This window comes from Rousettus aegyptiacus, unplaced genomic scaffold (assembly GCF_014176215.1).
Source record: "Rousettus aegyptiacus isolate mRouAeg1 unplaced genomic scaffold, mRouAeg1.p scaffold_m13_p_4, whole genome shotgun sequence".
Taxonomy (NCBI): Eukaryota; Metazoa; Chordata; class Mammalia; order Chiroptera; family Pteropodidae; genus Rousettus; species Rousettus aegyptiacus.
The window spans coordinates 68,097,189-68,169,277 of record NW_023416307.1 but is presented as its reverse complement, the minus strand read 5'-3'; the positions used below and the strand labels follow the sequence as shown (position 1 = coordinate 68,169,277).

The following is a 72,089-nucleotide window of genomic DNA, read 5'->3' as shown; positions in this document are numbered from 1 at the left end:
TACAGACCTATATTTTATTTCAAATTAGCAATAAACTTACAATAAAAGTAAGGGGCTCTTACAAGTGATAGTTGAGAGGATCAATGAACTAGGTATTACGTATGACAATTTTTTAGTTCAAATTCCAGTCTTCCTTTTGATAAACTTTGTGAAAAAAGGCAAATTCATTTATATCTTTATTTAAGGTTTCATATAGATAATGTCAGATTTGGGTGTCTTCTGAAATCTTATATTTCATGAGTTACCTATCAGAGAGGTCTTATAAGAAAATGATAACCCTTTTGTTAGTAGCATTAGAGAGGAAATCTCATGAATAAGTTTTGCGTCTTTGTGCCATATTGCATTTTCACCATTCTTGACTGATAAGAACAAACTGACCTGGGAATTTTTTTACTATGAACAAGATTTTATAGGGATAGGCAAGGAGAGTTAATAAAGAAAAAAAATGTATTTATGTGAAAAAGAGAACCACATAGTTATTTTAAACTGTATCTGTCATTCATTTTTAGAAACTTGTTTCACATAGATATCACCTTGCAATACTATTTTAACAGAATTATAGAGAATGTAGTAGATATAAAAACTTGAGCTATTCTTAATCAAAAGCCAAGAACAGAGATGGAACCATACTGTATGTGGATTTGATATTGAAAATTGTAATGTGGTCATAGAAAGAGCCTCAGCTCTATTAGATCAATTTCAGAGGTATTTTGAAACATCCAATATAAGGAGTTTAGCAGAGACAGTAAGGCAACTTAAGACATACACTTTGAATCTTTGGAAGCTTAAAGTAAAGTATAAAGTTAGTATTGTGCATTGAAGAAGTTTCAGTGTCATTGTTACATTCTAGGTCACGAGATATGTCCAGAATTGGATCCAACACCCAATGTTCTTATTTTAGATAATGCCTATTCACTTAACTAATTTTATACTATATATAGGGGTCAAAAGCAAGGAGACTCAGAGAGGTTTGTTGTTATGGAATTAATATTTGTAAGTTTTATTTCTACTGTTCGGTCAATGAACTGGGCCATAATATGCATTTATTATCAGAAACAAAGACTGAATAATTGAATAAGTGATTCCAGAACGATATGCTCTGGTGAGTATAAAAGTCAGCCTCTGTTAACAACCCAGAAGCTTCAAAGATTTGAAAATTGGGTCCAATTCTTGACAAAAAATATAAGCTGAAGGCCTACTGTATTGTTAACAACTATGAAGGATTTAACTTTTTACACTTTTGCACACTAACAATTTAGCCTGCCACAGTGTTATGAAAGATTGCAGAAGACATGAGAATCTTGGGTTAGAGAAAAGGACTTTATTGTTATGGCACAATGTGAATTTAACATTTACATAAGTTTTCCTCATTCCTCAAGTCCCACAGGGCAACACAGAGTGTCCCAGGTGGATGTCATCCACACAGTGGGTTTGCGTCACAGTTGAGGAACCCTGAGTTTAGTTTAACTCCAGTCTTTTATATTGAGCTGTAAGCAATCCTGTTCAATCTTTGTTTTCTCAAGGAAGACACTACCTCTATCTTCCAAGGTCATCTGCAATATAAGCATCCTTGAAAAGATAGTCCAAAGCGAAATATATCGAGTGCCTATACTCATAGTATTTCAGAAAGGCAGGTGACTCATGGAAAATTGTCTCCCAAAGTACTTAAGCCTGGGGAAATTTTAGTGTAGCAGGTGTGCAGTTGTTTGTTTAACAAGTTGTGTGAGTATTTTAAAATGTTCAAAGCTTGTTCTAATATTTTCTAAAAATACCCTTTTTTATCCCCATTGGCTTGGTCTTTTGACATTTCCTATAATTACCTTGCACATATGGCCATTACTCTGTTGACAAGCATTTTATGATTATATTCTTGATGATTTGGGTGACATTTTGGGTTATTTGATTATACATTCAGTAACATCTCTAATTGTTATTAAGATTGCTATTTCTGAATATCTTAATATTTCTAGTTTTCAAGTTTGGAGTTGCTGATATCTGTATTAAGTCAAAATGTGTTTACCTTTATTAATTTCAGAAAAATAATGTAAAATTGAAATCAAGTTTTCTAGAGAAAGCTTTTTGTCATCTTTTTTTTTTTTTTTTTTCCTTTTTTTAGGGAGAGACTAATAAATGTGGCAAGAACAGGGAGAGTTATCGTTAGAGAAGTTCACTCTAATACTGCCCAGATGTACAACACAAGAAAGAATCTGAGACCCAAAAGATTTGCACTCATCAAACAACATAGGAGAATCACAGTTACACTGAGCACTTCTCCTTCAATGGCAAGAAGAAGGACTTGTGACAAAAAAAATGTTCTCTTTAACATCCTCACAAGCACACATGATAAAAACCACCTCTCTTAGCAGACAATACCTCAGCTTTTGCACATAATATGAGCACAGTCATTGATTTACAGATTTATTTAATGATTTATTTTATCCATATGGTGTTGGTTATTTATTTCTCACTCTGGGTAGATTAAGAATGACTTATGTAACTGGGTTTCAGAACCAGCCTGCATTTAATTTAAAGATGATGACAAAGCCTATAGTCATATGTATGACTATATAGTCATATAGTCTGAATATCCTGTGTAAGTCCTCTGTTGTTAACATTCATCTCACTCTCTAGTGCTTAATTTAAACTATCAAACTACTGTTTTCATGCAAAATGTTTACAGAATCTTGATTTTGATTAAGGATTAATGCTTGATTTACTTACCGGACTCAGTTAATATAAATCAATGAAATAGGTCAACAGAAAAGGAAGTTCACATGAGATTCCATGTTTAAGAGATAGTAAGAAATAGTGGAAACTTGGAGAGTGTACACTTTTACTAAAGAATAGCATCTGTTACCCAGACTCAATTAATTGTGAAAATGTGGCTGTTGACAGATTTTCCAATTTTTCAAGAGAAAATTCAAAATTTAATGCAAACTCTCATTTTGAGGGTGTTACACTTAGGTTAGCTTGTGAGTCATCAGTTTTTTCCCCTTGCTTTTGATAGGAAGTCATGCTTGGAAATAGGTGCTATAAAATTCTTTCATTTACTAATGAGCTACTAAATTAACTGTCTCAGCCTGAAAAGAGTTTAGGCTATTTCTGAGAATGTAGAATGCATTATACCTGTATGGCTGGCTTGTCATCCACAGCTTTGATCTTGTGAAGGCTTAATTTATTAGTCTTTGTCATGTGTGTTTTTCTGAATGGAAGTTCTTCAATTGGGAATAGAAAGAAATAGGAGGGATATTTAAAAGTAAAAATTAATTAGTTCATTAAAATAATATCTTCAATGTTATTGAACAATGTTAGGTCCCCAAAATGTAAAACAAGTACCCTTGTGCATAGATCCTTGCAAATTTGCTCTTGAGAAAGGTGATGTAAAGAAAATTTGGCCCATTTGTTATGTATGGCTTTGAAACAATTTAATTGAATTACTGTCCTCTTAAGAAAACCCATTTTCACTGAGATGTTAAAATCCAGCACCCAACCAATGATATGCTGAAAATTATATGGCTCATTCCCCCCCAAAATATAGCTACATGTAGGTTTTATAGTCAGTCTTCACCTTGGACTCAGAAAGATTATTTTCTTTAGGCATTAAGCAGGTAACTACCCTTCTTTTATTTTCTTAACTATTATCTAATGTTTTGGAAGAACTTGAAATAATTTCCACAATCAACTTTGATTCTTAATAGTGGAAAATTAATTCTTCTAAGTATTAATTATGTAAAATACACTCGGGTTTGAGAAGGTGTTTGTTATAGTATTGAATTAATGATTAAATAATAATTATAAAATATAGTGAGTAAGGTGAATATTGCAATCAAAAGTACTTGCAGAAAATTCTAATGTGAAATATTCTGATGGCTTCCCTGTGGTTGGCTCTAAGCTAATAGCAACTCATAGCAAAAAGAAAGGGAACAAGTACATAAAGAAGAACTTTAGAAAAAACAATTGTATCTGTATTTGGGTCCTGACATAATACTAAATCTAGGATCAGTCATATGCTGGAAGGTACAGAGTAGAATGCACAAAAGTAAAGTTTGAGGGGTGATATTCAAATGTCTTCTACCATTGTGTATTCTTCACTTAAGTTATTTTTCCTGGGTACTATAAGTGTGCTTACTTAAATGTCTTAGGAGGTCTAATATACATGAAACTATATTACTCCAACAGAGCAGCAGCATTTTTTTTTTTTTTTTTTTTTTTTTTAGGACATTAGCTAGCTGGCAGTCGGAAGGCAATAAATATCCTAACGATAAAGATACAATATGATGTAACTAAATGGAGATTGATCTAGAATACTAAGCCACTTTCCAGGGAGTCTAATCCCTCCACTCTACTTTGAAAAATAAGAATATTAGACTTTTCTGAAAACTTACCATTAAACTCTCAAGTATACCTTTTTTAATCTCTACATCCACATTTAACTTCTTTTTCATGGTTTATATATAATATTATTAAGTCTTCCTTATCTTATAAACAAACTAACAAACAAAAACACCTCATTTGACTGCCCCCTACCTCAAGTATCTCTCTTTTTTTCTACTTCACAGTTAAACTGTTTAAACGAGTTGTTTATACTTTCTGCCTACGTTTCCTGGCCTTTTATTTAAGGCTCAAACTATTTTAATATCATTTAAAGTCCATCAATTCATATATGTAGTCTACTAGATCCCACATAACTTTTGTGTTATGCTTCTTAATCATATATTTCTTCTCTTTAAAAAGTAAGCCTAAAATCTGTACTAAATTTTTCCAAGAAAATATTTTCAAAGAGCTTTTCTCTTTTCCAGGGAGGAAGCAATAGATAGTGTTGCATGAGGCCCTTGGTTTAGAGGGGTCATCTTACTTATCCTCTTTCCTACACAATTTACCTTCTTTTTATGTACTAAGACTTTGAAATTCAGAACATATTTTACACATACTATATATCTCAATTTGGACTAGCATTTCAGGTGCACAATAGATACATGTAGCTAGTAGCTACTGCACTGGACAGCACAATCTTATACTCTTTTATAGTTAATTCATAGTAATTTCTGTCATCTTGTCTAATACACTATTTTTCTCAAAATGCCTCTGTGATAGTTGAATAAATACATCTTTGATATGTAATATCACAATATCATTTTTTTCTCACCAATAACTTATTTTGTTTTAAAATTATACATTTATGTAGTTACAATTTGTTTGACATCCCATCAAAGCTGGAAATGTGTCTGTTTTCTTTTCCTTTACTGTTTTCCCAGTTCTTAGTTTGATATCTGAATCCTTATAGGCATCTATAGGAAGGATAGAAAAATACTGGAATACAAATAGAGTGACAATGAAGACAAACCGTGGTGTAAAACAAATGGTATGGGTTTGTACTGAGGTGTATTTAGATTTATAATCTGAGTTTCTTCCTCTAGCTAGGTAATTTGAGCATGGTTTTTAGCATTATAATATTCATTAGTCTTGGATCGAATCGGGTATGTAAAAATCATAACAATTGATTAAAATAATGTTATAACAATCGATAAAGACACTTTGCTATGCCAGTATTTACCTGGGGACTACTGATGGTTGAACATTCAACAGGAGGATAGCATAGAACTCTGTTAAAACTCATTATGCATGAATATGCATATGTAAGAATCCATTATATTTTGAGTTCTTCTTTGTTCTCATCTAATGATGTTTGCCTCCTAAAGTACCAAAAAGATTTTTTTTTTTGAAAAACCCAAATTGATTAATTAGCATTAAAAAAGAAGGAAATGCTGCTGTTTACAACAACATGGATAGAACCTGAATGACAAACTGCTAAATGAAATAAGTCAGTCTCAGAAAGACAAATACTATATGATTTTTTAATATGATGTATCTGGAATAGCCAAACTCCCAGAAGCAGAGAATATAATGGTGGTGGCCAAAGGATGTGGGGAGGGGAAAATGAGGAAATGTTGTTAGTGGATATAACGTTACAGTTATACAAGATGAAAATGTTCTAGATATCTATTGTACAACATAGTGTCAGAGATACTACAGTATTGTGCACTTAAAAATTTAAGAGCAAAGATCTTATGCTAATGTTCTTGCGAAAAATGGGGGGAGGGGGCAAAGGGACACAAGAATCTTTCAGTGATGATGGATTTGTTTATTACCTTATTTGTGGTGATGGTATCACAGGTGTATGCACATAATCCAAACTCATCAAAATGTATGCATGAAATATGCATAAATTTTGTATATTAAGTATACATCAATAAAGTTGACTTTACATTAGTGGTACTAAATGTGCTTGTTTCCTGAATCTACATGGTCTAGGATTAAGAAAACATAAATGTCCCGAAGAAGACATTTCTTCAAAGAATTTGTAAAATTGGTTTTATCCGAAAGCTAACTTAACTAGTGGCCTCAAGAGGGCTACAATAGCATCAGACATCTGTGCCAAGGATCTCCAAGATCTCCCTCAGGCTCAATTACTCATTGAGGACTCACAGGACTCAAAAGCTGCTATCTCATTTGCAGTTTATTAGAATGAAAGAATACAGGGTAAAATTTGTAAAGGGGAAATGGAGCAAAGTCTGGCAGAAACCAGGTACAAATTTTTAAGTGTTTCTTTCCAGTGAATTTGCACAAATGTGCTTAATTTTCTCATTAAGTATGTGTAACAACATGAACTTAGTACTGCCAATGAGAGAAACTCACTTAAGGCTTTGTGTCCAGATTTTTATTGGGAGTTGGTCATGTAGACCAACTGGTATTCATCATAAATCACATTTTTAGCATAAAAATGTGATTTATGATGAATCTGGTCATACTGATACAGCATGATCCAAAACCTCAGGCTTACAAAGAAACTCTCATCAGGCAAAACATTTTAAGGGCTTAAAGCTTAGCAGTTGGAAGCTGGCCAAAGGTCAGTCTTGAAAACAGACCTTTTTGGAAATGTATGCATTTGACCAACACAGACCTGTTGAATGAACCTTTTCCTGTACAATATCTAAATAGAACAATATCTAGACCAAAAAAAGAAATTTTCACCTCTAATATTTTTCAATTCTCAGAACTTTTTCAGTTTTCATATATTCAAAACAATCCCAAGAAACAGAAAAAAAATTTCAGGTTAGCTTTATTTTTGAATTTGTATCATCTTACCTGGGTAATACAAACCACAATTGGGGTTCTGTTAGCAAAGGGTAAGAGGAGAGATGAACATTGAATTAGGCAGTCAAACATATTTCCTACAGCATACTTTTTAATGTTATCAATTCTGCTAGAACAAAGCATAAAAGTATAAAATATGAGACTATGCTTGGACTGTTTTTACACACACACACATACATATGTATATAATACATATAGACATATATATCAGTATATATCAATATATACATATGTATGTGTATATAGATACACATGTGTATATATACATATTTGTGCATATATATACATATGTATATATCTATATCTCAGTAATGCTCTGTTAGAATAAGAAATTAGAAATAAACTGATATCCTGCCATTTATTACTTTTATTAAAATATTCTTACTGTCAAACTTTGAAATTCTTTGCAATATCATCCTTTTTTTCACTGAATAAACTAACTTCTCATTTTTTTATTCTTGCCTCTAAATTTTCAATTCCCCAGAAAATGATTGTTAAAAACTTATGAAATATTAATGCCTCTCTGGATCTAGCTTCATTCATTCTTAGTAACTTTTGTTCCCTTATCTAAGATTTTAAAGGTAACTGATGTACATGAAAATTGTCTCTCGTCCTGAATATCTTTTATCTTTTAATGCTTCCAGATACATTTTGTCCCGGTGACTAATATTCTCATACGCAATCTAAAGAAATTAATTCATTTTATATATTTCTAATCTAACTTCAGAGTTACTTGAAATTTTTAGTTTGACTTCAGAAATTGATCAATGTTTCATGCAAAATAATGAACTCTTTTTTAAAACTCAAGACAGATAGAACATTTTGAGAAGGCAGATCTTCAAATCATATAGTTATGTACTAACTCTACACAAAATCCTTTATGTATTTTTTGCTAAGCTGGCTATCTCTTCTCCTACCAACACCCTTGTTCCTTTAGAAAGAACTCAACTGTAAGCTTTAAAAACCTGAGAAAGATAGAAAATAAGAAAATAAATAGAATTTTGTTGAGAAGTTACTATATTTAATTATTAAACCAAAATATAAGAGACATTTGAGGATTTTCATAATTGCCCTCAACCTGCTTGTCTAACCTATGCCACTGACCTTTTCTGGCTTTGTTTTTTCTCACCTCCACATTATATACAGGCCCCTATTCCAAATTCCCCAGTACTTTATGGAATTTTTTCACTAATTTTTTTTCCCCCAATTCTCATTTCCTCTGACTAGCTAATTCTTATCTTTAGTATCTCACCAGATTGGGATCTCCTATTCTCTTTTATTTAGTTAGCTCAATCATCACATTTTTCCAGGGACTTTTCCAATTTTCTTAGAATCATTTACTCCCTCTTTTAATGTTCTCTACTAGCTCATATCACATTATATACACATTTGTAACCCTTCAATACCTAGCTCAATGTCTGGCTCATAGTAGATGATCAGTAGATCTGTAGATTAGATGCATTTTAAAGAAATACACAGAGGTATTACAAAGGGCTGTTATAAATCAGATGAGAGAATTCACATGGGGGTGGGGAAGAGAGCAGTTTTGTGATTTAGGGTGACTTCATAAGAAGTAACATACAATAGTAGCCTTGACAAGATAAATAGAATTCCACCATCTGGAGAATTATAGGAAGAGCATTACGAACAGAAAGAATTAAGAGAAGAACAATTTATTTATTTAATTAGGGTGTTTGTTTGTTTTTTTCTGCCAGCAACAGGAACTTATGGGACAGCTTAAATAAAAAGATAAATCTATTGAGAAGATATGAAGATATATAAGTATCTAAGAACAGTTTGTTAATAAATATGAGAGCCTATCTTCTCCATACTTGTCTTGTTTTCATTCCTCATCGCCGCCACCATTTTTGGAAATTATATATATATATATTCCCTCTAACACTGGTCTTCTTACTGGACATCTTTCTTTTATAAGCTTACTGTATTCCTTAAATTCCTCCAAACCTCTCTTATCCTATTTCCAATATTGTGGTATATTCAGGAAGGTTCTGAGGTCTGTCAGTTGAGCTTTACTAGCCAGACTCTAAACCTAGTGAACACAACATGTTGGTCAAGCATGAATATCAGAACCCTCCATTTTTCAGCCTTTGGTTATTGATCTTAATTATATGTATCTCTGCATTAAATAATATATTTTGGCTAAGAATTACTGTTATTCTTGAGATAGCTTGTAATCCCATTGTCTAATATGGTAGCCACTAGCTACACGTTCCTTTTTAATTTAAAAGTTAATTAAAGCTAAATAAAATTAAAAATTTAGTCCCTTTATTACATTGATCACATTTCAAATGCCGAATAGACAGAAAATGCTAATTGTATGTTTTCCCTCAAGAATAGAGGTAATGACCCCACCTACCTTTCAGTTTCCTAAAGAGCCCTTTATGGACTAACTCCTGATACCTTATTTTTAAGTGAATTTCCTATATTCTTCACAGAGATGTTACTGGACACTAAATAAATTACATTTGAAAAAATAATTTGAATTTATTATATAACTGTAATATATTAATATAGAATGATATTGGCAAGTGCTTTTGCTCCACTCCTAATGTTTTCTTCTAGATAAATAAAACTTTACTAGTATAAAAATCTTGGCCTCACTCAACTCCACTGATTATTTCTATTCAGGAAGAAGATGTTACCTAACTTACAGGTTTGCTTGAGATGAGGAACTGAACATACTTTGTCATGTTTTTTTCTCCGAGAAATCATTTGCCTTCATGGAACATGTACTTGAATCAGCAATCCACAATTTTTTTTTGTCACCAGGGACCAGTGCTCCTATAATAATCTGATGCTGGGTGATCTGAGGTGGCATTGAAGCAGTGATAACATTGGGGAGTGGCTGCAATTACAGATGAAGCTTCTCTGACTCACCTGCCCATCGCTCACCTACTTTTGTGCCATCCATTTCCTAATAGGCCACCCACCAGTATATGATGAGGAGCAGGGTTGGGGACCCCTGCTTTAAATTATTCTCAGTCAAGTGATGTTCCTCAGTGGTAGAAGACCCACAATTGTTGGTTGACACTGGTAACTTAGTGTGTCAGCATCAGTAAGCCCAGTAGACCAGAGATTTCTACTATTCACCTTATTAGTAATAAAGGTTGTTGTTTCCAACTGTCCTGTTTTTTATATTTAAATTTCTCGAAAGTTCAAGCAAACAAGATGCTTCCTGTTAATGGGACACCATCAAACACAGAGGAGATGAGAGAGAAATTTGTCTCTGAAAGAAAACTTTAAAAGCAAGGTGCTATTATTTAAAGTAATATTGCTTCTGCACGTTTTCATTTTTTTGAAGAATATTTTTGTTATCTAAACTATGAAGTGAAGTATACTTACTTTTAAAAAGAATCTCCTTGTATAGTATTTTAAATGTTTATTTTTAAACTCACATTCACATTTTAAAGAAATATGAGATTATTGTCAACTCTGACATTTTTTTAAACCTTATAAAGTATGGAAACATTTGTCAAAACTAAAAGCAGATTTAACTTTTGCATAACAATGTAGTTTCTTATGTGCATTCTATAATGTTTCAAAAATATTTTATTAGTGGATAACTCTTGACAAATGAAGTATTCAGTGGTATACTATGTAGAAGCCATTCTAATTTTTCGCATGATTTTTTATTAAAGCATTAAATACATTAGAATTAATTTAATAAAATTGTATTTCATGAATTGATTAATCATTTGATTTGTAGAGTAAGAATAAAGGGTGAAGGATTAGAAGATATTGTACACTGAAAAAATTGGATTTTCTTTTACAATGCTTAATAGCTTCCTGTATTAAGTTCCATTATAAGGTACTTTGATTATACAAAATTGGCATCCGTGTTAGTAGTGTAATAAAACTTTTCTGTTAGACTTTCTTACAATTTAATGCTATTGCTTCATAGGCAAACCAATATCACAGCTCTCATCATACATATTGAACCTTTCTAGAGCTAATGTGGATGGAACAGGGTTTGAGATAGTTTCTTCAGAAAACAGGGTGTTTGAAGATGTCCAAGAAGTACCTGTTTATGTCAAAAAATAAGACAACTTAACAAACGTATTTGCTTTGTGTTTTGGCATTTCCAGTTGGAATGTCTGGAGCTTTCTAAAGATATGTGAATGTTCTGAAATTATGCAAATAATTTCCACATATATTCTTCCCCTATTTTGTTTATCTCTTTGATGGAGTTACAGGCACCCTTTCCTTAAAATCAGAACCCAGAGGACTTTTCAGGTCTTCCATAGTTAGTATATTTTGTAAGCAAAATGTTTTCTAGGCAGTTAAATACTCAAAGTGCTACTTCTGAAATGATTAGAATCTGTCTTTTCTTCTTTCTCCCAAAGGTTACTTGTTACTGATGATCAAGGCAGGTGTTTATAGATGTGTAGTCTCGATCTTCTGGCTAGACAAGTAGACCTGAAACGCTGCTTATAAGATATATATTTGCTGAAACTTTATTAAGGAGAGAATACTTTGGTAATACTCATACTCTCACTTTACATGACTTTTGTCATTGCTTTTTTATTTTGTACATTTAAAACTTAAATTGGTGATCTATCAGTAAGAAATAAATTAACCAAATATTTGTCAAAACACTGTTTTATGTGTTATAACAACATATGTCACTGAATTTTTTATGTTTCTAGTGCCTGAGGACAATTTGTTTAGAAAAGTAAATAAGTGCATTGGAATAAAATGCATGTTATTAAATATTCAATAACAATTGGCACAGGTGCAATTAGGCAAAGAAGCATACAGTGAAATAACAGTTACATGCCTTATATAAACAACAAAAAAATTTTCGATAGCTAGGTTAGTGGTCAAAATATACAGGTTACAATTACAGCCAGAATAATGTGATATTCTTTAAAGATTCATAAAACTACCCTTGGGATGCTTAAATCAAAGAGAAGATGACCAAGCAAACCTAATTGGTCTATCTTTAGCTTTCTTTTTACAACCACAGTATTCCTTACTATATGTCAAGTTTTTCTTTTTAAATGTATATTATCTGGCTTTGGGAAAGCAAGTTTAAGATGCGTAAAAACTGGAAAGGTATTCAAGATTTTAAATTTTTATTATTTTACTTTCCAGAGAATCCAAAAAAGAAAATACTTTAGAAGGAACACATTAAAACATTAGTGAACAGAATGCTTCTCTTGGAAAATAAGGTACACTAAATTATATAAAAGTGACATCTTTGTACTTATATATTCAGCCTGTTTTTCTTTTTTGTGGTTGTTTATGCCTCTAATCATTGAGCAAGAGCTAGAATAAATATTAAAGGGTATGTGGAATGGCTGAAGAGAAAGAATTGCTAACTTTAAATGAATGCCCAGATGAAAATGAAAAAGGAATTGTGATTAGCTATTATGTATAAATTTAAAATTATACCATATACAAATGTGGGAGAATTTTTTACTTTGGGGGCATCTTAGCATATAGACACATTTTCTTTTGGTAAAATTTTACCTTAGGTATCTTGAGGGAGACAAAAACTGTTTGCCATGACTATAGCTGAAAACGCCAGATACTATCTTGTCTACCCTGCAACGAGTCTGTGGTCAAGCGTCAGAATAGGGAGATAAACAGATATGAGCAGGAAAAAGAGAAATCCACAGGGGCACAGATGTGGTTGCCCAAGCCCCAATAGGCCCTTAGAGGGGCTCAAGGCCCATAACATTTTGACCCAGAGGTGGTCTTTTCCACAACGATAATGCACAGACCAGGCCCCATTCATCCTTGGCCTAATTCTTTCCTCATTACATCACTATTATAATAAATTAACATTGTGGTTAATGCTGTACACATCATGTATCTGATGCTATGACAGTTCTGTAAAAACCAAACATGGCAAGAAAAGGGGTGTCTCCTGATTTAAGAAGTATGAAGAGACCACCCAAAACCATGAATATTCTATTCCTTAGTTAGACCAATAGATAAAACCCTAAACCTATGAAAAAGCAGGGCAGCTCCCTCTTGAGTTTGTGTACTCTCCCATCTGAGAGTATACTTTAGCTTTTAAGAGTGTACTTTTGCTTCTAATAAACTTAAGCTGTTGCTTAATTGCCTGTAAGTTCTGAGAGGAAGACATAGTACAAAGTAAACCAAGGAACAAAGCAAACTTAAGAACTATGCCAAGGAAATAATTTGAGATATATTTATAACAAAGAGTCTTGCCTGCAAGGAAGTTAAACAACAACGTCAACAACAACAACAACAATGCCTATTGTGATTCTGAGGGAATGACATTGCCCCCACATTGCATAGCTGTCCTAATAACTTATTTGAATGAGCCTTAGAACAGTCAGGCCTACAAATTTCAAAGAGCAGGAAGCAAGAGGTATACTTTCCCAAAACATCCACTTTAGATGTAGTCATGGGGGATAATGAACAAACCAGTTGACTCTTCCAGAGATTGGAAGCAGAGATCTGGAGAATAATGGACTAGAGAGTTTCCCTTGGATAACAGAATCAAGGGCTTCTCAAGGAACTTTTCTCCTTTGAGAGTTTTCATATAGAATTCCATTATCACTATGAATCAGGGATGATCGTTTGTCTGTTATTCATTTTTTTTTAATGAAAAATTTATTGTGCTTTTTTTTTTTATCACTCTTCTATATAAAGGAAAGGCACTAAAAAGGCATTCTCGTTTTTGTTTTTATAGATCACAGGAATGGAAGGAATCTCTTCCTGATCTGATAGAGAAACTCACATAGAGAATATGAACATCTAACTGAACATAGTAAGTAGGTGGAACTTTGGGTTATCATCCCTTTTGTGCAGATGTGATAATATTATGTGGGGGGAAGAGAACTGTCCATGGTTATTGGGCAGCCATGTTTAATGCAGATGGCTAGCTGCAACCTAAGATTTATGCCCTTTTCATGAACTACAATTTTTTTTTTTTTTTCTGGGAACATGCTGCAGTCAAGAACTATATTTCCAGCCCTACCCCATCCTCATTTCTAACCATTCAAAGTATCTGGAACCATAGTTGTCACCAATGATAGGGGAGTAGAAGTGTTGGATCTAAGTGTCAGGCCAATACTGTTAAGAATATTGTATGCTTCCTTTGTCCTTTCTCTTCTTCAATATTCACACATTATGTCAATGTCAAGGGCAAACTGGGATTCATGTAGTGAAGATATAAAGGCTATGTCAACCTATAGCCTTGAGTAACTGCCAGGAGGATAGGTAATCCCTACTCCCATCATCGATCATAAATACCAATACTGATATTTATCTGAATACATAAATAAATGCCTACTATCATAATTCTCAAATATTGAACAACACATTGACCTAATTAAAGTATTCTGTGATACCTTAAAACAGAGACATTTAAAATGACTCATTATCTTTATTATAAGCTTATGCAGATATTAAAACAGCCATCTGGCTAATAACATTTTCATCACATAACATATATAATTTTTCTCATGAAACGGAGTACATTGTTAATATTATGCCCTTTTCCTCCAACTTGAAGTATCGGTTCACTTAGAAAAACAGAGTCACTATAAGTATTGTAGAAAAAAAAAAAAGATTTCTTATGGGAATTAGAACTTGATTGTGGGAGAAGATGGGGCAATGAATCATTGAATGAGATGGAATCATTGAATGAGAAAAACAGTCACTAATAAAGCTTGCAAAACACTGGTGTAGGTGGACAAAGTAGAACTTGAAGAAAAATTTGATAAATTATTTAAATCGAGACACTGAAGTGGTATTTCACGAAGGAGGAGCATATGGAGATTTGTGGAACCTGTTACCTATGTGGAATCTACTCCCTGGAAATTGCTGCCTCTGTGGCAACCACTTTTTCTGTGGGAATGACTACTTCTGCAGGCCCTCAGCCAAGCACCTCATGGTGAGGTTGGGTCTACTGTTGGTCAGGAAGGGCAGCAGCCAGAAACTTAAGCAGGACATGAGGCAGGAAGGGAACAAGAATAAACTGGGGCTCATGAGGGAACACTTCATTGTCCATCACCATTTATGACCTTCACAGAGAATCCTTGTGAAAAAAAAATGGCCTATTCTCACCTTATTTCTTCTAAATATGCATAATTCCTTCTAATTAGCTACATCTAATCTGGAAACCTATAAAATAGATGATTCTGGGAATATAAATTCCCAGACTTAGATACAAAATTATTCACAATATTTCCTTATTCTTTATTCTCATTTTAATATCTGTTGGATCTTTCCCCTTCAATCCTAATATTGATCATTTGTTTTCTTTGTTTGATTACATTTGATTATATTTTCCTAGCATTTACCAATTGCTACCAATATGTTCCTTTGTTAAACATAAACTTTAAAAAATAAACTTTTAACTTGTTGATTATTTTTCTTGTTAATCAGTAGTAATTTAAAATATCATTAATTATTCCTCTTGCTATATCATATTTTTGTTTTTTAATTTAAATAGTTCTTTCATTCTAATGTCTTAAATTTGAGGTTTTGATAATTATTTTTAAACATTTCTTCTTTCCTAATAAAAGCTTTAAATCTAGGAATTTCCTTCTGAGTATAGCTTTAGCTATATTCCACAAAGTTTGATATGTTATCTCTTTAATATCATTCAGTTTTAAATATTTTGCCATTTTTTGATTTTTTTGTGACTTATGAGTTATCTTGAAGTGCTATATTGTCTAGTTTCCAAATATTAGGTGATTTTTTTGGTAAATACCTGATTTGTCCCTAACTTTTCATATTTTAAAATTTGCATATGATTTAAACATTTTAAAGTATATTACATATTTTATGACCCGGCATGTGACCTATATTATGAATATTATACATGAATTTTAAAATAATATTTTTTACAGTTGTTGGAAGTTTTGATTTATAAAGAACATGTTAAGTCGGTTCATAGTGTTTAAATCATCTCTCCATCTTTATTACATTTTTGTCTATTCCTCATTTTTTGAATGAATTAACAAACTGCTTTTCAAATGCATATAAAGGCAAATGATTTAGGATAGCTAAAGCAATTTTTTAATGAAGAAGAAAGCCGGAGGACTTCCCCTAGATGATTTCAAGAACTAAAACTACATGAATCCAAACAGTGTGATAGTCGTGTAATGATTAAGTTATATATCAGTAGAAAAGAATAGCGTTCATAAGTAGATCTACACTTACATGGCTAATTGATTTTTCACAGATGTGCCAAAGCAATTAAGTAGAAAAAAGATAGTCTTTATAACAAATGTTGCTGAAACAAGTTGAAATAAAACTCAAGTTTTACTTTTTACATACACAGAAATTAATTTAAAATGGACCATAGTCCTCAATACACAAACTAAAACTATTCAATTTTTAGAGAAAAACTGCATTTTTTTTTGTGGCACTAGACAATTTTCTCAAAAACTATATCAAAAGCATAAATTATACTTGAAATTAACTGATAAAATGGATATTATCAAGATTAAAACCTTTTGCTCTTTATAAGATAATACAAGTATATGACAAGTCATACACTAGGGAAATAATTTTATAAAACAAATGTTCATCAAAGATCTTGTATCCAAAATCTATAAGGACTTCTATGATAAGAAAGACATATAACCCAATATAAATATTGCCAAAATATTTCAACAGACATCTCACAAAAGAAAATATATGACTGTTGTATAAGACAAGAAGAAATTCTCATCATCACTGATCATCATAGAAATAGAAATTGAAACTGCAGTAAGACTTTCACATACACATACACACAAACACATAGCAAAAATGAAGAAAGTTGACATAATGTAATTGTAGCAAGGATGGAGACCTTGCGTCTTTCACACTTTGCTGATGGGGATTGAAAATGTTACAGCCAGTTTGAAAAACAGCGTGGCATACATTTATCATACAACACAACCACCACTACACTTCTAGATATTTGTCCAAGAAAAATTAACACTGTCCACTCAAAAATGTGTACAAAAATATTCTTATTAGAATAGTCATTATAGACCCAGTAAAAGCAAGCCATAATCTTCATTAAATAGTGGATTGATAAACACATTGTTGTATATCCATACCATGGAAATCTACCCAGCAGTAAAATAAAATAAAATATCAATACAATCAACAACATAGATGAATCTTGAAAATATTGTGCAAAATTAAAGAAAGCAAATAAAGATTATGTACAACAAGTGAAATTCTAAGAAAGTCAAAACTATTGACAGACAGTAGATCAGTGATTCCTTGGGGTTGGGTCTTTGGAAAGGAGATTCATTTCAGAGAGAGAAGAGAAAACATTTTATGGCATAGGAACTATTCTTTGGGTGTAGTGGTGGTCGTTTAATTTTATACAATCACCCAATTCAATAAATTTTATACATAATATTGGTAAGTTTTACTGTATGTAAATATAACTTAGACAAAGGGAAGATAAAAGCCCCAAAGACCAATATATTTCACTATAATAATACAGGAAATATATGAAAAATAGCATTACCTGATAGAAAGACTTCCCTATTAGTGTCACCATTGGGGCCCACAGGAGTTCAGTGTCACCCCGATGGTAGTGGGTAAGAAGAAGGATAATGACAGCACAGACTTTTAGTTAGCATTTTTCCTTGGTTCTTCCTCAAATTCCACAGCGAAGAATCACAGGTCATTGAGATTTAATAGTTTTGTTAAAAGGTATGTTTTAGAAAGACCAAGAATATCTCAAGGAGGCCCGTGGAGAAAGACGAAGTATATCCAAGGAGGCACATGGTCCCAGCACTGTGACCAAGACAAAGGGGCTAAAATAGCTACAAAAGAGTAAAAGGGCCACTGAAGGCCACCAAAAAGAGAGAGAACCCAGAAGGGCAAAATGGAAGGAGAGTCCAGAGGGGCAAAAAAAAAAAAAAAAAAAGGACCAAAGGACCCAGAAGTGGGAATGTCTGCTTTATATCTGGGCCGTGACAGGTGGTTCCAAAGGCATTCCTAGGTGATAGGCAAGTGAGGTCACCTTGATTGACACCTAGCTTCTATATAACTTCACCTAGTGCACATGTGTTTACCCAGAATTTTACTGCCATTGGGGCGTTCTTTGGGTGGTCTTTAGGCTGGGCCCTATTCCTTTGTTCCCCCTGTCATTCATGTCTGACTAGCTACCTAACATTAGGAATGGAAGAGAATTATAGCTACTATGAAATGAGAGTGAACAAAAATTACAGCAAACATATTTAACAGTGAAATATTGTCAGATATCCTCAGAGTGGGGACAAACAAGGACAATCATTATTACTACCTTTAATCACTTTTATTATATTGTAGACAAAAAGGTTAAGTGAAGAAATAAAAGAGTGTGATTGGAAGGAAAACATAAAACTCATTGTTTGCAGATTTAATAGCTGAATACATAGAAATTTCTAAACAATGTATGAACTATTAGAGTAAGTAAATTCATCAAGGTCATTGTATACAAGGTCAATATACACAATGTTAAGTGCATGTTTTCCTTCTCATCAAGATGGACCAAACTCATTTGCCTTAATTTGTCCCTCTCACAACTAAAAATAAACAAACAAACAAAAAACATGGGCATAATAGACCATACAAACTTAGGAAAGCTCTAAAAAGTTGTAAAGAAGAAAGCCAACAGCCCTAACGACAACACAAAGGTGAGCTCCCTGTTTCCTTTTGCCTCCCATATACTCTTATCAGGCTTCTGGTGAAGCCCCTAACATGGAACCACCAACAGTCACAAAGTGGGTGGGAGGGGGAGGTGGAGGAGGGAATGCCCCAAGAAAAGCTTGTTCTTTCCTAGCCAAAACATCAGGAAAGGGATGACCTAACAACAGAAAACCTTTTGGCAATACCTACCCTCCTCCAACCTAACACTAAAGGTAAAAACATACTAGCCTTCTGTGTTTCCTGTGGAGCTGAGCAGAGTTGATCTTCTACCCCACCCACCTGTAGAAGAAAGCAGTATCAGTGCTCCAATTCCCCTGCTGGGAGGCATTGGCAGGATGAAGCAAAGAGCTAAACTGTTTTTAAATCTCTTCAGTTTGCCCACCTGACTGAGTCCTCTGGATGAGGAGAGAACTAATTATCCATCTTCTGGCCAGGGGAAATCAGCTGCTGGGTTAGTGTTGGCAGCACTGAGCAGACAGGTGATCTTCCATCCACTGCCCAGTTCCCCTGCTGAGACAATATTAGCAGAGCTGAGCAGGGAGCTGAATATCCATCTCCCACCCAGCAGAAGAAACAGGTACTTGTAAATCCCTTTCCAAAGTAGATTTAGCACAGTAGAACAGGATGCTGATATTCTATTCCTTGTCTGACAAAAGCAGGAGTGTTCAGATTTGCCTACAGATATAATGTGGGTAGAGGAGGGTCCAGTGGGAAGCTGAACACCTGCCCTCCAGCAGTGATGCAAAGAATATTGTAGAAGGTGGAACTAGGGAGCACTCTGCTTCTACCCTTCCCTCAATCAGTAGAGCATTGTGAAAAGCTGAGCCTCAGCTGGTAACCTGCAGCAATACAACATCTGAGTCAGTCTTCTGCTTCTTGGTGCCAGTGGGCCGAGTGGGAAATTGAACATACACACTCACTCGGCCCTAATACTACACCACAACAGGAGAACTGCCTGACTAAAATAGATGATTAAATAAGATTCAGTGTCTACAATATAATATCAAAAAATTTAGGATACAATTGAAAATCACTCTATCTCAAGAACCAGGAAAATCACAGTATGAATGATAAATCACACCTCAAATTGATAAAGAACATCTACAAAAATCCTACAGCTGGCATCATTCTTAATGTTGTAACACAGAATGTTTTTCCTGTAAGATTAGGGAAAAGGACAAGGTATCTCCTGTTACTACTCTTTTTGGTATAATACTGGATTTCTAGCCATTGCAACATGGGAAATAAAAGAAATAAAAGGCAGTTATGTTGTAAACAAATAAATAAAACAGTCTCCATTTCTGAATGACATAAATTTCTATATGGAGAATCTCAGAGAATATTAAAAAAAAAATGAAAAAAGAATCTCCTAGAACTAATAAATCTAGCAACTTCACAGGATACAAGACCACACACAAAAATCAACCACACTGCTACATATTAAAAATGCACATGTAGGAAGCAAAAATAAAATTGTCATACCATTTGCAATCGCTCCAAATACAACAAAATAATTAGATATACACTTAATTTAACAAAACATGTATAGGACTTGTACACTGAAAAATTAAAAACTACTGACAAAATTAAAAAAAAAAAAAAGCCCTAAATAGACATATTGTATTCATGGATTTAAAGACAGCATAGCAAAAATATCTATTCTCCCCAAATTGGTCTATAGATTTAATACTGTTTAATTTTATGAAAATTTTAGGAATATTTTAGTAGACACAGATAGCTTATTCTAAAATTTATAAGAAAAAGTGATATGTCCTAGAAGAAATCAGAACATTGTTGAAAGAAGTGAGGAATCACTCTGATATTTATAGTCTATGATATAATTGCAGCAATCAAGACTATGTGGTATTAGAGGAACAATAAAAACACAAATGAATAGAAGTAAAACATAAATGAATAAAGAACCTAGAAGAAGGCTATTACAAATACGTCCTACCAGTTTTGACAAAGGTTTAAAAGCAATGGAGGAAAGGTAGGCTTTTTATGTAATGATGCTGGAACAACTGTTATCCATAGAACAGTAGGTAGGCACACCTAGTACACATACATACATTCATACATGCTTACATATGTGTATCTATGTGTGTGTGTGTGTGTGTATATATATATATATATTCATACATAAATAGTAACCTTGACCAAAAACTCATACCTCATACAAAAAATAGCTCAAAATGGATCATATACTTCAATATAAAACTATAAAACTTTTTTTAAAAAATAAAAGACTGACTCTTTGGAATATAGAATTAGGGAAATAATGTTTAGATCTAACACCAAAAACTTGTTCTGTAAAATAAAATAATAAACTCAACCTCATAAAAAGCAAAATTTATTTTTTTAGTCTTTAGAAAGAAAGACTGTTTATAGGATGAAAAGAAAAGCTACAGACTGGATGGTAACATTTGTACACTATGTGTCTGATAAAGGACTCAAAAATAAAAATAGAATTCAAAAAGAAAAAAGAAAAAATCTAATTAGAAAATAAGCAAAAGACATAAACTGAAATTTTACTGAAGAGAATATACAGATAGCAAATAAGCCCACATACAGATATTAAGCATTATCCACTAGGGAAATGCAAATCGAAGCACAATGAGATATCTCTATACACCTATTAGAATGACTAAAATATAAATAGTGATAAAACCAAATGCTTGAAATGATGCAGAGGAACTGGATTACACATATATTGCTGGTGGGAATATAAAATGATATAGTCATCTATAAAGTGGTTTGACAAATTTTGTAAATGTACAAATAACAGACGACCTAATAACTGCACTCTTGGTCATTTACCTCAGAGAAATTAAAATGTAAGTTTATGCAAAAAACTGTACACCAGTGTTCCTAGTATTTTTATTTGTAATAACCCAAAACTGGAAATAACTCAGATGTTTTTCAGTGGTTTAATAGACTATAGCACATGAATGCCATATAATACTATTCAAACAATCAAAAGAAACAAACTATTGATACATGCAACAACCTAGATGAATATATAGGGAATTGTGCTAAATAATATGCCAAATAACAGAAGAATATATACTGTATGATCCCATTTATGTGACATTCTTAAAATAACAAAATTATATTAATGTAGAACAGATTATTTGTTGCCAGCAGTAAAGAACGAGAATATAAAGGAATATGGGTATGGTCGTAAAAGGACATCATTCAAAGCCAAAACAATGTATACTGTATATTTCACATATATATAAAGTTTTAAAAGAAGCAAAACTCACTTATTAGAATTTAAAATAGGGTATGCTTAGTGACATCAAAGGAATACAAGGGGGATTCTGGTGTTCAGATAATGATCTGAATTTTATTATGAATGTGGTTATATTTACTTGATGTGATCTATTTGGGAAAATTCAAGTTGTACACATATGGTGGAGACATTTTTGTATATATATTATGCTTTAACAAAACAGTTTCAGTATAAAAGTACCACAATTATGTAATTCACTTATTACAATAATTATTAAATAGACATCACTGAGTAAAAAAATCATCGAATTTCTTAATGTTATATATCTCATCAAGCTATACAAATACACGCATACAAACACAGACATGGACACTTCATTTTATAGTCCCAAGTGCACTGCAAATTGGTTAAATTCTATCCTAGGAAGTCACGTGACCTTGAATAACTTGAAATTTTAAAATTCTATTTCTTATTTGTGATAAAATTACTTTGACAGCTCTAAAATTCCTCTTATCACTCAAAAACTGTTTGCAAAGAATTCTATGTTTATATAAGCTGTTTGCAAAATATTTAAAATGCAACGCCTATTTAATTCAGGTTATAGCCTAACATTTTTAATACATGAGTAAAATTTGAAATGGCCTTGTATTTAAATGCATTTTATTACATAATATGTTACTTTATTTGCAGATTTGCTTTAAAGAAAATGTTTATTTTTTTATGATGGAAAAGCCATGAACTACATATCAGCCAATTCAATGTGATCCCTTTGGTACTAGTTTATACATAAAGCAAATTTGTAACTTTAAATATGTCACAACTCTTTTTTGCCTCAGATATCTAATTCTTTGAATGAGTAATAAAAAAACCTTGCTACTTCAGATGGCTCCTGTGTAGATGAAATAATGAAACATAAATAACTTAAAATCTTTAGAGCAGTCTACAAATGCAAATGCATTTACTTATAACCATCATTATCACCACTCTTATAGGGTTTTTTCATTGCTTATCTTTCAATGTTTGGGAACAATTTATTTTTTTATTAAATTTATTTTATATTGGGGTAACATTAGTTAATGCCACTATATAAATTTCAGGTGTACAGCTTTATAATACAGCATTTATATACTTCAACATGTGCTTACCACCCAAAGTCTGGTTTCTTTCCATCACAATATATTTGCCCTGCTTTACCCTCCTCATCCTCCCACCACCCCTTCCATTCTAGTAAGCACTCTTCTGATATATGTATCTATGAGTTTGTTTGTTTTGTTTATTCATTTGTTGCTTTTTGTTTTATATTCCACATATGAGTGAAATCATACAGTTCTTGTCCTTTTCCATCTGATATAGGTTTTCATATCATTTTCTATTTGTCTCCATTTTATGAAAGAGAATGTAGAATGATTTACTCAGGTACACCCCTTCCCCCTGCCCCCACACACATCCTTAATTAGGTAGTAGGAAAGAAAATGTAATAAATACCATTTTGTTTTCCTTTTTCTGCTCTGCTCATTACTCTTCCACTACTTTTTCTTCATTTTCCTTTCAAGGACAATGAAGATAAGCTTTTGTTAATAGTCTGTGAATTTCAATTTATATACCAAGGGGCAGGGTATTTTTGATAGAATGTCCACAATGCTGGAACTTCCTGACATTTGAGCTTTCAGAGAGCTCAAGTTTAAACCTTCAAGCCAATATATAAACCTGTTTTTGTTCCTTTAAACAGAAGACTTGTGTATGTTTCAAACCAAGTGTGCATTTAATAAATACTTATTTATTGTTATAGTTGTTAGAACCAAGAGACTTTCCCAGGGACAAGTAAAGGGAATAAAACAACAGGGACTAAGGCTGCCTGGCCCTCAATGAGTCTCCACCACACAAAACATGAAAGACAGAATTATCTTGTTGTAAAAAGAAATACATGCACGTGTGTAAAAAGAGACATTGAAGTACAGTCTCCAAAATGCTTATGGGTGTTTTCTCAAAGTATTGGAGTTTCAATTGCCATTTCCTTTCTTCTTTATACTTTTACATAGATACAATTATGTCAAATATGTATGTATTTTTTTACATAATTAGAAATTACATAAAGAAGCTATTTTTATAGTAAAAAATAATAATACTATTCTAATGTAATCTAATATATTTACTGTAAATGGTTTTATAAACCTATAATACAGTTTCAACAATAATTAAAATTGAGAAATTATTCTATGAACCATACTTGTTTTCCAGATTGTAAAATATTGTATCTCTTTCCTTTTCCTCTAAAGGCAACCCTGACTTGAATTTTTTCATAATTCTCTTGCTTTTCTTTATTATCGAATATATATGGATATATTCCCAAGTAACATTATTTATTTCTGCATTTTTAAATTTTATGCAAACTAATTCATTTGTATATATGTTTCTGCGACTTTTTAAAAAATTAATCTCAACTGCGAGACTTGTCTCTCTTCATACAGATAACAATCCTTGGTTCTCTTCATTGCTTAACAGTGTTCCTTTGAAGGGAAAGAGTTCATTTTACTTCTCTCTTGACATTGAATTTTACTATTATATAATTTCTATTGCATTATATTCTGATTCTGTTTTTTATATTTTTCATTTTACATTTTTGGTATGTTCTTTTTTCCCTTTTCTAATATTTTAAGTTAAATGCATAAAGAATGAATAATTTGTGTTCTCTAATTTAAGATTAAGATTTGAAGTGTCCTTAAAACACTGAAGTAGCCACATCCTAAAAATTTTGATGTATAGAATTTTAATATTTTTATTTGTAAGTATTTTGGCATTTAGAAATAATTTTTAAAATTAAAAATATTATATATACATGTATGTGTATATTTATAATATTTTTCTTATTTTAAATTTGTTAATTTTTTATTTAATTTCAGTAGGAACAGAGGAAATCATCTCTGGTATACTATCTCAAATTTGTCGAGACTCTCTTGGTACCAATTATTAAAAATATTAGGTTTACTTGAGATTTTTTTTAAAAAGTATTTTCAACAGTTGGATACCAAGTTCTGTATGTTTGATTTCATATGTTCAAATTTTAGCTTTTATATATAAGTCTATAATGTATTTCAAATTAAATCTCTTAATGTTCTTTTTCTTTCTTTTGTTTTTTTTTTTCAAACAAACTTCTAGTAGTTCATAGAACTATTTCCTTTTGCTACTGCATGAAATGATGTAAAATCTGTCATCGACCCAACGGCATGAAGGGGGGTCCTTGGTTCTTTTCTGCCAGTAAAGAATTACAAGTTAGCAAGATTTAGAAAAAATAAGATTTATCGAAAGTACATTTTTTAAGAAGAATACAGGTCATTCCAAGGATGTCTGTAGTAGCCCTGTGGAATTTAAGAGGTAAAAAGACAAAAGATAGAGTACACTCCAAGTGGAGGGCAGGTTTCAACAAAGAGTTCTATAACAGTGCAGAAGTGGGAAGGTCTGATGGAAGGTTACATGGGTGGTGCTAGGTGATTGGCATGTGAGGTCATTTTGTGATAGTTGGCTGCTATATAACTCTGCCTACTACTCATGTGCTTCTCAGGATTCAATCTGTTATAATTAGATTCATGAACTTCCAGGCATATGCATGATATTATAATGACGGTATAATGAGGCTGAAGTTACAGGCAGGTTAGGGTAGTATTTTGCGTACACGAAAAGCTTCTTAAGCCAGTAGCTTTTACGGCCTTTGTGCCTTAGGATGTAGTCAAAAGAAATAAAACCATAACCATTAAATGAATGTTCCTAGGAGGTTCTTAAAGGAGGTTTCTATTGTTGTAGAACTAGGCCTTCTATCCTGTTACTCATGACCACCTCACTACATATCTCTTTTCTTGCTGAATTGCCTTGAAAACTTTGTCAAAATCCATTTGTATGTATATGTTAGTAGGCTATATTATGGTTTATTAATATGTATTTTTATTCCTTCAGCAGCAAAACATCCTCTTGATTATAGTAACTCTTATAGTAAGTCTTGAAATCAGGTAGAGTAATCTTTCAACTTTTTGTTTTCTATTTATTAAAATAATTACTTTGTTCTACCTCTCTTTTATTTCCATAAATATTTCACAGTTTATTAATTTCTTTAAAAATTGCAGGAATTTTGAATGAGGTAACTTTGAATCTATACATTAATTTGCATAGAATTGAATTTCACAATTTGAAACTCTTCTAATTCATGAACATGGCACATGTCTCTATTTAGATTTTTATTTTTTGAATATTTTGGAGTTTGTAATCTGGAAACCTTGTATGTCTTTTAAAAATGTATTCTTTGTATTTATGCATTTTGGTGCTATTATAAAAAAGATTTAAAGATTTAAAAATTTTATTTTCTAAATGTTGTTTCTAGTACATTAAAAAATACAATTGATTTTTAATATTAACCTTATATTCTATGACCTAGGTGATTTATTTATTAGTTCATCTTCTTATTGTAGATTCCTTAATTGTCTATATAAAATAAACATGCCATTGATAAACAGAAAACTATTTAATTTTTCCTTTCAGAACTTCACGTTTTTATATATTTTTCTTGCCCTATTTCAATAACTGGGACTTTCAGTATAATATTAAATACATATGATCTGGGTGATTTGAGTAGGAACTCTTGCCTTGTTTCCAAACACAGCAATAAAAAGTTCAATAGTTCACAATTAAGTATAATGCTAGAGCTAATTTTTATTCGATATATCTTACCTCATTTAAAAAGTTGCTTTCTCTATTTAGTTTGCTGAAAATTTTTATTACAAATAGGTGTAAATTTTCAAAATAAATTTTCTATTTCCAGTAACATGGCAGCTATCATTAATTGTTTTATAAATATTAAATTTACTTTATTAAGTTAACATGGTAAATCATATTAGTTGCTTTCTTTTTTTTTTTTAATCCAACTTTGAATTCTGGTCACTAATTCTACTTGGTCACAATGCATGATCCTTGTAGCAGTAATGAAAATGCACCTCGTAGATTTCCTACTACAAGTTTCAGTTATTGCACTTTAAAATCCATTGTAGTATTTGTGCCAAAGCCATGTCTGCAACAGGCTACTCCTTACCAATGACTAAATGCAGGGACTGTTAAGACAGACCAGTTCCTAGGAGTCACTGGACTCTGGTCGTTTAACATTGGCTCAAATACTCACCGACAGCTTGGGCAAACCTGCCTTAGACCACTTGGCAGTCTGAAATTCTTCTTCCCAACATTCTCTCTCTTTCTTCTACATAAGGTTAGAGGTGCATCACCCACCAACTATTTTCCTAGTCTTTTCTGGCTCACTTTCTATTTTTTTTTTCATAGTGGGATTTTTTTCTAATAAAATATTGTCATATTTAATCCTTTCTTTATATCTGCTTCTCAGAGGCTCTAATGTAACACAATTCTTCATATATTGCTTGATTTACTTACTAATATTTTGTTAAGGACTTTTCATCTATGTTTATAAAAGAAATAGTTTTATAACTTTCTTGACATATACTATCTTTGCCTAGTTTTGGCATAAGTGTAATGGTGGCAACACTAAACAGGTATGATCCTATTTCCTCCTTCTCTACTTTCATTAAGTTTACCTCAGGTTTAATACACAAATAAAAATTATATATGTTTAAGGTGTACAATGTGATGTTTTGATATGCATACTCATGTACGCTTTGTGAAAAGATTACAGTAATCAAGCTAATTAATGTATCTATCACCTCACAGTTACTATTTTTTATAGTGAGAGTGCTTAATATTTACTCTCTTTGCAAATTTCAAGTGTGCAAGACAGTGTTATTAACTGTACTCATTATATTGTACGTTAGATCTCTAGGACTTATTTATGCTACCTAACTGACATTTTGTGCCCTTTGCGCAATATCTCTCTATTCCCTCAACCTGCTGCTCCTGCTACCACTATTCCTCTTTCTGCTTTGATGAGTTACACTTTTTTATATTCCACGTATAAGTAAGTTCATGCAATATCTGACTTTCTGTGTCTGGATTACTTCACTCAGCATATTGTCTGCCAGGTTCATTTATATTGTCACATTGTCACGAAGGGCAAATTTTTCTTTTTTAATGTTGACTGATATCCCATTGTGTGTGTGTGTGTGTATGTGTGCCTGCGCATGCACACCACATTTTCCTCATCCATTCATTTATCAATGAACATTATGTTTTTTCCATATCTTGGTTATAATGACTAATGGTGCAATAAACATGGAAGTACAGATGTCATTTGAAGATACTAATTTCATTGTCTTTAGATACTTGCCCAGAAGTATATGACTACAGGATGACATAGTAGTTGTATTTCTTATTTTTTAAGTAACCTCCATACTTTTTCCCATACTGGCTATAACAATTTACTTTCCCAACAACAGTATAAAAGGGTTTCCTTTCTCCACATTTTTACTGGCACTTGTTATCTCTTGTCTTCTTAAATAATAGACATTCTAATGAGTGTGATGTGATATCCCATTTGAATTTGCTATGAATTTCCCTGATGACTAGTGATGTTAAACATCTTTTTTACATACCTGTTGGGTATTTGTAATTCTTCTTTTAAGATATATTGACTTAGGTCCATTTGGTTTAATGTGCTTTTCAGATTCACTCTTAATTATTTTATTTCTAGACTAAATTATTGAAAGTGGGGTATTGAAGTTTCTTATCATTTTTTGTATTGCTGTCTATTTCTCTCTTTAGTTCTATTAATATTTATTCTATAGAGTTAGATTATTTGATGTTAACTGTTTATATATGTCCAAATGTTATATCCTCTTGATGGTTTGACTCCTTTCATATAATGATCTTATTATGAAAGTTTTTGACTTAAAGTTTTCATCTCATATAGCCATCCTTCTTCTCTTTTGGTTTCCATTTGCATAGAATAACTTTTACCCTGTCTACCTCTTTCCTCCTCCCCTACAGTATTCTGAATTTAACTCTATACTTACCTCTACTAGTGAATTTTATACTGTTGTGTTTTCATGTACTAATTAGCATCATTTCATTTCAACTTGAATAAATGCCTTTAGCATTTCTTGTAAAGTACTCCCCTAGCTTTTGTTTACTTGAAGCTCTTTATCTCTACCTCATTTCTAACGGACAATTTTGCTGGGGAAAGTGTTCTTGGTTGGCAGGCCTTCTATTTTGTTTTGCTTTGCTTTTTTTCAGAACTCTGTATCATTTCGGTATCTCCTGGCCTGCAAGCTTTGTACTGAGAAATCCACTTATATTCTTCTGGAATTTACCTTGTATATGGTAAGTTGCTTTTCTTCTACTGCTTTTAAAATTCTCTCTTTGTCCTTTACTTTTGAGAATTTCATTACAATATGGCTCTTACTTCCCTCATAACACCAATAAATCATAGAATGTATTTTGATGTCCTAGTTGTGATATACAACATGATTAAAGAAATAATTCCACTCAAGGGACAAGGTGTTCTCTTTGGGAATTCTGGGTCATAAGCCCACCTGCAAGACAGGGGAGTCAGCAATAACATGAAGGGTGATTTGGAAAAAGAAACATTTGGGGTAGATGAATACCTATCTTTTTACTTTATTAGGGCTCAGGAAACTTGGTATGTAATTTGTATTCAACTACCATCAGATGTGTTACGTTAGAAAGTCCTTTGAAACACTTTCAGAGCATTAATATCCACAGTGGAGAAACTTTGTAACTTAGTGTTATCAAGTTTCTCAACAAGGCTACATTTTATACTTAATGAACTCTTTTGCCTTTCCTTCAAGATTTTGATTTTAAAACTCCATCTTTCTGACCACAATGATTTCTACCAAAAATTTCTCAAATTCCCAAACTGTCCTTCATAGTTGTACTTGGGCCTCAGTTTCCTTCCTTACTAATCATTTGCATGAAATATTTTTCTATAACTTTTCTTCCAAAAGTTCTGTTACATTTTAGATTTGTCTCTGATAAAAAGTGTATAACTAAATTTTAAAAATTTCTGAGAATTTCTGCATTTCAACCAATTTAAGGTATTACAATGATTGCTGATATTTCTAAAAATATATATTAATAGTAAATTTAAATTTTATGTTTTTCCTGCTTTGGAGACCTCTATTCTGTCTTATATTGATTGAGATTTTATGTCTCTTCTTTCCTGTTGATTAGCATATATGAATTCTACATTTAATAGCTTGTTTAAATGAATATAATTTTAATTTAGTAACAGAGTTAATATGATATAAAGCTAATAAATATATTTATTTCCTTTCTTCACAATTGGCTTAACATACTTTAACCTCTATTTAATCTTGTATGTTATGTTTCCTACTGCTTTAATTTGACTTTTTCACAAAATTCTTCTGAATAAAATTTTTATTATATTTACTATTAATTTTCACAGAAATATAATTTATACTTACTGAATTATTAAGTGATTTCTTTAATTATCTATGGAACTTCAATTCAATATTTCTCTCGGTGACGTATTGTAGTAATTTTTTTTTCAGCAAGCAAGTCTGAGTTTTTAAATCTCTTAGTTTTATATGAAAATAGTCTTATTTCATTCTAACTCCAGACTGATATGTTAGATGGATATTTTTATGTTGATAATTATTTTCTCTTAGAATTTGAAGAAACCTCCTGTGGTCCCTGTTTGACATTATGTAATTGGCAATTATATAGTGGTATTTAAATTCTGATTTAATGTTTTTCATTTTTATTTTCATGCTTCATTTTGGTTATTTTCTTAATATGTATTTTCCAGTTAATGAATTATTTTTTAAACTGAGTTTTAATCCAAAGACCTCTTAATAGATTTCTTAATTTCTTTCATTTCTGAAAATTACAAAATTACATATTTTTCATTTCATACACTTTTTATAATGTCTTGTTATATTTTTATCTTCCTCTGTTAAACCTTTTAATCATTTAAAAATAATTATGTTATGGTATCTTTTAGTTTGTTCTATTATTTTAATCCCTTAGGGTTTGTTGTTCTCTATTTTATTGTTTCTATTGTTTCTGCTGTATAGTTCTGCTTTATTTTTTCTTATAATGAGCTTATTCAAAATGAAAATATTTTACAAAGGAAATTATTTTCCTATGGGAATCCTGTGCTTTCTAATTCATGGATGAAAGTATATATTAGGTTGGGACAAAATATTTTTACATTTACATTAATTCAATGGCTTTCATTTCCCACAACATACATATAATATTAAATATTTTCTAAAATCTGTATATATCTGTGTATGTGTGTTCTTATTAGGGGAAGCATTTGTAGCCACACAGTGTATAAGGCAAAACAAACAAACAAAACCAGTATTCTTTCTGTCTTTGAAAGCCAGTGTTTTCCTTCTGTTTCTCTAAGTACACATCCTTACAAGAGACTGGCTTTGTCTAGTGTTTTGAGTTTCATTTTGTCATTAGACAAAGGCTTAATGTCCTGTCTCATTGTGTGCATTAAAAGAAAAATCTTTAGTGTAGGTCATATTTGGGGACAGATGGACTACCTTTATCCACATATCATCAAAACCACGATAACTCTATTTCCTAAATTTTTAGTGTGCTCTGCTTTTCTCAGATGATTGGTTTTAATTTTATTTCCTTGTGAACCTATTTGGTATTTTAGCAATCATATCATTTTGTATAATTTCTACGTGTTTTTATTATAGGGGTTTGTGTTAATTCAGCTGCTATTATTCTGAAATCAAAAGTCTCAATTGCATTTAAAATTTAAATTTTAACCATAACTCAGAATCTATCTCCATTTATACCTACTGTATTTTTCTTCCAACCATTCATGACTAGGATGTACTTTTCCACTTTCTTTTTTTAGAACATAAGCCCTTTCTCATGTTCTCCTAATGCTATGTCTTTCTAATTCTTTACTGATTTCTTCTTTTTCACCTAAAATTAATGCAAGTCTCCTGTACCTAAAAACAAATAAACACTTTACTTGATCTGTTTGTCTCTTTTATTTCTTATTTAATTCATGTAAAATTCTTTCTCCTTCAAATATCTGTTATCCCTTACAGTAATCTCCAATAATATGTTAGAACTTTGTTGAGAATAGTACTGATTACAAAGATTTACTATATGTGTGTGTGTGTGTGTGTGTGCATACATACATATGTACATGTATATGTATCTACACATATACATTTTGTTGATGTACATTCATGCTATTTTCTTGTTTGCTATTTGTTTCCATGTGTGTGTCTCTCCGTCACAATTTTTATTTCCTTGTAGACAAGAGTTGTGCTTTCCTTTATTTCATGTGATTTCTAAATTATGATGTAAAGTGCTAGATAATTAAAAGATGCTTAAAAATATATTTAATGTTTGTAAATTAATCTGTTTAATGACTTACCATTAGGTTGTTTGGAAGAAGTAAATACTTAAGTGGTATCTTGTTACCTTAAAAGAGTTTAAAGCCTAACAGAAATGAATTTGCTGTGGTTTAAAGTTTAGATTGAATATTAGGCATTGTTATTAAAGATAATATAGCCACATTGTCTATTAGTATCATTAGCAAATGGTCCCAAACTGCCATCATTTTGATTAGTGACAATGAGGTTCACTTAAATTAATATCTTTGAGTTTTCTTTCAGAATATAAATGTATGTGGATATAAACTATATTTTATATTTGCATGTATATTGAAATATATGTTGAAATATATATTTCAATCTTCAAAAAACATTACGGCACTAAATTAGCTTTCTATACAATGCATTTCTCTCTTAAGAATAAACTAATTAAAATTCCTACAGCCCACACTTCTGGCATAATTCATCCAATTTATAATGCAAACTAGATTAAATGAGAAATAGAACTACATTGCAGTAGAGAGGAAGAGCCATTTACTAAATAAAAGCAGTTAATTATTCCCCATTTTATATGTGTAAAAGTATGCATTTTATCTATTCAGTATCAAAAACTATGGTCTCTAATAGAACTATTTAGTAGTAGATCAAACCTATATTATTCTCTCTCTCCTGCCAAATGAATTTTATTATGGATTATCACATTAGAATGTTTAGAATGTTCCCAAAAGAGGCACATTTTATTTTATTATTTTATATTTTGTTCTTCCAAGAGCCCTGTGTATCTTTATTTGTCATTCTCTGCTTACTGTCAGCAATATGGTCATTTCCTTTCAAAGTAACTGAACAGATTCTTGTCACTTGAAACAATAGGAATCAGAGAAAGAGTTATCAGAAAATATAAAGCTAAAAAATGTTCCATCTAGTTAATCAGGTTCCTTATGAATTAACTAGTGTATGTATTTGTAAGATAGAATAATTTACTTCTATTTGTCTTTCCAACAGAAAGTAAGAATAAGAAAAATATAATAAAAAATAAATTATTTCAATTTTATTCATGAATCCTAGTCACATTGTTTCTGGAATGTCAAACAAACTTGAAAAACATAAATACCATATGAACAATACACACTCCTACAATTTAACACCTGTCTCTTATGAATAGGCTATGGCATTTTCATGCTTATGTGTGAGTGCAATATGTTGCTTTTTGAACTACTATCGTGGAATATCTGGAATGAAGTCATGTACATTTTGAACTTGGCTGTAACATGCCTGCTTTGAGGCTTCATATGCATTTTTTCCCAATTAGATTCATTTCATTTTGCATGGTTTCCAAATTATGAGTGTCACTGCATTGTTGTTTAAATGTGACTATGATACTAAAGGAAAGGATGTGGGTTAATGTAGACATAATAAAGATTTAGCTTTTAGCATATCTTTTATAGGAGAATATCAATAAAATAACTAAAACGACTTTTTTGGTACAATATGTTTAGGAGTTGCTGGTAAACGTTTCAAAAGGTGAGGACAACAAAATATATACTGCAAATTAATAGTACAGAAGGTGTCACACCTCAAATGAGTTGACAGTATAGCTTAAAATATTAAGAAAGTTGCAAAATGTTAATGATTTTGCCTCTTTTTTTCCCCATACTTTCTTTAGGCTTGTGCAGCTTAAGATACAAAAGGATATAATTGGATTTAAGTGCCAGATTTCAGAGACAGACTGGGTAAAAATGGAGCAAAGTTTCAGGATTAGATGAAGTTATTTTGAGCCTTAAATACTCCATGATCTTGAGAAAGTTATAGGAAATTGTTAAGTCTCAGTTTCACTTGTGAAATGAGGATGGTAATGAAAAGAATTTTCAGATTACTAAAGTTATATTTACAAAGTCTCTCATATTGAGAACATTATATCATTTATCCTCAGCAACACCAAGTTAAAAATAGTATGATCTCCATTTCACAGAAAAGGAAACAGAGGCACAAAATAATGAAAGGATTTGTACAAGGTCACACTAGTAAGTGAGAAGCCAAGATTTGGCCCAAGCAGTCTGATTTTGCCTTGTTATTCATTTTGTTATACTTATCTTTTAAGTGAATGCAGTCTTGAGATTGCAATTAATTTACCATCTCACTACACTTTTCCCAATATTTCCACACTCTTGAGGAATGACCTCTAGATGCACTACTACATCATCAACCCATTATTGCTTCTTATTTTGTAGAGGCTTTCCCTGAAAGTTAAAGATAAAATTTGCTTACATTCTGATTTTGTTTAAGGCAGGCCTTGAATGTTAAGGACTTGAGAATCAAGTAAGTACTATAACAGGAGTGGGTCAGACACTTAGCAGCATGCTCATTTCAATAGGTGAATCTTTTAAAGACAAAATCCAAGGTTTGCATGCAGACTCCTAGTGTGTAACCCCCATGCTGGCCAGCTTACCAAGCTGGGAGGTTGCTATCTTACATCGGTCATGGAGAGAGAAGCAGTTTCTTATTTCCATTGTTTGACTTGCTCCCTTTGCCCTTTCCCTTAAAAAAAAAAAAAAAAAGCTTTGCTCCTGCTCCTCCATATGAACCTACTATAACTCTGTAACTTCTGGATGGGTACGGATCAGGCAAAGGAGATAGACTAATGGGAACATTATCTGCTGTAGTGGGCATGAGTCTCCCACTAACTTTTAGTAAGTAGTTACACTTTACATTGCAATCCTTGGAGTTTGGCTTCATTATGGTTTGTCATATTATCTATTCACTTTTCAATCTATTAATTACCTAAAGTTTGTAAGCAACTCAATTTCTTCTCTCATATTCTTGCTCTATTCTGGAACAAATTCTCCTAAAGTTAAGAACACTTGTCTTTACCCTTGGGTACACCTTTTTTTTTTTTTTTTTTTTTTTTTTTACCCTGGGTCTGCTTGATATTTTTTTTTCATATCCTTCCTGCTTTTTTCAATAACATATGTATCTCATGCCTGTGGATGAAATATCATGCCTTCCATCTACCAAGCTCTTAGTTAGGTTTCATCACTAATTTATTTGGTTTATATCAATAAGTAAACACTCTTTTCCATTGTTGAACTTTTTTTTATGATTATAGTCATGCCATAATTCAAAATTTAATTGCTCTCTAATGACTTGTTCTATATGTAAGCATTAATCTCTTCAAATCCTTCATATGCTTTACATAATAATAGATACATTATGGATTTTCAATAAACATGTTGTTAAAACACTGGCTATAATTTAGAAAATAAATTTGCCTCTCATTAAATAAAGATAGAAAATAGGAATTAGTGAAATGGTGCAAAGAGAAAGAAGAAAAGACCTATTGTATAAAAGCCAGAAGTGAGAACTTTTTAAACCAACCACTAATAATCTTTTAAAATAACTATAAAACATAGCACCATTTTCTTTACTTCCTTTCAAAAGTTTGGAGTGACTCTTGGACACATTTCCTCTCCACCTGCAGAGATGTTAGAATTCAAAACTCAACATTTATTTTGTTTCAGTTATTCAAAAGAGAGAATAATTTAAGTAGCTTTTTTTCATAATGTCCTGGATTTCATAGTAACATATTTTCTCTTACTTATTTTTAACATATTAAAAACATTCACCAGTTCCTAGAAATGCAGTTATATTAATGCAGAAAATAATTTATAATTAAACAAGATAGAGAAGTAAAAATATATATTTCCTCATGAAACTATATCTTTGTTTCTGAAGGTTTCAAGTTTTTAGACTAACTCAGTGACTTCAGATTTGAAATCTTAGTTTCACAGTGTTTCTCCCAGCCTTTGACATCTACAAATGTCAGAATCAATATATTTAGACCCTCACTGCTTCTCTGACTCATGAGATTTCCTTTGCACCTTTACATGCTTGCTTTAAACATTCTAGTGTTACATTCTATAAATACCACAGTCAAAACCAAGCTGCAAAAACTGAGTCTTGGTTTTACTTATTGTATGACAAATATAAAATTAATTTTTTTGAGTTTTTTAAAATTATTTTCCTCTGTCCCATCCACAGACTGCACATATTCTACATGAAATTTGTGCTAAATTTTTATTTTCTGAGGTCTTGGCTTAGTGCCAGACTTCACTCCTTTGCTAATTATTTGCTATCCATGTATACTAGACTTGGTTTACTCTAAGGTAAGGTAAGTCTAGATCCTAATGGATTTAATTGCTATGTGTGTGACCTAATATTGAACAAATCTGTACTTTCTAACATCTTTGTTAACACAGTAAAATATAGAAAAATCAAATTATCTTAAAGGCAAATCTTTCATAATGTACACATACAGTTATTGTACCCGATATTGTCTCCTAGAACATGTCCAGATGATTGTGAAAGCAGAGAATTGTAGATAGCATACCATGTTTAGCAAAGGAAGCGTTGATTCCTGATGCTTTCTAGGATTATTATTTACATACAACTAAAAAAATCCCTTTTGTCTTCTATATTATTTTGGTGATAATTACTCCTGTATTATCACCAAAATTAATCTCAATGTGGAGATTTATTATTGGTGATTTTTATAGAATCTTCAATGACATTTCAAAACAATAACAGTTCAGTTAGAGAAATTAATATTACAGGTTTATCTACTCTTGGATGATCTCAAAGGTTCCTGACAAGAAGTAATTTATAATTTGTCTGAAGCATACTTTAAATAGTAATAACTAAAAATACTAGTGAATAACCCCAATTGAACACTACCAGCATCCTCATTGCAAAATTACTTTTGTGCTCCTCCTTGTTGTATGTAAATGTTTGAGGAGAAATCATTAAAACAGAGCTGTCTTCGGAAATCTTAATCATGTCACAGAATCTATACACATTTCGAACTCTGCAGAATTTCAGAAAGGCACATTTTGAGATATATATTTCTCTAAGTTTAGGTAAATTGCTAATTTATGTGTGTTATAGATGTACAGAGGTTTTCATAATCAACTTCGGGATTATGAATTCCATTTATGAAAAAGTTCTTAATGTTAGATACTCTGAAAGTATGTGCCAAAATATCAATTTATCTGGAATTTTAGTTAATTATAACATTCCTGAAACATGCACTTTTAAGTACAATGATGTATTGGTTTCATAATTAAAAAATTATTTGCAATTCTTTAAGTGGGAACAATCTGGGGTTACTTAAAAGAATTAAACACTGAATTTAATTGACCTGCTTTGTCTTAAAAATAATATAGTATAAAAGTTTTTTAAATTTTTAAAAATAACAGAATCAGGGACAAGGAAAATAAAGTATAAACACTCTAGAAGCTGGGTGCACATTTTAATGTAAATTACGGCAAAATGAAATTTCCTGGCAGTAGACGGAGCTCTTATTATTACTTCCAAGTATCCAGTAGAGTGACATTCTACAAAATTAATTATGCTTTGTGGACAACTCAAACTGCTTGCTTATTAAATCCTATTCCCTAATGCAGTCTAAAAGGCATAAGCAACAAAATTAGAAGTGTTATACAAAATTACATGTTTCATATTTCTACATGTTGATGATATAAGCATATTTTGCAATTTGGGTTTACATTGGAATCAGCAAATAGATCACCTTAAGTAATACTTTCCACATGTAGTGCTGTCTTGGAAGATAAAATTAGTGTTTTTTTTTATTATTAAATTTATTGGGGTGACATAGGTTAATAAAATTATATAGGTTTCAAGTGTATAGTTGGATAATACATCATCTGTACATTACATTGTACGTTCACCACCCAAAGACAAATCTTCCATCATCACATATTTGATCCCCTTTACCCTTATCTACTTTTCCCTCACCCCTTTCCCTCTGATAACCACTAAACTGTTGTCTGTGTCTGTGAGTTTTTGTTTGTTTGTTTTGTTTATTGGTTGCTTTTAGTTTTATAATCCACATATGAGTGAAATCATATAGTTCTCAACTTTTTCTGTCTGACTTATTTCCCGTAGCATAATAATCTCAAGATCCACCCACGTTGTCTCAAATGGCAGGATTTTATCTTTCTTTGTGGCTAATATTCCATTATATATATGTACCACATCTTTATCCAATCATCTATTGAAGGACACTTAGATTGTTTCTGTGTCTTGGCCACCATGAGTAATACTGCAACAAACATTGGGGTACATTTAATTTGACAGAGAGTTACCTCATATTTAGTATGTATTTTTTAATGTGCTACTAAATGGTATTTTATTGGTGGAAAAGGTAGTGTTTTTTTTCTTTTTGCCAAGCTGGTCAAATTTTTTGTTAGTAGTCTTGATATTAAAGAGATGTCTTATATTCAGCATCAATTTAGACAGCGAATATGAGCATAGAGGTGAAGGAAAATCTATATAGATCATAATTTTTCACAGTATTTTTCACAGAAGCAGATGGCAAATCAAATAGTTTGCTACTAGCCTCTGAGTGACAATTGGTAAGACTAGTTATGATTATTAATGTTGATAGTATAGTTTATTATTTTATTACTGTGAATTTTAACCTACATAATATGTTTATAAATACTTGGCTAATTGTTCAAACCCATAGAACTCAAGAATATAAGCCTTTACTTGTGCTTAGAGATATGGCACAGAATGAGACAGGAAAAAAAAAGGAAAAAAAGGGAAGTTTCAGGCTTAATAAATCTTGAAATATATTATAACAAGACTACGATAAAAACAAAAACATAAAATAAAGAAACTACAAAATTTTAAGCTAAATTGTGTTATACCTATTTCAATGAAATTTTAGAATTCTCATTGTCTTTTAAAATGATTGGTAGGCAGTAAGATTCAGTCATTAGTGCTTTCTTAAGGAAAAGGGACAGAAAGATAAACACAATTTGATAGGAAAGATGTCAGTGAACATATACAGTATTAGGAGAATAAATTAATAATTTCACATGGATTTGATTCTCTAAACTTTTAAATCTGTGGCAACCTAGATCATTGGGAAACCATTTTTATAGTGATAGAACAAATCTGTCCCATTTAGTAGAGATAAATTCTATTTATTCTGATTTTCCTCTTGTAAATAACCTTATGGTATCTTCTAGGACACATGAACCTAAAGAGATTTAATCCAAAAACTTCTACCACTTCTAGTTTAATGTTGTCCGAAAGAAGGTACAGAGAGAATTATTTAGATTCATAGCTATCATCAACCAACTATGTGGTACTGTGACCATAAGTAGAATGTTTTCCCGATGGTAGATCCCACTTTGATGAACTGCACAATGTGGCTTTATAAAATGGTGTTCAACGAATAAGACTTCAGAGAGTCTTTCTATCCTTACTCCCTTCCTCCCTCTTTCTCTTCCTCCCTCTCTTCCTTCCTTCCTTCCTTCATTCCTTCCTTCTTTCCTTCCTTCATTCCTTCCTTCCTTCCTTCCTTCCTTCCTTCCTTCCTTCCTTCCTTCCTTCCTTCCCTCCTTCCTTCCCTTTCTCCTCTCCCTTCTTTTATTCTTGCATACATTAGCATTTGCTTAGTATCTACTATGTATCAGGAATTTTGCTCATTATTGAAGATTCACATAATGAATGGAACATGGTATTTGCCATTGAAGAAATTCCGATTTAGTATAAATTATAATATAATTTTATTTTGCTTTGATATAGTGTTCAATTTTAGATGTCCTTCATAGCATTTCTTCTGAGAAACATAAGATCTCTCAGTGAATTTGAAAATAATCTTTTTACTTAAAGGAAGAAGGAATATTCCGTAACTAAAATATACAAGTTGTTAAAAATAATGGTTTTATTATCTCAGTGCACACAGTAAGTGTGGAATAGTCTCCTGTACCACTTTCAATCCAGTGAATTCTTTTCACTTTTGCTCTAAATAATGGGATTTAGTCCCAAATAACTTCTATTCTTTTGAACATTGAGGTAAGTGAATGCTTAACATCAAGTCGAAACTACCATTTTCGATTCTCCTATATTTTTCTCAATCTACCTCATATTTATCCATCTATGCTAGGTTTGTTGTTGTTGTCAGTTTTCTCTCCAGTCCTAGGACAATTTACCTCCCCTGTTCACAAAGCTACATAGGCACCAATTAATTTATTCCACCATTAATTACACTTTTATTGGTACATTTTCTTTCCCTTTTAGGAACACAGTAATTAACAATTCAACAAAATCATCAGCTTTGGATAGTGGTGATTCTTCAGTGTCCATATAACTTTTCTACTCAGACAGTAGCTACAGAGGTCTTTGAATGAATACACATCAGCTGGTTCAATCAAATTGGCTTCTTATATGTACTATTTTTATTATTGTTGTTGTTATTCTTATAGAATATAGCTCTTAAGAAATGGATTTATAGAGTTGTGTTAAAATGACAAAAGATACAAATAAAATACCTCCTATAGGTAAATATTTTTTACCCAGAATAGAGCTTTCCTTAGACAACATACCTCTCTTAAGCGATCAGTGGTACCCTTCGCGGAGGATGTCTTAGTTCAAGTCAGCCTTTTCCAGTTCCTTCACACCAACCTGAATGCTGCAAACATTAACCTGGTGAAATTTTCGCCTGACCTATAGAAGGGATGTTTGGTGCATGGAAAGCACATAGCTTCTAAATCTAAGATCTGTGAGTTATAATTCTAGCTCTATCATATACTAGCTCCGAGAAACCCATTTGTCTCATTTTTAAAATTGAGGTAAATAATGCTATTCTCAGGGATGCTGAGAAGGTATAATTAATAAAAATAACATATGCAAAGCCCTTGACATAAAGCCAACACAAGGTTAGTTCTTTCCACTATTTTAAGTTGTTTAAGTTAGAATTTGATTTATCAGTAAAAGTTGATGTTTTTAATTCCTGTACCCACAACCCTTAGCACAGGAAGGTAATGTAAACTGTGAAAGTATTACCAGATTCTAGTCATTTCCATGATTACTACCTGCCATATATATAAATATATTCTCATTTTTTAAGGTATTAGAAAATGACATTGTTGGCATTATTAATATAATTATATAATGTATATTTTATAAAAGAGATTTTTGTCTCTAGAAAAAAAACAAAATTTTGAGAAATAAATCTCACCAAAATTTTTGTTGCATAGTTGAATATCTACAAATTATGTTACCTTATGAAGATATATTTAAGGTAGAGAGGTGCAAGTTTCTTGAAAACATGTTAATTACAGGTGTTTTCTGGATTGAATGTCATAGGGGAAAAAAGAAAGTGAGCAAATGAGAAAAACAAATTAAATATCTTTATGATTTCATGGAGAGACAAGAAAAACAAATTTAAACACCACCTACAGTCTTTCTGTGTCAAGATAATTTTATTTATATTACATTCCAGTGATCAAGGTTCTGGGGGTATCAAACACACAATTAAAATGAGATAATAATAATAATAAACTAGTTGAATCATCATAAAAATCCACTTCGAAGATAAACACAAAAATAAGGAAAACTTTGGGGGCGGATATCCTTTTAATTCAAATTTAATAATCTACCAATCTGCATTCTCTGGCATGAGTGTCTAATGATATGGGATTTATTTGCCTTGAGTATAGCTTGGTTTTGCAGTTCCCCAGTCCTGTCTTGGCAAGATTAGGAAGTATATATCTTAAGAGGCCCACATGTGAAGATTCATATTGAGCTTAAGCTATTCAGACACCTCTGATTTATCATTGCAAGTCATTACAGCTTAGCAGTGTTATTGGCTGCTGTCATTATCATGCTGTCATATTTCAAAAGAGCTTTAGTTAGCAATATTGCTATTCCTATAAAGGCAAAAAAAAATCTCTCCTCACTTGAGCTATTGACGAGGCTGGCAGCAAATTGCTGCAATATTGTTAAGGAAGATCAGTTGTTCAAAGATGTTACCTTCAGTGATTGTTTAGGAACTGAACTAGAGAATGAAAGTGTTCAGTTATAAAATCTTCAGATGTATCTTAGGACATAGGATAAAGAGTAGACCCTGAAGAGAAGGGATTAAAATGGACAAATGGGGTTATCTGAAATGGGTTCTGGTCCATGACCTGTTGAGAACGGGGCTGCATTGCAGGAGGTGAGCAGTGAGTGAGCGAAACTTCATCTGTATTTGCAGCCACTCCTCAGCGCTAGTATTACTGCCTCAGCTCCACCTGAGATCATCAGGCATTAGAGTCTCATAGGAGCTGGAAGCCTGTTGTGAACTGCGCATGCCAGGGATCTAGGCTGCACTCCTTTTGAGACTCTAATGCCTGATGATCTCAGGTGGAGCTGAGGCAGTGATACTAGCACTGGAGAGTTGCTGCAAATATAGATTAACATGAGTAGAAAGGTTTCACTACAAAGAGATCATAATAAATCAATTGCTTGCAGACTCATATCAAAACCCTATCAGCAAGTGGCAAGTGACAATTAAGCTGGATCTTGTGGCAAGCTTTATAGTGCCAAGTGAGTTGATGTACTTCAATTGTGCAGCTGCATCTGGTGGCAGGCTTTAAGTCAGAATCTGGCACTTTTTATAGTTTGTATGCACCCCACTCATTATTTTATTTACCACTTCTGTCTGTGCCTCTTTCCTGCACTGCTCATTTGTCTCAGTCACAGCTTTGATAAGACCACAAGTTAACCGTGGCCAAAATGAATAAAATAAAAAACATCACTGGAGAACTTCTTAGAAAAGGAGGAAAGACCCAATGATGAGACAGAAGACTCTGAGACTGTCAACCAAAAAAAGAAAATACCAAGAGTCCTGCTTAAATTACAGGTTTATTACAACAGGTGATTCACATTCTCCAAACCCGCTTTGTATAATATGTGGCAACAGGCTGTCCGACCAAGCCATGAAACCATCAAAACTGCTCCGCCACATGGAAACCAAGCACGCTGCGTTAAATATAAGCCTCTGGAGTTTTTAAAAAGAAAAAAAATGTGAACACGAAGAGCAGAAATAATTATTGAAGGCCACCACTTCACTGAGAGCCTTATTCTTAGTGGCTAACTGCGTTGCTAAAGCTAAGAAACCCTTTACTATTGGTGAAGAGTTGATCCTGCCTCTTGCAAAGGACATTTGTCGTGAAATTTTAGGAGAGGTTGCAGTTCAAAAGATGGCATGTGTTCCTCTTTTGGCTAGCACCATAGCTAGACAAACTGATGAAACAGCAGACGCTATTGAACCACAATTATTAGACAGGATCAATGAGTCACCATGGTACATAATCCAGATTGACTAGTCTAACGATGTTGTCAACAAGGCAACAATGATTGTTTTTGTGTGATATATTTTTCAGGAAGATGTACATGAGGATATGTTGTGTGCATTTTTGTTGCCAACCAACACCACAGCTGCAGCACTGTTCAAGTCTTTGAATGATTACGTTTCAGGAAAATTGAATTGGTCATTTGTGTCAGTATGTGCATGGATGAAGCATCTGCCATGACTGGAAAGCTTTCTGGTTTCACTACTCTGGTTAAAGAGGTCACTTCTGAATGTAAGTCTACGTACCGTGTCATCCATAGAGAAATGCTAGCTAGCTAAAAAATAGTATCTGAACTTAACAATGTTTTGCAAGATGTAATTAAAATGATGAACCACATTAAAGTACACGCCCTTAACTCACATCTTTTAGTGCAGCTCTGTGAGGAGATGGATGGAGAGCACACACATCTTCTCTTTTATACACAGAAGTGAGATGGTTTTCTAGAGGTAGATGACTGGCCAAAATTTTTGTTATGAGAGCTGATCCAAAGATTTCTTTTAGAAAAACAATCACCAATGGCAGCACATTTCGGTGACACACAATGGGTCGCAAAACTTGCTTACTTGTATGACATATTCAACCTGCTTAACCAACTCAATCTGTCACTTCAGGGGGGAATGACAACTGTGTTCAAGTGGGCAGATAAAGTGGCTGCATTCAGAGACAAACTGGAATTATAAAGGCAATGAGTGAACACTGAGATTTTGATGTGTTTAAAACATCAGCAGAGATTTTGAAGGAGACTGAGCCAGGGCCTTCTTTCTTCCAGCTAGTGCATGATCACTTATCTCAGCTTTCAAAAGAGTTTGAGCATTACTACCCAACCACAAAAAAAAACCCAAACTGGGGAGGAATGGATCTGCGACCCATTTGTGAATAAGCCAGGCGAATAGACTTTGTCTATATTAATAAACTAAGCAGAGTATCAATGGCTTGAGATTGCAAATGATGGTGACCTTAAAGGTATGTTTGAGACAACTTCAAATCTCCATATGTTCTGGATTAAAGTCAAGGTGAAATATCTCAAGATCGCCATCAAAGCACAGAAAAGCCTGCTTCCATTTCCAGCATCCTATCTTTGTGAAGCAGGGTTTTCTGTAGTGACAGCAACCAAAATAAGATTATGAAGCAGACTTGACATAGCAGCACACTTTGGGTGTCACTGTCGCCTATTACCCTCAGATGGGATTGTGTATTTGTAAGAAAACAAGCTCAGGGCTCCCACTGATTCTGCAATATGGTGAGTTGTATAAATATTTCATTATATATTACAATGTAGTAATAATGGAAATATACTGCACAATAAATATAATGTGCTTGAATCATCCCAAAACTACCCCGGACTGGCCTGTGGAAAAATTGTCTTCCATGAAACTGGTCCCTGGTGTCAAAAAGGTTGAGGACCACTAATCTAAAATGTAAACCAATCAAAAAGGGGTTTTGAATCTATGAGCACCTTTGAGTTCATAAGGTCAGATTATAGAGATTACATGATTTTGGTGGGAAAAAAATCAAATCTTTTTTTTTAGCAATCTCTAAGTTAAATTTATAATTTATTTGATTATTAATATAGGCAACAAATCATAATAGGTAACAGTCCCTGTGAATGTCACCATTAGAAATAATAGATATTTTATATTAGTTATAGATTGTTGCACATAGCTAAATAATTTGCATTTATTATTACTTAGAAAGGTATGATAATTATTATAACCGCATTGTTATATATTAATAAAGAAACACATCTACTGCTATAGCAAGTTCCTGTTAATAATATATTGATAGTTGCATTTCAACATAATTTTTTTTTCTTTTGTGATCATGTAATTTATTTTAGGCATTTGAGAGAGCGCCTCGTCTTTCAATAGATTGCCAATAGTCAGTGACACACAATAGGTTAAGAACTTCTGATTCATTGTTAACAGAAGTATATTCATCAGAAGCTAAGAAAGTCATGGACAAACAAAACTTCAGCACAGATAAAATATCAGTAACTTTCAGAAAATAACAAAGAGAAAATTCTGAACTGACAATCCCCTCTTTTGCAACACAAGAAAACTAAGGATAGGTGACATTATGCCAATTAACAAGTCTTCATATACAAATATTTCAGTCACATAGCAAAATATGCTGGAACAGTGTCGGTTTGGCAGGCTTCTCAAATTAGATCGAGAGGTAGAAAGATCACCAGGCATAATTGTGTTCTAGCTCCTATCACAAAGTTGCTATTTGAGTTTGCTAATACCTAAACTTTTAGAATTTATTTCTTCAGTTATGTAATGAGTAAATTGGACACTTCACCTCTTTCAGATATAAAATTCTACTCCATATGTCAATGGTCCTTTGATTAAAATGATTTTTTTGACTCCCAGTGAAAGCAGATATATTACTGAAAGGGCTTTGGAGTGGGATTTTATTGTATTAACTCTTCCCATTCAAAATGTTCAGACTGCCCACTTATTCACTATGAGTTAAAATTAATTAGATATTAACTAAGGTCACGTGTTTCAAAAACCAGGTAGGTATGTCTTAAAATATTCCAACTCTTCATTAGCTGTTCATGCAGGTTTTCCCCCAAGAGCAGCATATCATATAAGAATTTTAGTCTCTCAGTCAGTACAAGTTGGCAGGGCAGTTACTTTAATCACTTGAAAATTTCACATGTTGCTTGAAAAAGATAGTTTCAAAATCTTTCTAAATTTATAAGTAAAATGCTTTTTCTCTTGAATGAATTTTCAGAGAGTAACTTAAACATATCTATTTTATCTCAGTCTTTCCCCCCATTTCTTCTTGGTAAGGCAATGGTATTCACATTTTAATCTTGAAAACATGACAAATTAAGAGTAACATCTTTAAATTTTTTAAGAAACATTTCAGCTCTTGAAAAGTTTTGCATATCATGTAGTTTCCTTATGAAACTCCCTATTAACTTACTTTTCCGATTAGCCTATTTAGTTAGAATTTTATGAAGAAAGGTTTGAGGTTTTAGATTTTTTAAACAAATTAATATAACAGTCTGCCTATAGAATCCAAGCTTATCGATTTTTTCTATAAAGTATTAAGAATAAAAAGAGATAAGATTAAGTGGATTTTTTTTTTAAAGGACTGTCTAGTTTCTTCAGCTAAACCTCCTACAATTCTTCATATCAAATGAATTAAGTTGTGTGTGGAGTAGGTGTTGGGGTGAATTAGAGTCATTTTATAGCATAGTGAGTGGGTGACTTTACCATGAGGCATTTCCATTCCTGTGGCCTTGTTGTCTTGAATAATGCTATTAAAATTAAAAAGCCTCCCAAAAGCCTAGTAATGAAATAATAAACAAACAAGGACAAGTATTTCTTGCCGATGACAGGCAGTTGTTTATAAGTATGCCTTAATTCACAAATTGCTTTCACTTAATTAGTTTAATGTTTGCAAAACACTTCCAGGATGAAAGGAATGAAAGGCATTATATAAATGTTAGAACTTTTAATAGATTCGATTCTCTCAGAGGCTAAGAGCTCACCAGCTGTCAGTCTTCCTAGATGAAGACAGGAGCAATCAATCACCCTCTAGAATTTCTCCAGGGCACCAGAAAGGACCTTTTGATATTATGGCACCTGAGGTCTTTGAGAGTTTTAAGAACTAACTTTTTCTTGCTTTGCATTTTACAAATTTCCAGGGAGCCTCTTTGAATGGAGGAAAGGATATGTCTAAATCATAAGGAAGATAAATAAATTGGAGGGGTGGGCATTGATTACTACTCTTTTTCCCTTTTGGATAAGACCTGGGGAGCTGGGGTGTGTCCTTTCTTCCCCTTTTTTCTACATTAGGGCTACTAGAGTAGAAACAAGTGCCTGAGGGAGAGCAAAAATGATTCCTTTTGATGTGTCTCTCAGTGGCAGTCTTAGTATCTGAGACAGCTAATTAAATAACAAAGGACTTAATTTGGATTTAAGCATTGATACCTGAACTGCTCTTCCTTTTAGGCATTCTTTTAAAAGTAAAACTGATCATCACTGCAATAAAAATTCCAAATATCTTTTTCTTCAGCTACGCAAGTGAGCAGATGCAAGCTAGCATAATGAGTTGATTTTCAACATAATCAAAATCTAGAGATGCTATCTTAGAAGACTTAAGGCGTCACTACGATTCTAAAAGTTAAATACCTGTCTTCTAAAATGGTATGTGTTTTAACTCTACCATAGGAGATTCTTGTAGAATATTAAAAATTAATATTTCAATCAGAAAAATCTTAACTGGTGAGTAGCAAATTTGGAAGTACGTTTTTAATTTATAATCTCCCCAAATAAAAGCTGTATATTTTTAAGTTACCACATACTAGTTCTCATTGTTAAAACATTCTATAAAGGAGATTTAAATATAAGGGTTTTTTAAATTTCTATTTATAAAAATTAGGAAAAAATGGAAAAAATCTTTTAAAAAATCTCTGATGATTCTCTATTATATATTTGGAAAGTTTTTATGAGCTGTTGGAAACTAAAAAGCATTTTTTTATGCTTTTTTTATGCTGGGATGTTTGTATTCTTTTTTAAAAAAAATAAGGATTGTAAAGTACCACAAATGTTGGTTGTTAAGAGTAGGATCTGGAATGGGAATATCAAATAATGAATTCAAGTACAACTGACTAGTTAAGTACTATTGTGAAAATTACCTAACCACTGTGTACCTTGATGTCTTTACCTGTGAAACATGAATAATTATAAATACTCTCTATTAGGTTGATGTTAAGTTTAAAGAAATAATATCTATCAGGCACTTAGTTCAATGCCTAGTAGAGAGTGACCAGTTAACAAATGTTAGTCACTATTCTTTGTAGGAAATGCAGCAGAGTGCACTGAGGAAGAACATGGAGGCTTCATTCAGACCTCACAGGTATGAACACCAGCTCTAGCATTTACTAACCATGTGATCTTGGGCAAGTTATTAAAACTTTATATATGTCCATCTTCCTATTTGTAAAAAAAAAAAAAAAAAAAATAGAACTCATTTTTGTTGTTGTTGTTGTAAGGATTAAATAGGTTAATATATGCCCTTTTAAAAGTATCTGGCATTTGTCAAGCAGTATGTTGGCGTTAGCTAGTAAAATTTTAAGTAATCTATTAACCTATACAAATTGGCAATTATATGTAGTTTCAGGGGTGTCTTGGTTTCAATGTTGTAAAACCATTTGGATTCTTTCACTGACTTAGGAAAAACTGGAATTTACCAGGTTTGATAAGAAATTAATGAGTTTCATTACATAAATGCTAAGTTCAGTTCTTTTTGAGTCGCCCAAATGATGACACCCAAATAAGCATTTGTATATACAGGTTGCAAGCTAAGACAAGTAGTCTGAACTAAATTTAGACAACTTGTCTAAATGTGGTGGTGGTGGTGTGGTGGTGTAAAGGTGGTCACTGGGATACAGTTGAAAACTGAAACCACAGTCATGGGTGTCACTCTAGACTAGAAAGCCAATAAAGGAGAAAGTAGATCCACATAATTTGCAGATAATGGAAAGAATATCTAGAAATGCATAAATATTGAATTAATATGTTGTCAAGAGGATTCCAGAAGTTATATATGTACAGCATTGTACCCGTTGCACTGAAACTTTATATGTGATGATTGTTGGTGATGTGAACAAATTATCACATGCATATTAATCCTGAGGCAAGGACATTAATCATTTCCAGTGCATGATTCTTATTTTCCTATACATTTTTATATATTTAATTCATTCTTTTCTTTCTTCTTTAACAACTTTCCCCTCACAAACTCTCACATAATACTTGCAGTTTGTATCTCTCAGTTGTTCTTCCCACATGTCATCTAGTGCTTAAAACTTGTTGTGGAAACAGAGGTCCTTGGAATAGTCCTTCCCCTTCCTTTTCACACTTCTGTACCTTGAGGTACTCTACACTATTCTACTCCACTCAAGGTACTCCACTCTATTCATTAGGTTTTATTTGTTTATTTACAATTTTGCTATCCATTTCTGAGTCAGGGCAGAGCTAAGAACTACAGTCTTCATATCTATATTAATATTGTAAGAAGGATAATGAAGAGAAGGAGGCAAGGAGGGATGAGAAACAGGATTAAGGTTTCATATCTGCCGTGTGATAGAATTTTGTGTACTGTCATTTTTGTAAGATAGATGTACCAGAGAGTTATGACTAGGTAGTGGATAGGCCATACTTTCTGAATAAAATTATTTAAATGTATTCTAGTAATTCCATATTTTGTCAATGAAAAGCCCTTTTCTTTCTCCCTTCCTCCTTTATTTTGTCTCCCTTCCCTTTAATGAGTGTTAATCACTTTTATAGATTCCCTTGTGGTTCCTCTGCAATTACCAGGTTATATCATATATCATATCCTCCTTCTCTCTTGTTAAACTCACCATTTGACCTTCAGTACCAAATATTCTACATGCCAATTTTCTACTTGCAAATGATTATTATTTCTGCAGCCCTTTTCTTGTACATGCAGGTGAAAGTCATGAATTTGCATGGAATCTTTCAATTTTTTGCCCAATCTGCATCTCAAATAACATGGTCAAATAATCCTGTTCAATGAATATTTCTAACTCTTCCTTATTCCGAATTGAGTTGTTTTCTTGGAACTAGTCATGAATACGTAGGTTCCAATTTCAAGGCAATGTCAGCATAGCCAGTTGCACATCATTTGTGCTCCCATATCACAATTATTTGTGTTCAGGTCTCTCATTTAAAAAGTTGTAAAGTCCTTGAGATAAGGCACTATGCTTTATTGGTATTTTTATTTCCATTGTTTTGCACTATGTCAAACTCTTATTAAACGCTGAATGAGAAACACTGAATTAAACATTGAATAGGAAATTTCCAGTGGTGTAAGAGAAGGGGCAGTAATAGACTAGAACATTCTTGTATATACAGATAAAGGTTCATTAAATGGTCAGGCAGAGCCAGAACAAACAACTATAATGAGTCATTACTGTTCTAATTGTTCCAGTGTATCTAGACAAATACCTATGCTTAAAAAAAAAAAAAAAAAAACACATTAAGAAAATCCACACACTATGTACAGAAAAGCTGTATTTGTCTATTATAACCAGATGGCCTAAATGAAAAAAGTCTCTTCTGACTCCATCAACACTGCAAATGAGTCTTTCTTGCAATTATGAGTAAGAAAGCTTATTTATTTTATTATTATTTGTTTTATAACTAATAACAGGCTCTTTGAGGCTGCACACAAGGATGACAATAGCAAAGGAAGCAATCATGAAAAAATATAGCCTATACACAATACTACTATCTTTATCATGAATTAAGAGTAATTGCAATAAATTGTTATTGCCTTCAAAATCAAGGCTTTGTTCCAGTGTTCCAGAAGAAAGAGCAGATTTATCAAATAATTTATACTTTGCAATGAAAGGCAATCATTAGCAATTTGATTAAGCCACTTAAACTTATTTAATAGTCAGAAAACTTAAAGTCTTTCAGAGATTTTCTAGTTAATAGAATTAACCTATAGTGTAATTAGACGTGTCTGAATTAAAGTCCTTTTTGCAATGAAATACCTGCAATAGAAGTAGTCTCCAGGGATAAAGAGATCAACATTCACATTAGAGACAAATTTGTTTTTAGAACCTAATTTACTCTTTTGGTCTTTCATCCCTGAAGGATTCTACAGATGAATAGATTTGGAGGTTGTCCCTTCTCATCAACTATTTTGCCTTTATTTTTTTTAATTTCAAGGAATATTGGCTTTCATCATAATTTTCCAATCTGAACTTTAAATAACAAAATGTTCTGTCTTGTCTCTTTCCTGCTGCTATAAGGAAATGTGGAGATGGTACGAACAAACACAGTACAATCTCTCTAACTAGCCTGAAAACCGACAAGGACATTTTTAAAGAAATCAATGAAATCACTGTAGCCATTCATACTGGAGTTTCTGAATGTGATCTAAATATCTGCTCCCACACTTCATTTCTTTTAGGCAATCTTCCTAAGTGCAGACGACTCTGAGATATGTTTCAACATCACCATGTCTATGAAGAACTAAGAACAAAAGTGTACTCATTTACATGTTCCTGATATTTATGCAAAAACAAATAGGTATACATATATTTTTTGTGTTCTTTTTTCTGTTTTACATTAATTTATAGGTTTTCCAATAAATTCCTCATGTCGTCACTTCTTCAAACTTCTTTTCTATACTGTGTTGTGCTCTCTGTGAAGGATGAGCACCATATCAATGGATGAAACTAAATCTCCTTTATTTGTTATTTTAGGCAGCATAAGCCATGTATTTTCTTCTTTGAAAATCTTTCAAACCCATGTTCCAGCTTCTGTTTGGCCTCAGAGATCCATATATGGTTTTATTTATACAGTAACATACACTATACATCAGAGTTATAATTTGAGGTTTACATTTTGTTATAAAACAGTTATGTTATTATTAGCTAATTTCTGAACTACTTTGCATCCTCCTGGTCACCCACAACATAAGTATACATGACTTCTAGGCATTGTAAGCAAACAAACGAAAACTGCACACTACCTAAAGCTCACTAGAATGGAGAATGGTAATGTTATTCACTGTTCCTCTTAAAAAACTTTGTAGCTAATCAAGACGTAATATCATCTTCTTCAGGGCTTCTGGATTTCCTTGTTTATACAATTTCTCTTGTTCTGTTTTGTGTTGTATTTATCAGTTTTAGATATATGTCATAGTCTACAGCAAATTTATAATTCCACACAGGAATTTGTTATGCATGTTTTGTACCTTCATGATGATAATTTAATATTTGAGCTTCACAATTTATGTTGTGCAGATCAAGTAAAATTAATCCTATAAAGATGTTGTAAATCATAACTGGCTGTGCAATTGCAATGTAGTCCAACATCTATTGAATACATTTTGAATACATTTTTCAAAAGTATATACATAAAGATAATTAATATGTATTCAGTTTTAGAACATGCTAGAAGTTATATATTAACTCATTTAATCCTCAGAAACTAATCAAGTATCTTCATTTGCTGATGAAGAAAATGCAGTTTCAAGAGATTAGGTAAATGCTAAAGTCTACAGTTTAGATATCTGTACTTTATTCACTCCCAAATCTATTGAAGCTAATATTAATGTTATTTCTTGTAATGTGCATTACTTATATGTTAGGATTAATGTGTGAGTAAACCAATATATAACATGAAAATTTTAACTTTTTAAAATCAAGCATTATATGATATAAATTACTTTCTCTATGAAACCAAAGGAATATAAAGAACTCATTCAACTCAACAACAAAATAACGGTTCACTTAAAAAAAAAGGGCAGAAGACCTGAACAGATATTTCTCCAAAGAGAAAAAAACAGACAGCCAATAGACATATGAAAAGATGTGCAAGATCACTATTTATCAGAGAAATGCGTATTAAAACCACAAGGAGAAATCACTTCACACCTGCCTGAATGGCTAGCATCAATAAATCAAAAAACAAGTGTTATCAATGATTTGGAGAAAAGGGAACCCTCATACATTCAGAAACAGTTCTCAAAGAGGCAGTAGAATAATGGGAATGGAGTCTGCAACAGTGGGTATGCAGCAGTGAAAACGAAAGTCACTGTCCCTACTTTCAGGGAGTTGTAAGAATGGAGAAAGAAGACTTAGGGAGCCTAATCTAATCCAGAGGGTGGAAGGTGATCAGAGATTGCCAGAGAAACGTACCATCTATGCTGAGATTGAAACTAGAAAGGGAATCTGAAGCAATATTCTAATTAGAGGAAACATCATATGAGAAGGCACAGGATGAGCATGTTTAGGTCAAGCCACTGACAGTAGTCATAGTTCCATTGCACCGAGTCACCATAATACCAAGTATAACCAGATATGTGGAGGCAGAAAAGAAATAGGCAGAGGCAAGAATACGAAAGAAGTTTACAGGGTGAAACTGAGGCTTTCATTCCTGGAAAAACAAAAATAACCTTAACTCTACCTAAAAAAAGATCTTCAACCTTTCCCTTACTCCTGCCTTGCATAGGGCCAAGAATTTTGAAACTGAAAGTTAGACATAGTTTGAATTATTAATGGCATCTTTGGGCAGCTAAACTAGTACAGGCAACTGCTTATGTCCATTCTCCATATTTATGGGGGAAAGCGCTTTTAATTTAAACAATTTATTTATTAGTTAATAGTTTACTAAATAAAGCTATTTTTGTCATTGTTGTTGTTTGCTTAAAGCTGAAGCCATTCCTAATCAACATAGGGAAGAAAGAGAAAGGCTGATGATAACACTTTTCCCACAGGAGAAACCTGACTAAAATTTTGTTTTGAATATCAGTGATTTTGGAATACCTAACTTGATGTTCAGAGTCCTGTGGATGTAATTTAGGGAATTTCTCAGGGATTGAGGGGAGACAGAGCTGAAAAGTCCATGAAATTCCCACACATAGCCTCACTTTAAACACAGTAGCCTGGCTGCTTTTAAGTGTTGTTATTTCCAATAAGAACAATGTTCTATTTCTAAAATATTTGAAAAATGACTAATGCGAATCACAATCTTCAGAGTTATATATATAGCTATTTAAGTTATTAACCATATTGATTTTTTTGAATTAAAATTTACTTTACATTTCCCTGTCAGAAACTTCTACCTATTCTTGGATTAAAAGGTTAGGTGACAGCAGTAATTTGACCTAATTGTAGATATAACATTATTTATAGCATTTATGAGACTTAGCAGCAGTAAGGTGAGAAAGTTTTGGTAATTTTCCAGAGAAGCATTATTGAAATAAATAAAAAGAATAGATTGATACTTTAAGATATGTAAAACTTTGTTTTGTTCTCCATGATTTAGTTATAGTTTTGCAGATTACATTCTTGGTAGAAAATAACTTGTAAATTAAAGTTAGAACCTGATAGTTAAAATAGTGATGGATATTGAAGAGATCTAGAACAAAAGGTTCAACTTTTAAAATTTTACTAGCATTAAATAATAAATTTTTTCATAAACATTTGTATGAAAATATATGAATTTGGGGATTAATGTTAAATATTGCCTTTTTTTTTTTCCTGGACAAAGCTATCTCTCATTCTTTTTATTTAAAAAATAATATAAGCTTAGAAGATGCTCATTTATTTTTTTCTATATTTCAATATATTTTAAGGATTTAGATAAAAATGAATATAAAATATAATGTAGAAAATATTTTAATGTTGTAATTGACTTTAAAAATATGTGCAGTTAGCACATCTGCTTTACACACAGAAGGTCCTAGGTTCATGCCCCAGTAGAACCACAGTCCATGATCTACTGCCATGCCACCATGAACAAGCCCAATGTCTGATATTGGAAGCTAAACACGGTCGGACCTGGTTAGTACTTGGATGGGAGACCACCTAGGAAGACCAGGTGCTGTAGGCATAAATAATAAATAATTTTAAAAAATACATGCAAAGAAATTAGCATATGTTGAGACCTCAGAAATCATAAAAATGTGATTAAGTATTCAGACAATGGGTGGTAAGCCTTTGAGAATGTCTAGTTGTGTTCATAGGGAGGTAATCTTCATGATCAAATACAATGTTGGTTGTTTTAGTAATAAACTTTTTTTTTTTAAAGTAGTTTGGGATTAAGACTAACATTGAACAGAAAATACAGAGTTTCCATATATACCCCTGGCTCACACATGCACCATCAACATTTCTTATTATAGTGGTACACTTGCAATTGATGAATCTACATTGGCACGTCATCATTAACTTATATCCATGGTTTACATTAGAGTTCATTTTTGATATTGTACATTTTATGGATTTTGACAAGTAAATATCGATGAGTATCTGATATTATATTATCATATAGAGTATACAATGGAGTTTTCAACACAGATCAGTGGCAAAAGAGACAAAAAATTGATTTTTGGTTGCCAAGGGTGGGAGCAGGACATAAAGAGGTCCCCTGTCTCTAAAATTTTCTTCTTGTGGACATTTCATGTTAATGGAATTATACAACATATGGTCTTTATTTTTGTTTGTCCTCTTCCATTTAGCATGCATAATGTCATTAAGGCATATCAATGTCATAGCACATTTCTGTAACTTCATTCCTTTCTGTGGATAAATAATATTTCATTATAGTCATGTATCACATATTGCTTGCTCATTCATCAATTGATGAGCATTTGGGTTGTTTTTTCACTACTTAGTTATTATGAATATTGCTGCTGTGAACATTCATGTACTAGTTTTTATAAACATATGTTTTCAATTCTCTTGGCTATATATTTGGGAGTGAATTCCTGGGTTATATATTAAGGCAATGTTTAATTATTTCAGGAACTGTCAAACTGTTTTTCTCAAGCAGTTGCAAAATTTTACATCCCCTCCAGCAATGTATGATATCTCAACATCCTCACCAACGCTTGATGTCCATCTTTTTAAAAGTCATCATATGGTCATCATAAGTGTGAAGTAATATCTCATTGTGATTTTTATTTCATTTCCATAATTCAAATAATGTTAAGAACCTTTTTATGTTTTTATTGGTCATTTGAATATCTTATTGAGAGAAGTGTCTATTTGAATAGTTTGCCCATTTTTAAAATTATTTTGTATCTTTTCTTGTTGAGTTGCAGGAGTTCTTTATATATTCTGAATGCAAGTCCCTTATCAGAGATCTGATTCACAAATAATTTATCCTGTTCTGTGAGCTGCCATTTAAATTTCTGAATTTTGTCCTTTGAATCACAAAAGTTTTTAATTTTATGAAGTCAGTTTCTTTTTTTCCTTTTTTTTTCAATTTTACTTTTTCTAGAATGCCATATAATTGGAATCGCATAGTATGTAGCCTTTTCAAATTAACTTATTTCACTTATTAATATGTATTTAATGTCCTTCCTTGTCTTTTCGTGACTTAATAACTCACTTCTTTTTACCTCTGAATAATATTCCATTATAAGGAAGTACCAGGTTTTTTATCCATTTACCTACTAATGGACAGCTCTTGTTTTTTTGTAAGTTTGGGCGATTATGAACAAAGTTTTTAGAAACGTCATGTACAAGTTTTTTTGTGGACATACGTTTTCAACTCCTTGAGTAAATACCAGAGGTACAATTTCTGGATCATATGGTAAGAGTATGTTTAGTTTTGTAAGAAACAGCTAAACTTTCTTCCAAAGTGACTGCCATTTTGCCTTCCCACTAGCAATAAATGATAATGCTTATTGCTCCACATTTTTTGCAAGTATTTGGTGTTAGTGTTCCAGATTTTGTCCAATCTAATTGGAATATAGTGGTATCTCATTGTTGCTTTAATTTGCATTTCCCTGACGACATATGACTCAAGGACTTCTTTTCGTATGCTTATTTGCCATCTGTATATCCTTTTAGACAAAGCCTCTTTTAAAGCCTTTTGCCCCCCTTTTTTTAAGTGAGTTGCTTGTTTTCTTATTATTGAGTTTTAAGTGTTCTTTGTATATTTTGTGTAACAATTTTTTATCAGATGTGTCTTTTGTAAATATTTTCTCCCAATCTTTGGCTTGTCTTCTAATTCTTTTAGTGTTGTCTTTCACAGAAAAGTTTTCTTGTTTTTTATTTTAATGAAGTCTACCTTCAATTAACATTAATTAATTCTAGTTATTGTATAGATTGTGTCTTTGGTGTTGTTATTTTTAAAAAGATGTAACTATACACAAGGTTATCTAAATTTTCTCCTATATTATCTCCTAGGAGTTTTATAAGTTTACATTTTACATTTAGGTCTATGATCCATTTAGAGAAAATTTTTGTGACAAGCGTAAGTTTGCGTCTATATTCATGTTGATTTTATTGCATGTAGATATTTAATTGTTCCAGCACCATTTATTGAAGAGATTATCTTTCCTCCATTGTATAGCTTTTGCCACTATTTTTGGGATCTCTATTCTGTTTTTTTAATCTATTGTCTATTTTTTCACCAATATGACATTGTCTTGGTTACTTTAGCTTTATAGTAAGTCTTTATAGTAAGTCTTGAAGTTGGGTTGCTTCAGTTCCCTGACTTTATTATTTTCCAACAATATTGATCTTTTTAAAGAACCATCTTTTGGTTTTATTGATTTTCTCTATTAATTTCCTATTTTCAATTTTATTGATTTCTGCTCCAGTTCTTATTATTTCTTTTTTTCTTTTCTTTTCTTTTTTTTTTTTTTTTGGCTTACTTTGGATCTTCTTTTCTAGTTTCCTAAGGTAAAAATTTAAATAATTGATTTTAGATTTTTTAAAAATATATGCATTCAATGTTATAAGTTTTCCTCTAAATTTTCCTTTTGTTGCATCCAGATTTTGATGTCATGTCTTTGTTTTCATCTACTTCAAAATATATTTTAATTTCTCTTGAGATATTTCTTACCCATGTGTTATTTCATAGTGTGTTATTTAATCTCCATGTATTCTGGGATTTTTCTGTTAACTCACTTGTGTTGATTTCTAGTTTAATTCCATTGTGGTCTGAGAGCAGACAGTATGTGATTTCTATTCTTTTAAATTATTAAGGTATGTTTTGCAGCCCAAGATGTGGTCTATCTTGGGGGATGTTTAATGTGAGCTTAAGATAAATGTGCATTCTGCTGTTGTTAAATAAAGTAGTCTATAGGTATCCATTACATTCAGTTGATTGATGGTGTTGTTGAGGTCAGTTATGTCCTTACTGTTTTATACCTCCTGGATATGTCCATTTCTGAGAGAGGAGCATTGAAGTCTCCAACTATGAGAGCAGTTTCATCTCTTTCTTCTTGCAGTTCTATCTGTTTTTGCTTCATGTTTGTAGTTTGTCACTTTGTCGTTATGCGCATACATAAAAATATGTCTCCTTGGAGAATTTACCCCTTTATAATTATTTAAAGCCCTCTTGTTAGCCCTAATAATTTTCCTTTAAAGTCTAATCTGTCTGAAATTAATGAATTTAGTCCTACTTTCTTTTGATTAGTGTTTGCTTTACATATTTTTCTCCATCCATTTACTTTTAATCTATATTTATCTTTATATTTAGAGTTCATTTCTTGCAGACAGCATATATCTGGGTCATGTGTTTTAATCAATATTCTCTTAATTCATGCCTTTAGACCATTGACATTCAAAGCTATTATTAATACAGTTGGATTAATATCTACATTACCAGTTATTATATTCTATTTGTGTCCCTTGTTCTGAGTTTCTATTTTTGTTTTCCACTTTCTTTCCTTTTTTGTGGTTTTAATCAAACATTTTATATAATTCTATTTTCTCCTTTTTCTTAGTACATTAATTGTACTTATTTTAATTTTTTTGTCATTACCCCAGATTTTACAATCTACATATACAGTGACTCTAACTCTACTTTTAAATAACACTGTATCGCTTCACTATAATGAAGTAAACCTAATTTCTTTCTCCCATCTCCTGTATCATTGATGTCATTGATTTCACTTACATATAAGCATACATAAGTGTGTGTGTGTGTGTGTATGATAAATACATAGTATACATGATCAAATACAATTTTATCGTTTTGAACAAGCTGTTAACTATTATATCATTTAAGAATAAAAACATAAATGTTCTATTTTACCTTTATTTATTCCTTCTTCTTTGTTCTTCCTTTCTTTATGTAGATCTAAATTTCTGACCTATATATTTTCTTTCTCTAAAAAACAAACCTGCGTTTAATATTTCTTGCAAGATTGGTCTACTTGTAACAAATTTTCTCATTTTTTGTTTGAGAACATCTTTGTTCTTCATCACATTTGAAGGATAATTTCACAGCTTACAGAATTTTGGGTCGTTTTCTTTTTTCTCTCTCTCAACACTAAATATTTTACTTCACTCTCTTCTTGCTTGAATAGTTTCTAAGAGGTTGGATGTGATTTTTGTTATTTATTCCTCCATAGGTGAGATGGTTTTTCTTTATCCTTGATTTTCTATATCTTCAGTTTTCTGTGGTTTGGAAATGATATGCCTAGGTATTATGTATTTATTTTTATTGTTTTTTGTTTATCCTGATTGGTTTGTCTGAGCTTCCTTTTTCTATGAGTTTTTACAATACTCTTTAACCTAAATTAACTAACAATCCTGGGAAAGAAAATATAAGACTTATTTAAAATATGAAAATATTGAGATACACGGAGAACAAATGACCTATGCTTTATCAAAGTTTATGTAATTGGCATAGGGAGCAGCACTAAGGTGATTCCTAAAGAGGTCTGATTCTGATCTTTTAGGGTAATGCAGAATTTGGAGGTGGAGACAATTATCAGGCTGCCTGTTTTGTTCTGTGTTGTTCAGCCTGACTCATCTCTATACTGATGTCCATAAACCATTTTCTTGTCAAAGCCCCATAATGGTCCTGGGGACAAATTTATTAAAACATTGAACTTAATACCTGGTGCATGGCTGGTATTTGAAATATATTTGGTGACTGAATAAGTAGATGAATAAATGTATTGACTTTCATTCTCATTCTTCTATGCCTTTATTTACTGACCTCTACTCAAAATCTATATCTATTATTTCCTACATCCCTCTAATTCAGAAAGTTTAATCTAAATTATTTTGTTTTTACTTATACAGAATATTTCAAAAGCTCTATCACTCACATTTTTATTTTCTTAGCTCACACCAAATGATAAAAATATGTCTGTCTTGTAACCACTAGACAATGAGCACCTTAAATACAATTATTATTATTATTATTTATTATTATCAATTTTTGTATTACAGAGTTTGAAATATAAAAGCTGTGCAATAACTCTTTTCAATAGATGAAAGTTAAAAACGTTTGTTGAAATTATCAGCTCTATTTTACAAAGTTCATATCTAGTGTATTTGGTTCACATATTAATAAATGAATATATAACACTTATCTTAGTTCATACTGATATAACAAAGTATTTTAGACTGAATGGTTTACAAACAATAGAAATTTATTTCTCAAAGCTCTGGAGGCTGGAAGTTCAAGACTAGGATGCCAAAATTGTTGTGTTCTGGTCAGAACCCTGTTTCCAGTTGCAGACTGTTGACCTCTCATTGAATATTCATGGCAGAGAGCAGAGAGAGGAAGTAAGTTCTCTTATGACTCTTATACAGGTACTAATCTCATGATAAGGGCTCCATCCTTATGACTTCATCTAATTCTAATTACCTATTGAAGGCTCCACCTCTTGATGGTATTACATTCATGAGTAAAGTTTTAACATATGAATTTTTGCGGGGACACAAACATATATATAGTTTTGTTATGGACTTTTGTTATGGACTGTATATATATTTATATATAATATTTTGCATTTCATGTATATATCATAATTATGGTTTTATTAATATTTGTAGCAATTAAATATCATCTATACACAGTTTTGCTATTAATGATGAGATGGAATACAGGCATAAAAATATCAAAATAATTTATATAAACACAATCTAAAAAGCACAAATATATTGTTTTTACTAAAAGTTTTCAAATTTACTTGGATATTTTAAACCTTTATTTAGTTCCATATATTTGAGAGCACTTCATCAGTAATCACTTCAAATGCTTTAAGTACAATAATTAATTAGCTATTTCACATGAAATGCCTCAGTAAATAAGCTTTGCTCTTCCTCTTTTATAAATTAAGAACCGTATCTCTAAGTGGGTTAAGTTCTTACAACATCTTATTTTTTTAATGGTGAGGGTATATTTTAAAATACTTTTCTAATAATTCCTATATTACATACATCATTTCAAAGGAAAGGTATTAATACCAGTGGATAAGGGATAAATAGGTACAATGTTTAACTTAACAATCATATATTAAAAGCCTAGTTCTCTACTACTTAATTTTCTTCTATGTAACTCTGCCTATGTAATTTTACCCATTTCCACATTTTCCTATATGCATAAATAATACCTTTTATTAAATTAGATATATAAACTGAAGCTGATTTCTTGCTCTGGGCTTTAGTTTATTTGTCATATAAACATACACTTTTAGGGAGTTGTTATATTGACTAAATGAATACAAAGGCCTTAGCATTATGTTGGACAGATGTTGGATATACTCCAGTGGTTGAATTTCTTCACCTAAATTTTTTTTCAGCATTTTCATATCTATTCACAATTATACTGTTCTAGAATAGACACAGTAGTGTACCAGTAGCTTGAATAAACTTAATAATGAAAAGCTAACTGGTGTAATAGAGGTCTTTTGGCTAAAAGCTTGAACCTCAAACCACAGTTGTACATTTAACTAAAACTCATGACCAACTTCTACTCTTTCATGTATTTCTTCTTTTGTGAGAATGCGTGTATAAATTGTTCTTTCCTCAAGTATCTAAGTACAACCCCAATTCTCTGTGTCTAAGCAGATATAATTACTGCGTCTTTTACAAAACAAAAAGTTTCAAGTGACATAGTATGAACTTTCTCCTCTTCAACTTGAGGTTTCTATCATTGCATCCTTCTTATTTATGCACAGTTATGTTCTAGGCTATTGAGTCCATTTTTGTCTCTTCTCCAGATGGATAGAAAAAAAAAAACAAACATTCGTTTGAATTGTCAATATAAGCCACAAAAAGTCCTCTGATGAGAAATAAAGATTCTATTGTACCAATCAAGAATATGGAATATATATATGATAGATAAGAGTAAAGGGGGCTAAATATATGATGACAGGAGATTTAACATATTATTGAATTGTATACTTGAAACCTATGTAATTTTTTTTAACAAATGTCACCTCAATAAATTTAATAAAAAATATAGAATGGGACAGAAAAAAGTAGGGATTTTATCTATAGTTATTTAGTGTGTAATTGAAAACAAAGTTTTAATATATTCTGCTTAGTAATTTTGCTCACAATAACATACAGTGACATTATAACTTGGCTGGATCTTTTGTTTATGATTTTACCTAGGTAGGACAGATTTCTGGCTGAGGTCTGAAATATAAATTAAAGTTTGCTATGGTTAATCTGATAAATGTTCCACAGAGTTGGCCCAATCTCTTGTGTGTTTATCATGTGCTTAGAAAGAAAAGCAACCTTCTCAATGGTGTATGTATTTGTACCATGGAAGTCATTACTATATTTAAAGGAAATAATTGAAAATATTTCCAAAATTTAATCACATGTAAAAATTGTTTTAAAGCTTATATTTAGAAAGTACAGTTTAGATAAATCATTCATTTCATAGGGTACATACTGTAGAAAATAAATGCAAATTGGCCAGCAACAATTTGGGCATGACCAGACTCAAAAATGAAACAAACTAATAGGTTCACCTGCCAGCAGTGTTTCAATTCTGACTAACAGATGATCATTTGGCACCTTAGAACATGGGAATGATTGACTCTACATGACCAACATTTCACACATCCTAAGCTGGTACAGGTAGAGGTGGGTAATTACTTCAGCCACCCTAGGGGAAAAGAGGGAGCAGGTGTTAGGCTGCCAGCACAGCTCCGAGTTTCAACTCATTTTAAATATAAATGTAGCTAGTGGTAAGAGCCAAGAAATTCAGGTCAGTTGAGGTTTTTGCCATCTCAATTTGAGGGATCATAATTGAGTTTTTGCCTCTCTGACCTGATTCTTTCTAATGCATTTCCCATATTGGTAACGTTAAAATTTTACTTTTCCCTAACCTCTTCGTGTTTTTGTAGAGTCACTGAGTATAGAACTCATATGCTGTTCCGTAATAGTAACAACTGACAAATTTGTCTTTTGGGAGATTTACTGTGTCATCTTGCCTGACAGAACAGCTTATCACAGAAAGGATAGATCTGTCTATTTGTTTCATGGAGTTCTTTATTCTTTGTTATAGCTGTAGAAAGACTGGAGGAGGGAAGGTGCAGCAAGCGAGCGATTACAAAGGGAAGTGATTTAAAAAGAAGAAGAAATTAAAATGATGGAAACCTAATGATTGTTTTTTTCTCTTTAAAAAAACTAGTTAGGAAAATTAATAGTCAGATATTAAATATGACTAATCATGATTTATTACTCAAAATGACCTACCGTGTCTCGTTTTCTCATTAGCTTTCTTCTCTTGCTCATACTACTGATATGTGTTTGCACATTGTACATTCCTTTAAAGATGCTTCATTTTTCAAGTACATTTCTTGCTAACTGAGGCTTGTCTTCTTAAAGGTCAGATCTGAACAGCGAAAGGTGTTTGTTAAATTTCCTATTTAGCAATTCTTGGTGGAAAAAAATGCTCTCTTAAAAGTATTACATGTTTTCCTGTTTTTGTAACCAGAGACTACTGAACACAATTCCCCTTTTCTAATGGCATAGAGACACAAATATGAGCACTTTTCCTTTCGTAAACAATTGTCCCTATTTATCCTCAGGGACTATTTAGGAATCCAGAACTGTTTGACCTATAATAACTAGATGTGCTTTACAAAGTTCTTTGTGTTTCACAGATATTTACTTTCTCAGTTCAATTTCAGGAGGTAAGTTTTCACTTCTTGCAACTGCTTAAAAACTACTCCTTTCTGCGCCCACTAATTTGCCCCCTTAAATGTGCCTTGGCCCTAGGAAAAAAGATAATTTTCTTTGTAGAATTGTGTGCAAAATTCTTTTTGAAAATATCATTTAAGAGTTAACCACAAAAACATTTGTACGTTATTTTATTGCTAAGAGGAAATTTTTTGTTTCTTTCTGGATTTTAGTCATATTCTAGATAGTCAAGGTTGTTGAGAGTCAAGCCTTAAAAAATGAGATATCAATTGTTTTTTTTTTCTATTTGTGTTTTCATTGCATTCCTTTTTTATATAAGTATATTTAATTTGATATCATTTCTTGCTTAAACTCTTCCTCATTCTATGATTTAAAATTGATATTTTATCTTCCAACTCCCAGAGTTCTAATCTCTTATACTGGCTGGATGACATAACATTAATTTTTTGCATGAATTTATTCTGCTTCAGTGGTATAAGTTTCCCTTAGCATTATTTTATGCATACATAGATCGTATTATGATTAAATCGATCATAGATTTTGTTTTTCTTTACATATTTATTTAACTTACACTAAATAAAACTTAAATGGCCTAATTCGCTTTTCACACATAATTTACAACTTACAAATTTGAATTTATAACTTTCGATTTCTGTGACTATTTTTGGCACACAGTTACCAAACAGGAGAGAAGATTTCTATAATAAGAAAATAATAAAATTTAAAGAGATAGCAAGAAATTCCAATACATGAAATTTCTAATATTACATATCACTGTCAATATATTGACATGCAGGAAATGTTTTCAGAAATTTGTCATTGCATAGTAGCCTACCACAGGTATTTGGGTCACATTGACTTTAATCTCAGTCTTGCCTCTGTTACTTATAAATTGTGTAATCTTGAGAACGTCAATCAATTCTCTGAGGGTCCATTTATTCCTTCATAAAATCGTTGTAGTATTTACAGCCATACTTCATTTTATTATGCTTTACTTTTTTGCACTTTGAAGATATTGTGGGGTTTTATAAAATAAATTAATGATTTGTGGCAACTCTGCATTAAACAAGTCTGTCGGCACCATTTTCCCAATAGCATTTTGCTTACTTTATGTCTGTGTAATTATTGTAATTCTTGAAATATTTCAAACTTTTTCATTATTAGTATATTTTTTTACAGCGATCTATGATCGGTGATCTTTTTATTTTACTACTGTTATTGTTTTGGGGTGCCATGAACCATGCCCATATGACAATAAACTTAATCGATCAATGTTGTGTATGTTCTGACTAGTCCACTGACCAGCTGTTAGCCCATCTTTCATCCTCTTCTTGGGTCTCCCTATTTCCTGAGATACCACAATATTGACATTAGGCTATTTAATAATCCTACAATTACCTCTAAATGTTCAAGTGAAAGGAAGAGGTGCATGTCTCTCACTTAAAATCAAAAGCCAGAAATGATTAAGTTTAGTGAGAAAGGCATGTCAAAAGCTGAGCTGGGCAGAAGCTAGGCCGCTTGTGCCAAATAGCCAATATGTGAACACACACACACAAAGTTCTTGAAAGAAATAAAAAATGTTACTCCAATGAATATGGGAATGATAAGAAAGCAAAAAAAAAAAAAAAAAAAAAAAAAAAGCCTTATTGCTGACATGGAGAAAGCTTTAGTGGTCTGGGTGAATCAAACCATCCACAACATTTCCTGAAGCCAAAGCCTAATCCAGAGCAAGGCCCTAATTCTCTTCAATTCTATGAAGAGATGAGGATGCTCTAAAAGAAAGTTTGAATCAGAGGTTGGTTCGTGAGGTTTAAGGAAAGAAGTCATTCCTGTAACATGAAATTGCAAGATGAAATAGCAAATTCTGATGTAGAAGTTGTAGCCAGTTATTCAGAAGATCTTGCTAAAATAATTAATAAAGGTGACTACGCTAAGCAACAGATTTTCAATGCAGAAGAAATAGCCTCATGTTGGAAGAAGATGACATCTAAGACTTTCATAGCTAGAAAAGAAAAGTCAATATTTAGCTTCAAAGGACACACTGACAATTTTGTCAGGGGCTAATGCAGCTGTTGACTTTAAGTTAAAACCAATACTCATTTCTCATTCTGAAAATCCAAGGACCCTTAAGAATTATGCTAAATCTGCTCTACCTGTGCTCTACAAATGGAAAAGCAAAGCCTGGATGACAACATGGTTTACTGAATATTTTAAGCCCACTGTTGAGACCTACTATTCAGAAAAAAAAATTATTTCAAAATATTAATGCTCATTGATAATGCACCTGGTCACCTAGAGCTCTAATGGAGATGTACAATGAGATTAATCCTGTTTTCAAACAGGCTTACAGAACATCCATTCTCCAGCCCATGGGTCAAAGAGTAATTTCAGTTCTCAAGTCCTACTTTTAAGAAATACATTGTATAAGGCTATAGCTGCCATAAGAGAATGAGTCCTCTGATGGGTCTGTGTAAAGTAAATTGAAGACCTATTGAAAGAATTTACCATTTTAAATGTCATTAAGAAGTTTGTGATTCATGGGAAAAGGTCAAAATGTTAACATTAACAAGAGCTTGGAAGAAGTTGATTCTAATCCTTGCGAATGATTTTGAGAGGATCAAGACTCCATTGGGGGAAGTAACTGCAGTTGTGGTGGAAATAACAAGAGCACAAAAATGAGAACTGGAGCCTACAGATGTAAGTGAATTCATATAATCCCATGATAAAACTTTGACTGCCGAGGAGATGAGCAAAAAAATGTGTTTTCTTGAGATGGAATCTACTCCTGATGAAGATGCTGTGAAGATTGTTTAAATGAAAACAAAGGATATAGAATAGTATATAAACTTAGTTGATAAAGCAACAGAAGATTTGAGAGGATTGACTCTAAATTTGAGAAAAGTTCTGTGGGCAAAATGCTATCAAAGAGTATTGCAAGCTACAGAGAAATAATTCATTAAAGGAAGAGGCAATCGGTGGAACAGAGTTCATTGCTTTTATTTTAGGAAATTGTCATAGCCACCCCAACCTTCATCAACCACCACCCTGATAATTCAGCGGCCATCAGCACCATAGCAAGACATTTTACCAGCAAAAGGAATATGACTTGCTAAAGGCTCAGATGATGGTTTGTATTTCTCAGCAGTAAAGTATTTTTTAAATTTAGGTATGTACATTGCTTTCTTAGACATAATGCTATTGTACACTTACTAGAATCAGTATAGTGTAAACGTAATTTCTATATGCACTGAGAAACCAAAGAATTCATGTGACTGGCTTTATTGTGATAGCCTGGAACCAAATCACAGTATCTCTGAGATATACTTGTACTTTGGAGAGTGAGGTATTATATACAAATACCTAGCAACATGCTGAATAAATGGTAGATATTTAATGGATTATATTTTCATTATTTGACTATTTTAGGTTTTCTCTATTATTTAAACACTGTTTATATATTTTGTTCTCAATGGATTTGGAAAAGTGAGCTTAACATTTCCTACAATAAACCTTTAATGTCTATTAATCAAACTTGAGGTATACTTATGAATCTTCTTCAGTTATGATTATTTCTCCACTTTTCATTTTTATCATCAGTCTCTTTTCAAAATAGCCCTTAGGATATCACAAACAAAATCAGGTGTACTTGTGAAATTTGAAGCAGAGTACTTACTAGATGTATAAATCTAGGTGCTTCTAAAATCTTACATGTAAATGAAAATAACAAATACCTACCTTTTAAAAGTTGTAACTATTAAATAAGTTAAGGTATGTGGAAGTCATAACACAAAGTCTCCCAAATAGAGTACATTCACAAATAATATCCTTCTTCTTGCCAGTATGCACTAGGGCTCTGAAGCAAGCATCACACAAAACAGCCACTAAAAGGTCCCTGTTGTGATGACTCTCTAATTCCTCTGATTTGTCTAGGGACATTCTGACCTACGATTTTGCAAGTTTTATCTTTTTTTCCCCTGAAGTTTTTATCCTAATACTTTAAACTGGCTCAAGTCATTGCATTCCCTTTATAGTTGTGATTTCTACTTCTCTCCTAATTATGTTATTTTTTTACAGTTTTTGTTAAATGACTTGTCTTGTCCAGTCCAGGATTACCCATGCTCGACACAGCCTAACCGCTCACAAAATTTTTCAAGTGCGGACTGCCCAGCAGTGATGAGCATTTAGAATACATCCTCACTTTCTCCAATTCAATGGCTATATTTTTGGAGCCAGTACTCATCTAGATGAGATACTTTTAAGTGGGCTTACCAGAATTTAGTCACAGAACTTTGGTGGAAATAATGACTAGTCTAGAAATTGTCACATAAGGAATGGTAGTAAGAAATAAAAATTGCTTTTTACATTAAATAAAAAAAATTAGAGAGGATATCAGTACTTTTTTAAGGTATCTGGTGGGCTATTATATGAAAACAACAAAGAAAACTTTTATTTTAATACCAGAAAATGGGATTAAATCACATAAAGAAAAGGAAAGGACTACATATTTTTTTAAAAAGCACAATATAAAAAAAAAAATAGAAATGTAATAAAGAACTCCTTGTTACTAAAAATATGAAGCAGAAGAACACCACTTCTTTCTTCTCAGGCTACACCAAATGGAGGTAAGTTGTAGAGAAAATATAAAGAGAATTAATGGTAAAAGTAAATTATTAGGATAATAGGCAATTTAGGTGCACTCAGTGCTAACATTCTTCAATACTAGTTGACTTTTTTTTTTGACATAGGACACAAAGAAAGAGTTTTTCTAATAAAATAGTATATGGACCCCATATGTAATATAGAGAGATTTTATTAAAAAGTAGTTAATAAACAATAGTTATGTATGAATGTAATGGTAGACTATGTAGAGGATACGTATAGTATGAGACTCTTGAACAAGCAATAGGTGACAATTATAACCACTTTTTTTTTAGGTTGTGTAAAAAATTTTAGAAGATCCTTCTGAGAAATTAAAAGAGAGTCTATTCAGATTTGATTTGATGATTCGCAAATCAGGAAATGTAGCCATCAACATGAACTGAAAACAGTTTCTCAGTTTGGGGACTAGGTCAAGGCTTTTAAATGAGAAATTTGCAAAGAGTGGCTCTCTAAAGAGATGGGATGCTAGGGGAAACAAGACCACAAATTTACATTATTCATTTTCTGATTGGTGGGGCAACAGAACCTTTCAAGGTCAGCTGACTTAGTGGTCAGCAAGTGGTGATATAAGAACAATGAGCAATAGATGATTAATCCTGGTTTTTGTCCAGGCTTGCAACACAAATACATTGTGGTCAAACAGTTACAGTACAGGGAATGTTACCTATCAATAGAATAAAGAGTATGGCTTAGCAAACAGCATGAATAGCATAGGAGGGCTATCTGCACTGTGGGTGGTTTTGAAGCCCAAAGGAGATTTGGGCTCGTAAGCAGCCTCAGAGTCCAAACTGTAAAATATCTAAATGTTAGGTCATGAATTATGATATCGAAGTTCTTATAAGTCCTCAGTTGGGATAATAAAGGCCCACCCTTAGAAGCAAATTTTATATTCATTATCATTATGTCTATGTATTTTGCAACAGATGAGTTTAGATATTTAGCTATGGCCTTCAGCTTGTGCTTACTCCAACTGTGACTAATGAAGGAAAGCAATATATAATAATTGACATGCTACAGCTTCAGAAATAATTCCAGAAAATACACCTTGTAGGAAAACATACCTGTTTGTAAACCATTTTCTATTAATAGTACTAATAAATGATAGTCAAAACCCACATGTAAACAATTACACATAAATTACTTGGAGGATATTTTTGTGATGTATTATTTTTTAATTCAGTATTTCTACAAACCTTATATACAAAATCATGGGCATTATTATATTTTATAAGCTAGGAACTGACACCTCTTGGAAATTGAACGAGCATGGCATTATAACTCAAATATGAAAGTCTGGGAGAGGCCAGAATTTAGAAGTACATCTAGAAAGTTTTCTAATGAGACTGCTGCAGAAAAGGCTTTGGATGACAGCCTAGTGGGGACTGGGTGGGGAGGGGAGTTTTAAGTTATTCTGATCAGCTTGAGGTCTGTTGATGTGACTTGTACGACACTGTTCAAGAAAATGTCAACCACATCATCTTTATTTTAAAGGCTTAGGGATGTCATGGGTTATTAAAAAGGAGATTGTTCATACAAATTAGTCCCAATGAGGTACAAGCAGTTGTCAGCTCTGTTAGTGACACATGGACTGTCTCCAAGTTGTTACTATAGGAGATTCTGGTGAGATACAGAGACACTTTCAATCTATCTTCTACCTACCTATCTATCTATCTATCATCTATCTATCTATCTATCTATCTATCTATCTATCTATCTACCTACCTACCTATGTATCTATGTATCTATGTATGTATGTATCTATCTATCTATCTATCATCTATCTATCTATCTATCTATCTATCTATCTATGTATCTATCTATCTTTCTATCTACTTATCTATCTATCTATCATCTATCTATCATCTACCTAATCTATGTATCATCTTTCCATCCAGCTAGCTAGTTACCCATATAGCTCGGTGATGTCTTGGATGGTAAAAGATCTGTGGTTTAGCTCCTATAAGGGTCTATGGCACTGGTATGTGCCACAAGAAAATGCAACTGCTACATCTTTGACTGCGAGAAGCCTAAGCCTAACTGATTGACCACCCCAACTACTGTGCCCTAAATCCATCACTCTGTTTATGTTGAGTACATACTTCCCACAGGATACTGTCAGGTGGTAACTGAGCATGGCAGGGATACTAAGGTGGGCCAATTCCTGGGAGATGAGAGACAGTTCTGATGACAGACTTTGTTTGTGGGAGGTCACATCACCCTTGCTGAATATTCATAGATCTAAACTGCAGTCTAAGAAGCTTTATCCCTTCCCTATCTTTTTTCACAACAGTCAGGATTATGTTGCAGACAAATGGCTTTTGGTTCCATTCTCATTTTTTTCTTACATGCTTTTCATCTAATAAATCTTTTGGTGTTTACTCCTATCTTAGGGTCTGTTTCTTGGAGAGCCGGACCAACATAAGCATTGATGAGTGCTTCCACTTAGGTGAAAGATGGAATATGGTTGCAGGATAATGTAGATAGGTGAATGGTTTGAATTCCAGAAGGCAGGCATTTGAAACTTAGAAGATATCGGAGGGCCTGTTCAATGACTGTGGATAAAAATATCATGCTTACTGCATACCTATCTGGAAGAACACAGAAACTTTGGTATTTCTTAGTCTAAACTTCTTTAATTGTATAATGGAGAAGTTAGCATACAGGCAAAGCACCTTGGCACACTGAGGAATACACACACACACACACACACACACACACACACACATATGTATGTATGTATTCAGTACCACAGTGTGTGTTTTTAGAAATATGAATACGGAGAATAGTAACACAAAGTTTTTATGTGAGATGTAATGCAATCTTCCAAAAAATTGTTTTATTCTAAATATTAGAGATAAGGCATAGATTTTTTTTTTAAAGCTATTTGATAATCATGGTACACATTGTCCAGGAATGGAGAAAGATTATAAAGGAAACACAGTTAATTCCAGATAGGCCACTATCATTGTTAGTGCTCTAAAAAGTGGAGGAATGTTTCCATTTGCTATAACTGTTTCTTTTCTCCATAAATGGTTTTTCTTATATAACCTTGATCTTACACATATGCAAATGCCAAAGTGGGGCAAGAAAAAGTCAATCATCAAACACATAGATTTTTTAGGTTAATTACTTTTTAATATTTCCTATAATTATTCTTCTGTTTCAGATGTCTAGTTTACCCTCTATATACCCTCGATATTTTTGCAACATTTGTAATAAAGTATAAAATTCTTGGATGAATTTAAAGTTTGAAGAGTTTGTAAAGGCATTTTATTAGGTGCATTTTAAAATAACTTAGTTTTTAAATGATCAGTTAAGAATTTAGTGGCAATAATTTAAAATTTTCGATTGACATCATTTGTGGGAGAAAATGAAGGCATATTATTTAGTTATCATATATGCATAAAGATAGCAATCTGAATTTCTTAGCTTGACAACTCTATTTCTGTGTCTTAGCATACTTTTCATAA

The 72,089-nt window shown here is 32.2% G+C and overlaps 1 pseudogene; it reads left to right on the top strand.

Moving 5' to 3' along the window:
* The first annotated feature begins 48,360 nt into the window (after positions 1 to 48,360).
* LOC118601722 lies at positions 48,361 to 68,145 on the top strand (annotated as a pseudogene).
* Positions 68,146 to 72,089: the final 3,944 nt, after the last annotated feature.